At 32.9% G+C, this 72,089-nt stretch overlaps 6 protein-coding genes across 6 annotated transcripts; 3 read left to right on the top strand and 3 right to left on the bottom strand.

Annotated features, from left to right (window-relative positions):
* Nucleotides 1-8,517: 8,517 nt before the first annotated feature.
* On the top strand, nt 8,518-8,859 carry LOTGIDRAFT_98539 (hypothetical protein; the record flags this gene model as incomplete). The annotated part of the gene is made up of 1 exon (XM_009053611.1): nt 8,518-8,859. A coding segment is annotated over one exon (342 nt), but the record flags the coding sequence as incomplete, so codon positions are not given.
* Nucleotides 8,860-15,644: 6,785 nt separating this feature from the next.
* On the bottom strand, nt 15,645-17,976 carry LOTGIDRAFT_114931 (hypothetical protein; the record flags this gene model as incomplete). The annotated part of the gene is made up of 6 exons (XM_009053610.1): nt 15,645-15,905; nt 16,277-16,368; nt 16,605-16,687; nt 17,023-17,138; nt 17,414-17,581; nt 17,920-17,976. Coding segments are annotated over 6 exons (777 nt in total), but the record flags the coding sequence as incomplete, so codon positions are not given.
* Nucleotides 17,977-26,806: 8,830 nt separating this feature from the next.
* Nucleotides 26,807-28,607, bottom strand: LOTGIDRAFT_159272 (hypothetical protein; the record flags this gene model as incomplete). The annotated part of the gene is made up of 3 exons (XM_009053609.1): nt 26,807-26,869; nt 27,630-28,046; nt 28,578-28,607. 3 exons carry the CDS (start codon nt 28,605-28,607, stop codon nt 26,807-26,809), a joined length of 510 nt encoding a protein of 169 aa, XP_009051857.1.
* A 2,398-nt stretch (nt 28,608-31,005) lies between these two features.
* On the top strand, nt 31,006-31,551 carry LOTGIDRAFT_115110 (hypothetical protein; the record flags this gene model as incomplete). Its single annotated transcript, XM_009053608.1, has 2 exons — nt 31,006-31,056; nt 31,327-31,551. 2 exons carry the CDS (start codon nt 31,006-31,008, stop codon nt 31,549-31,551), a joined length of 276 nt encoding a protein of 91 aa, XP_009051856.1.
* A 5,053-nt stretch (nt 31,552-36,604) lies between these two features.
* LOTGIDRAFT_114997 (hypothetical protein) lies at nt 36,605-40,204 on the bottom strand (the record flags this gene model as incomplete). The annotated part of the gene is made up of 8 exons (XM_009053607.1): nt 36,605-36,808; nt 37,177-37,221; nt 37,562-37,637; nt 37,942-38,115; nt 38,326-38,471; nt 38,814-38,962; nt 39,144-39,271; nt 40,047-40,204. The coding sequence occupies 8 exons, from the start codon at nt 40,202-40,204 to the stop codon at nt 36,605-36,607; spliced, it is 1,080 nt and encodes a 359-aa protein (XP_009051855.1).
* Nucleotides 40,205-41,146: 942 nt separating this feature from the next.
* On the top strand, nt 41,147-49,412 carry LOTGIDRAFT_114998 (hypothetical protein; the record flags this gene model as incomplete). Its single annotated transcript, XM_009053606.1, has 13 exons — nt 41,147-41,268; nt 43,113-43,166; nt 43,606-43,792; nt 44,202-44,394; nt 44,847-45,040; nt 45,393-45,601; nt 46,113-46,232; nt 46,329-46,551; nt 46,689-46,803; nt 47,307-47,426; nt 47,755-47,856; nt 48,302-48,547; nt 49,159-49,412. The coding sequence occupies 13 exons, from the start codon at nt 41,147-41,149 to the stop codon at nt 49,410-49,412; spliced, it is 2,139 nt and encodes a 712-aa protein (XP_009051854.1).
* Between the last annotated feature and the right edge of the window lie 22,677 nt (nt 49,413-72,089).

Below are 72,089 nucleotides of genomic sequence, written 5' to 3'. Positions count from 1 at the left end.
TTCTTTGAAAGCAAATGTCAGGTCACAATAAGCTATCCGTATCACTTTTTAAAACTTTAATAAAACTCTTGTATTTAAAAAAAATGTTTACTGTTATTTCAAACAATAGTTTCTGCTATATTATATAACAGTTTCTGGTATTCAATACAATTGTTTCTGGTATATCATACACTAGTCTCTGTTAAATCCCACAATAGTCTCTGTTAAACCCCACAATAATCTCTGGTTATTATACAGTAATCTCTGGTATTTCACACAATAGTCTTTGGTGTTTCAAACAATAGTCTTTGGTGTTTCAAACAATAGTCTTTGGTGTTTCAAACAATAGTCTCTGTTAAACCCCACAATAATCTCTGGTATATTATACAGTAATCTCTGGTATTTCACACAATAGTCTTTGGTGTTTCAAACAATAGTCTTTGGTGTTTCAAACAATAGTCTCTGGTGTTTCAAACAATAGTCTTAGGTATTTCAAATAATAGTCTCTGTTAAACCCCACAATAGTCTCTGGTGTTTCAAACAATAGTCTCTGGTGTTTCAAACAATAGTCTTAGGTATTTCTTACAATAGTCTCAGGTATTTCATACAATAGTCTCAGGTATTTCAAACAATAGTCTTTGGTGTTTCAAACAATAGTCTCTGGTATTTCATACAATAGTCTTAGGTATTTCAAACAATAGTCTTTGGTATTTCAAACAATAGTCTCTGGTATTTCATACAATAGTCTCAGGTATTTCATACAATAGTCTCAGGTATTTCATACAATAGTCTCCGGTATTTCAAACAATAGTCTCTGGTATTTCAAACAATAGTCTCTGGTATTTCAAACAATAGTCTCTGGTATTTCACACAATAGTCTCAGGTATTTCATACAATAGTCTTAAGTATTTCACACAATAGTCTTAGGTATTTCACACAATAGTCTTAGGTATTTCACACAATAGTCTTAGGTATTTCACACAATAGTCTTAAGTATTTCACACAATAGTCTTAGGTATTTCACACAATAGTCTTAGGTATTTCACACAATAGTCTTAGGTGTTTCACACAATAGTCTTAGGTATTTCATACAATAGTCTCTGGTGTTTCAAACAATAGTCTCTGGTATTTCACACAATAGTCTCTGGTATTTCACACAATAGTCTTAGGTATTTCACACAATAGTCTTAAGTATTTCACACAATAGTCTCAGGTATTTCATACAATAGTCTCAGGTATTTCATACAATAGTCTCAGGTATTTCATACAATAGTCTCTGGTGTTTCACACAATAGTCTCAGGTATTTCAAACAATAGTCTTTGGTGTTTCAAACAATAGTCTCAGGTATTTCATATAATAGTCTCAGGTATTTCATACAATAGTCTCTGGTGTTTCACACAATAGTCTCAGGTATTTCAAACAATAGTCTTTGGTGTTTCAAACAATAGTCTCTGGTATTTCACACAATAGTCTCTGGTATTTCATACAATAGTCTCAGGTATTTCATACAATAGTCTCAGGTATTTCATACAATAGTCTTTGATGTTTCAAACAATAGTCTCTGGTATTTCACACAATAGTCTCTGGTATTTCACACAATAGTCTCAGGTATTTCATAATAAAGTCTCTGGTATTTCGTACAATAGTCTCTGGTATTTATCTGGTATTTCAGGTATTTCATAATATAGTTTCTGTTTTTTTCGTACAATAGTCTCAGATATTTCAAACAATAGTCTCTGGTATTTCGTACAATAGTCTCTGGTAACTCATACAATAGTCTCTGGTAATTCATACAATAGTCTCTGGTAATTCATACAATAGTCTCTGGTAATTCATACAATAGTCTCTGGTAACTCATACAATAGTCTCTGGTAATATATACAATAGTCTCTGGTAATATATACAATATTCTCTGGTAATTCATACAATAGTCTCTGGTAACTCATACAATAGTCTCTGGTAATTCATACAATAGTCTCTGGTAAATCATACAATAGTCTCTGGTAATTCATACAATAGTCTCTGGTAATTCATACAATAGTCTCTGGTAACTCATACAATAGTCTCTGGTTATTCATACAATAGTCTCTGGTAATTCATACAATAGTCTCTGGTAATTCATACAATAGTCTTGGTAACTCATACAATAGTCTCTGGTAATTCATACAATAGTCTCTGGTAATTCATATAATAGTCTCTGGTAATATAAACAATAGTCTCTGGTAATTCATACAATAGTCTGGTATTTCATGGTATTTCATACAATAGTTTCTGAAATTTCATACAATATTCTTTGTATATTAGTCAGTAATATTTCATACAATAGTCATACAATAATGCCTGGTTTTTCATACAATATATTATAGAATTTCACAGACTCTTGTAATTCATAAAATAGTCTCTGGTATTTCATGGTATTCCATACAATAGTCTTTGGTATTTCATATATTGGACATAGAATAGTGTTATAATAGTGCTTATTGTTTGAATTAGATTTAAATAGGTAAGAAAAAAGATGCAATTTGTTTTGGCGCCCATGAAGATTAAAACTGTCGAATAATGATGTTAGATGGAAGTGAAAACAATTCATTATCTAAAGAAAGAACAATAAAGTTAGAAAGCCTAGTATAATATAATGAGAACAAATAGCTTCTCAATCCTGTCTTAAAACACTTAACATTTTCAATCAAATAACATCCGATTAAAATCAGTTTTTACACCCATCAAAAGTTTGGCAAAGATAAGAAATATAAAGAAAACCATCTGCTGATTCGGCCATCATTAAATTTTTTTCTTTCGTTTTCTAACTATCGACTCATGGGGTTGTAAATTAAGAGAACCTGTTGATTGCGTACATCATTACGTGGCAGAATATTTTAACTTCGAAACGAAGCTTAACGATAGTTTTTGTGCGATTTAACAGTCTACCACTTAGAATTGGGAGTTTTGCCATCTCAAATAAATTTCCTTTCTTCCAAATATTTGCACCTAAAACTCTGTCTGTTTTATGTAAAACAAGCAGGTATTGATCTATTTTCGTGAATATGTTTTCAGAAAGGTTTCACAAACTATTTTCAGGCATTTAAAATTTAATTAAATTTTTTCCAAACTTGGATAACATAATCAACCGATAAAATAGATAACATACGTAAACATGTTTCCTCATAGTGTGTCCAGTGGTGTTTCTATAAATAATAGACCAACTGAAGCACCAACTAAATGGAATGGAACGAAATAGTTTTACTTTATTAGCAATCAAGTGTTTGCTACCGAATTCATCTTGCCGTAAAGCACATGGATGTGATTTATTGAACTATTAAAGGCGGGAAGAGGAAGGTAGTTGAGAGGTCAGGTCAGGTATATTACCAGTAATATTAGACGAGGAATGTATTTTATGAGTATTATCTTGTAAGTGGCTACTAGAATCATACTACCAATATTTCTGATATTAATCCGAATATTCCTACTCTTTCTGTATGTACTATCAAGATTCTATTCCTTCAGAAAAAAATTCATTCTATGAACAAGTTGAATATAATGTTAAGTTTTAAAGATAAACCTAAATATTCTATAGCTTCATTTAGTTGATTATAGTCGTGATAGGTATTATGGTACCATAATATGATCTTTATTAGAAACCCAGTTACCAAAAGTAATCTCCACTGGAATCTAACCAACTATCTGCACCTTGAGCCCATTAAGTCGCAGCAGGATACATTATACTTAATGAACTGGCATGAAAAGTAACTATGTTATATAAATAAAAAAGGTAGCATAATTCACAACATAACATGAATAACGACGTAACTCACAGCATTTTATTACACTACTAACATGATTGAATACCTGATAAAACATTAATAGCTCATACGATAACTCATATGGCGTCACAGCATCGCTTATACCATAACTCATATAGTGTCACAGCATAGCTTATACCATAACTCATATAGCGTCACAGCATAGCTTATACCATAACTCATATAGCGCCACAACATAGCTTATACCATAACTCATATAGCGTCACAACATAGCTTATACCATAACTCATATAGCGTCACAGCATAGCTTATACCATAACTCATATAGCGTCACAGCATAGCTTATACCATAACTCATATAGCGTCACAGCATAGCTTATACCATAACTCATATAGCGCCACAACATAGCTTATACCATAACTTATATAGCGTCACAACATAGCTTATAAAATAACATATTCGTAGCTGAATCAAGGTACAACCAAACCATGATTCATAACATAACTGACATCATAGCGTTTCTGTAACATAACTCATCTTACAACACGTGTAAATAACGTAAAACTCAAAACATCAATTAACTCATAATATAACATAAGATAACTAAAAATTAATAAAACCTGAGTAACGAAGTAAGTGTTGAATAACAGCAAATGGCATATTTTTGGTCAGAAAGTATCGGACTAAGGTACCTTCTGTTTTTAATTAGTCAGTACTAATTACTGTAGTAGGTAGATACTAAGTTTTAACAGATACTACTCACTAGTGTGTTACTATAAAAAGAATAAAATACCCTACATCGCCTTCAACTTCCTTCATCTCAGCACCACTCTTAAAGCATCCTTGATAAACGTTAGCTTCCATATTATTATGCAGTCGTCCATATGCAAACGTCTAAATACCAAACTATCAGCTGATCAACCAAACCGGATATATTTCGTCAGCATTCTAGCACAGCCCCGTTCTAATGACGTTATTTCTAGTAAATCGAAGCGTGTCACGTTGGATTTGTTTTTTTTTTTACTCCAAAAACGAATTGTGGGATATCGTCTTCGACGAGGTTTTCATATTGCTCTTGTGGTTTGGCTATTCTAATTATCAGAAGTAAAAGGATGATTGTAATTCAAAATATTTCACTAAAATCCAATCACAGACTTCATCCCATATTTTATGTTTTTTGATTTTTTGTTAGAAACAGTCCGTGCCTTATTTAAACCAAGAACAGCACACGGTTGACCTTTGTTGTGTGTTCTCTTGTAGATCTACGATGAAGCATTCGAAGATTAACATTTATTTAGACTGGAAGAGAATAGAATATAAGTTATGTTAATATCAAATTATCGCATTGTCAGATTTTGTTTATTCTAATGTTCTGTTATCTATCAGTTTATTGTAAATCTAGGCCGTGACTCACTGAAGGTAAATAGTTGAAATTAAGAGTAGAAAACCAGCATATATAAAATATGCATTTCTTAAAGGGATATGGCCGCCTAAATATTAATTTTAAGAATGGAAATCTGTAGTTTTCTGTGATTTTAGAAAATTATAAGAGTGTGGCGACACATTTTTTACCGTTCTCATGTGTATGTATTATTGAGAGCGCATATTTGAGCTTTATCGAATAACTGTCAAATAAATAGTTGAAATTAAGAGGAGAAACCAGTATACAAAATATGCTTAAGTGATAAAGTTGTCTAAATATTAGCTTTCCCGGTAGTGAATTCATTTTCAGCTGTCTGTATCATTTTTCCAGAGTGGAAATCTGACACAGAGAGACAATAATCCGGAGGAAGTGTGTGTTCCGGGTTGTAGTCTGTCTTTTAACAGATAGAAATCGAAAAAAATGCGCTAATGCTTATGTACATCATTGCTTTTGAAATTCTGACAATAATATATAGAGAAAAGAAGGACACAAAACTCTGTTTCATTTAGATACTGATATCGGAGTACCAGGGGCATATCTTGGAAATTCCTGACGGATAGTTGCGGGAAGGGGGAAAATGAAAAGTGTCTCTCCCCATTAAATATGCCACTGTAGAGTACCACTGTTACGCAATTCATAGTTATCAGCTGTTAAAGCGACATATTGTATCCTCGTCAGTTACTATGTAACTATGATATAAAAATATATAAATTGATAAGATCTCAGCTGTAATAACTGAAAATGTTTGAGATATCAATTATAAATATTATCATACATTGATAGAGTAATTATACTGTACCACATTACCTTGTCGTAGACCCAAATATAGAAACATTGAATACAGATGTTCCAGAACAGTCTGCAACCAAAATAACAAGTTACATAGCTCTCGGATACGATAACGTTACATAGCTCCTAAATACAATAATGTAAATACACTTCTCAGAATACAGATCACAACGTTAACTTTACAGCTCTCAGATACGATAACGTTACACAGCTCTCAGTTACGATACAATAACGTCACATAGCTCTCAGTTAGGATAACGTTACATAGCTCTCAGTTACGATAACGTTACCAAGCTCACAGATACGTTAAAATGTTACCCGCAGACACCAAGATATAGGACAAAGAGACATATATAATTCACACTTGACAACAAAATATACTTTATTCAACAAAATTGAGTACCCGCCGAGCGGAAACAGGTATCGGTACAGTAGATAAGGATACTAACACCTAGTATCTTTCATTCAAAATCTCCCTAATCTCCTCTTACTATGTAAGCCTCACTACTTACATAGGGAACCTGTTCCTTCAGACTTCTGTGTTCTAGAGTCTCAGTGTTTCTGTGAATTCAAATGACAGAGTTCCTCGAATGAAAGAAATTAAACTCTATTTATACATTTTGAGTGCCCCATAAACCGACTTGCCTGGTACTCTTATGAGTTAAAATAATACATTAAAAATACGAACCCAAGCCCTACCCTATTAAAATGCATATCACATGAAAGCTAATGACTTGTAGCATATTGTGAACATATAATAAAATGGAAATAAATACGACCCATGCTTGGCCCACTTATCTAAAGGTGAATTTCAACATGATTATCTCCCTTTAGTGAAAAATACAGTAAAACTGAGTATAAGGGAACCTAGCTGAATTAAACATTAAAATATAACAAAAAAATGAAATAAAAGGACAAATTGACCAAGACCAAGTAGGTAATTAACAAATGAAAAATGGTCACAAAAAGCTCTCAGGTACAATAACGTTACAAAGCTCTAAGATACGATGACGTTACAAAGCTCTCAGATACCATAACGTTACATAGCTCTAAGAATACAGATGTCCTGCAACACTCTATCACCAGAATGATGTTGCATAGCTCTTAGATTACGATCAAGATAACGTTACACCAGCTCTCCGAATACTGTTTGATAATGACACATTTTTACTTCAGGATAGTATCAAAAGCCAAACACTCAGTTGCACCATCGGTCAAACCAGTCCTACCGGAAGTAGGCAACTGCGAGCAAGATTTTTTGAGACTACGCAGGAATAGTCACAATTTACATCCTTTAAGCGAATTTGACGTCGGATTTTTGAATTTGTCCTACCACAGTGATTACCCTTTTATTTCTTTTTTAAAAATCCCTGTATAATGTGTTTAAATTGCTTTGACCATCAAAATAAGGAGTTGCTAAAAACACAAGCATGAATAAGTGAATATCATGGTTCATTTTGACAGCTGTGAGTACAGATCTTCTACAATTAGATGTATGAGAGATTCAGATGTTGGACATATAAAACCATATTTATATTATATTTGATACAAATAATTAGACTGTTTTAGAAACCTGGTAAAGACAAACTTTTCATACTGCAGTCAGATGGTAGCCATCTTGAGTTTGGATTTAACAGACTACAGATACCTTTATAGATCCGATGTTTTTACAAAAATATCGTAAACATAAGGTGCCTGTAAACGCGCAGTAGGTTGATTTTTATTGTAAATTAATTGATCAGAAGTCTTAATGAAAGTCACAAAGTTAGGGGACTGGTCCAGAAAGAAGCATTTCAATTTTAACCAGCTGAACAATTGTTACTTTATTAATTATTTTTTAGCCACGTTTGAGAAGTTACGTTTTTCGGATATGGTTGTCTATGTCAGATGCTTCTTTAAATACAATTCTAAATTGGATGATATACAACAAGTAATTAAATGCACAACTAATCTTTTACCAGTTAATCATACCCTAATCAATTTGGAACATTAATAACATCCTCCGCCTTCTGTTTGATTTCGGAATTAAATTAAGTTACTAATGATAAAATTTTGGAAAAAATTCTCAATATGACGTTACCTTTCATTCAAGGTAGTAATTACTGCGAGGTCACCGTGACACGAAGCTTACTGCGAGGTCACGACGACATAAAGCTTTTTGCAAGGTCATAAAGTCTAGGATTTTGGAAAAAGAAATTATCAAAATCTTTCTCTCTTTGTTAACCACAATCTAACCACAGACATTGGTTGTTAGGGAGAATGTTATGCAATTAAGATAACCGGATGTCAGCCATCTTGAAATTTGAAAATGTGCAATTAACATTCTTCTTATATCTTTTCAGGTTATGGCCATGTGGCACCAAAAACAACATTAGGTCGAATCGTTACCATTGGTTATGCTGTATTGGGAATTCCTTTAACTTTGTTGTGTCTAACAAACATAGGTGACGTCATGGCCACTGGATTTAGACTGTTGTACGGTAAAATCTGTTGTGGAGTGTGTTGTAAACTGTTCCGTCCACGAAGACGGAGAATAAAAATTCCGGATCCGGAGAAGGGAATAAGTCGCGTGATTGACGCTGATGACCAAGAGAGTGATAAACCGAAAGAAGTAATTCACGTGCCGACATCATTGTGTATATTATTGATAGCTGGTTACATCTTCTCCGGTGCTTTACTATTTTCACTGTGGGAAAACTGGGATTACTTAACCGGATCCTATTTCTGTTTTATTACATTGAGTACTATTGGATTCGGAGATATTGTGCCGGGGACGGACCTACAAGCATGGGCTGGTGAAGAAAAGCTAGTACTATGTGCGCTATATCTAGTATTTGGACTATCGTTGATAGCTATGTGTTTTAATCTCGTTCAAGAAGATGTTAAAGCCAAGTGTCGATGGCTCGGAATGAAAATGGGTATCATTGATAAACCGAAAACTGGTGTCTAGCGGACAATATTCGGCAATAGTGGTTGTAACTAATTAAAGGATGAATGGATAACATAATCGGGAACTCTAAATTATATCTTTGTACAGCCCAAATTATCCACATATCCACAATAAAAAGCTGATTTTGTGTTTTGTTCAAATGGAATATTTTGAAGTGTGTAATATTCAATATTCAAAAATTGGCTTCGGCTTCGTGTATAATATTTCATTCTTCAAGCTTATGACTTGAAGCACGAGTCACAAATAGTAACCAATTTATACTTGACTGAAGCTATATTTCACACGTTGCAAAATATAGTAATCTGATTGGTCAAACTATTCAAAATTTCCTGGAACACGATAGCGTGACAAAAACGTCATGGGTCACATGATGTGTGACTAATACAAGTTAGGGACGTTAAAAATGCTGGCGAAATTACTTTTTTCAGAAGTAGATCTATGAAAGCAAAACAAGGACTAAAATGGAAAATATATATTTCTTAGAATAAAACACTGTTTGAATTTGGTGATATTTCGTCAGAGTGTGGAATGTTGACGTTGCACTTCATTTTCTTAACAATGTGCCTTACATTTAAAATTTTGATTTCATTGGCACGTGTGCATACTTTATTATTTTTCACTTTCGTTTCTTATGAGTTTTTATGCGAAATTTGTAAACTATTTCCACCTTATTCATGTCACAACACGCCCACTCAAACAACCAAACACGAAAAGTGCATTTTATGCCAAGAAATTCTATAAAAACAGAAAAAAATAAATGTTATAAATATGCTGCAGGTTTATAGATATTTTATGTAACATTTTACTCCAATATACTCGTATTTACAATACAATGTGGTTTGATAGTAAAAATGTCACAATTATTGCGTGACGCAATGTGCAACAGCGTGACTGAGTGTGACGAATTGTGACACTGTGTGACAGGAGTGTGACACAACGTGACGTAACATAAATTTAGAAGAAATAATATAACGCACTTGCACATTATCGGTTAAACCATTACTCAAATTGAAATTGTAGTTTCGTTTTGTTTTGTTACCTATTGTGATGTTGAAATTCCAGAATTTTTGCATATCCTGAATATGTATATACTTATCATAAATTGTGCACTACGTTGTTCACATTTGCAATATATTTATATCATTGTTGGTGTTTTTCGTTTTTTAGAAGGGACCTTAAATATTTCCCCCGAATTTTCAATCTGATTACCCCGTTACTTCCGGTTGAAGGAACTGATATGAAAGATCTTTCCTGTGTTCATGAAGGATATCTGAACGACAACTTAGCAAGTCGGGGACACCGTATAGGCATATGTCGATTTTCACTAGCCTTAAAAAAAAATCCTAAAGATATTTATGAATGAATACATACAAGTTTAAGACTTTAAGTATCTTCTTTATTTTTTGATATAACAATAAATACCAAATAAATAATATTAGATTTGTGGACTCTCAATGAAGATGCCGAGTTGACAAACCAGTGGAATAAATCTTTCTTTTTTAAATTTATACGAGTTCAACTATTATTTTATACTAAAATTTCTGGACTATCGCCCTTTAAGTTACAAACAAACAGGTGGTCCGCCATTTTATTTTTTTCCTCCCCAACGTCTGTTACCGCTCGTTATCTTAATGTGATTTACGCAACACTTACCGTTTTAAGCTAATTACACGAAATTCAGTATTTTCCTAACCTTAGTTTTAAGTCTGTTGGAATCTTGAAATAGATTGACTTTATTTTGGCTCCAGTTTCATTCACTTCTTTCATTCGAATACTACTTTTGTTTTCGGCAAAAACCTTGGGCGAGATTAGCAAAATCTATTTTTAGTAAGATTAATTATTCAAATCGTTGTAAATAATGCTGCATTTTTTTACTTTAAATGGAACAACCGATAAAAACAATTCTTTTTACCATCAACTTAATGTGTAGTTTTCTTTGAAACATAAACAATGATGTTAGCCGTATCGGGTATAAATCTCATTTGCACACGATTTAAAGTAGAATTCTACAGATCATGGATGCGATTATCCAGTTACCCACAGAAAAATAACGAAATTAATGTTCATATACTGTCCATTACGCTCGCTGTGAATAGTATTTTACCGATTGTAATGAGTGAATTGAAATATCAGCTTGAAAAACCACCAACAAATTTCAAGCATAGATCTTGAAGCAAAAACAGTGAAGCTGTTTGCAGTATGATGGATGAGTTGTTTTGTTTTGCATCACTAAGATTACTACATCAGAGAATGGAAAAACATGAAGTTTGAAAATTACACCATAACATAACGTCACAGTCTGTTAAATACATTATATTCAAATATATTCATATACCTTGTTACGATGTCAAGCTTTTAATCACCTATTGTTTTAAAATATTCTTACTGTACAAATAGACCATAAAATATCAACAATAACGGTTTGTAAGACACAGTCATATACACCAACCTGGCGTCACAGTCTGTAAAACACATCAAGCCCACTCTAGAATATTTTCATATACTTTGTTACGATGTCTGGGTGTCGGCGTCACAGTCATACCGACAAAATCAACCGGCAAATCTTCCCTTTCCTGAAATGTAGTTTACGTCATAAAATCATTAAATGTTAAATATTGTTTAAACAATTTTCATAAACCAGTAAAACAAGGACATACTTAAAAGATTTGTCATGCGTATTGGGGACACTGGTGGCTTCGATGTGCACAATTTCGATTTTCACCAAGAAAGTCAATACTGCTATGCTTTCAATTCCATTAAAAACACGAGTTTTATGTCGTTACTACCTTCTTTGAAAAACTCTTTTTCCACCGCTTTAATATTTTTAAACCAGCAACTCATTCCATTTGAAGCTCTCTAACTCTACATGAAGTTAAAAATCCAGAATAAAACCTTGATTAAAGATATGGTAAAGGAATTAACTCAGTTAGCTGTGATTTCTGGTTGAACAACTTGCACTCAACATCATTTCTGTATTTGGCACTTGTTACAGCATACTACCTGTTTATCATGTTGAAACTTTATTTTTATATTCAGATGGTAATCACTTTGAACTGATAGAATAGTTAGATTTAGGGTGGGGTGCTTAAAGGAACATAGACATGTAAATATTTACTTTACTGGTCGATTGAACTATATTTCAGTCATGTGTATCACTTCACAGGAGGCCTGGTACGTTTTCAAATACATTGAGCCGTCTGACGATAGTCTAAGCTTTCCAAGACAATACATACATGCCAGTTTTCAGTTATCCGTATCACTTTTCAGAATAAGAAATCAACATCAGATTCATTTGCCATTACAATACCACTTAGATATGTTAAGATATGTACATATTGGTTTGGTTCCATTACAATGGTAGAACCTGGTTAAGTAATCGGTCCAGTAAATGGTACCCTGATGGTATAGGGACTATAAACTGGGTACTAAATTATGTTCTTTGGTGTCTCTGTACTTTCAAGGAGGATTATCGCGATGCTATTTTCAAATTTGACTTTAAAATACAGAGTTCACGGTGCTGGTTAAGACTATACAAGTGGCATAGAATAATATAAGGAAGTAAACCTTTTATTTATGCCGTAATTAATTCGTCCGTATGAAATGGGCGATAACTCTATAACATAAAATAGTTTGAGAACGTTTTGATATCCAGATAAATTCAATCAAACAGATAAAAATATCACAGAATCTATAGATAATTGCTAATTGGGCTCTTTTCACACTGATGGAGTGAAAATTGGGACCATGTCTTTAAACTTGATGTGTTATTTTCTTTCTCAAAACCACGAACACAATCTGAGGAATCTGTCTTTAACCAAATCGTTGTATGAAAGGATCGAGCAAATGGCTCTGATTTCAAAACCAACTTCAATCATCTCTGCATTGGTCTTAGTTGGTCTTAAACGTACGATAATTGTAAGCTTTGTGAAACCGTCAACAGAATTAGCAACCTCGATGGAAGGATGTTTTAATTGAGCTTTTTAATGTTGAATCGGTTTAAAGTTATATTCAAGTACAATGCTGAAATTAATGCTGAATTGAAATCTATACAAGTAAACTTCAATCTTTGCTCTATTTCTTTAGCTACTATCATAATAGCACAATTATAAAGGAGCTGATTAACCATCAATAACGATACAAACAATGAAGCTTAAAGCTAACATGTACTCTTAAAAAGTGCTTATCAAAACGTCAATACATACATAGTAAAATAAAATATCACTTAGTTTACAGTGGTTAGCACTATAATATAGAAAAATAAGACATAAAACAACGTATACTAAGAATTCGAAGCGCGAATCTCCGCATTCACAAAAATATTTATGCATAAAAACAATATAGACCAAATATGATAAAAAATGGACGGATATACACGTTACCTAACACAAGTTTCTTAAATTGAATAGTAGGCCTTCATAAATAATGGAATAAAAATAACAAAAAACAATTGCTGTAGTTCTCTCTTTTCTGAGCAAATTCTTAAAATATATGGACGGAAATATTTATATCGTTTTTTTTTAGAAGAGACACGTCACAGGTGTTGCTGATATAACGAAAACAAGGGCGGTAATTCGTTGATGCTGTTATGACGTCACTGGTCTCATATTAGTAATGACAGTACTCATCATTCTTTCTTTCTCTTGGAAATCTGTATGACCTATCACCAACTCACTGAAAGCAGAAAACATTGGTTCATTGAAAGCGGAAATTAACTTAAACTCAAGAAGAAAACCTACAGAATCTTCATAATCTTAACCTCAGTCCTCGAGGTTGAAAAAATGCCAAAAGCTTGAATTTTGTGACATATTGAGTAGAATTTTAACTATACATGTATGTAGCTATCAATCTATATGCATTACTCCTCATCAACCAACCCTAACTAATGTACTAAACCACAAAATGCAATTTCTTCAGGGTCATATGGAGTCAATTTGTGATACCGTTACCCGGTCTTTCGTTAACCGACATTGACTTTTATTCGCCAATCACTTAATTAACTAAATCACTCACCTATAATTAATTTCACCATCACCATCCATATCTAACTCTTCTAATAATTGTTGAGTTTCTTCTTCTGTTAGATTGATACCAGTTTCCTGCAAAAATATTAAACGTGTATTTGTCAAGGTCTGCAAATCATTACGCGCGTATGGCTGATAGGATCTTTCTTCTATGAAGACTAAATATATAGTACCCGGCTCGAGAACGATCCTATCTGAACTTTGATGTGTCAGTTTGCTACAAAATAACTTCCTGTAAAAAATTATACACGCGTATATCCATATCGAACCTTACTAATATCAACTATTCACACGACGCTCTGATTCCCTTTTTTATGCTATACTGATTTCTGCTTCTCAACCACCAAACGCCATAAACCTATCCAGTTGTGTTATTAACATATTGTGTTTTTGTTATATTATTGTACATATAAGCAGTTATATTGCACACAAGCTAACAAACCATTTCGTTATATATTGGTATTTAGTTATCCAAAAGTCACTCACTAAATGCTTTAACGCTTTCAATGAATTATTATTTTTTTCCATTAATTTATTCCACATTTAATAAGCAAAGCATTGAAAATCACTCGTTATACAATAAAGCATTTATATGTTTCGTTCAGCCATCGATTATATCCAAGCATAATCAAATATCATATTTAGTCATAGGATTTTATTATTGTCTTAGCAAAGCATTGAAAAGCACTCATATTTGAATATTTCGTTACGTAAAACTGGATTGATGTCGTAGTTATATCTAATTATACAGTTCGCTATATCCAAGATTATTCATTCAATAAACTCTCAGCTTGTAAAAAACCGGAGATAACGTCTTATTCTAAGGGAATGTGCAACACATAATGGATTTACTAATGTGAATTCTATCCTAATCTAAGATCTCTGATTTAACATGGTCTTTGAGAATGATATGGGTATATATATCTTATCTGTAGTAGAATATTTACGAGTATAACCCAAGCTTCTGGACATTATTTAACAAATGGCTAGAATATCAATGGATGATTGCCGAGGTTATGTCAGATTCTAAGAAACTTGTATTCCTTTGATCATCAAGGATAAAAAAATAGGGTACAAAATTGTATTTTATTCCTGCAAGAAAACTAATAAGTGCTGCCTTATTATCTTTCACATTGTAAGTCACGGTCTGAGAGTTTGTTTATGAGAGATAGGGGTTCTCTGGCTTCTAAAGGGTATTTTAGAGATAGATTACATGGAACAAACACTTGCTATACACACAGAAACAACCAAAAACATTAATTTTTCTTCAATTGTGTCAGTCAGGCCAGAGATACACTTGTGTATACCATATATGGTTTAAGATTTTTTCAAATACAAAGCGACATTGTTGGTACAACGTTAACAAATAAACCAAGAAAAGTCCAAATGAAAATTTCTTTTAGTTTTTGTTTTTGTGTGTATATATGATTAATAGCACTCCATTCACTTACTTTCTGAATTTGTTTCTGATGATAAAAATAAAATATGATAATGTTTGATAAGATGATGAAATAATATGTAAACTCTTTAATAACAGCGATTCATTTACCCTTGAAGCATGGATGAATTATGAATAAACAATACAATGTAATAATTCTTGACCTTGATCCTTTTAGAATTTATCAAGTACGGTATCGCAAAAGACTTGATTTTTCAGTGAACTGCCCAAAATAAAAGGGAGTCTATATCTAAATTAAACGGTAAAATTTGCATTGAATTTCAAAATGGCCGACTTACCACTAAACCAGTAAGAAATTCTTCATGTGTCACGCTCATACTCTTGTCTTTATCGAACTTATTAAAGAAATCCACCAGTCGTAGGTTATTCTTTTGGATATAGCTATGTAATTTGACCATGGGATGGACTCGTGCTTTCGGTTTCAATGGCGGCTCCATTCCACCGTGTCTCATCTTAAGTTCAGGCAGTTGTTCTTGTACTTTTGCGAAAATCTCGTTAAAATCATTGTTTACCAGAATATCCTAAAATATAGAATCGGATAACCTATAAAACCTTAACTAATTCGTAACACACCTGATTCGATTATGTAAAAATTCGTTGTTGATATGCTCAGCAATGTGCGTATTTGGAACCCAACGGTTTCCGACAAGTAGTAGAACAAGTAGAATTAAAACGTCACAAAATTAGGTACGTTATTTTCTCCATTTCCGATCGATACTCTCTCGATTCCTGTTTGGACTGTTACAGAGCTACACGTGATAGATGCCCACGGGATTATGCAGAAAATAGAGGACGTAAAACGCCATTTCGTCGCTTTACAGTTAACATTATCACGAACATCATACCCTCTCCATATAACGAAAACAGAACATAAAACAAAAGCCTACCATACCGTAAAATCTAGTACTTCTAAAATACAAGTAGGATTCTTCAAAATGGCGGCACAAATTCCCCAGCAACCGGCTGATTGCATTGGATTTTGACCTATCTAAAAGAATGATTCATCTTTATTCATATGAATAGTATCTTTTTATTGAGAGTACTCTATTGAGTCTTTCCATAACACATGCAACTGTGTGTGTCAACTACTCTTTGTAGAAGAGGTCTTAATTATGTTAATCCTTACTCAAAGCAGTTGAAGCAGGTATAAGTTAGAAAGGCTAGGTTGGCATAAAAAACAGTGAGAAAAGACAAAATCATTACCAGGATTACAGGATTACCTACCTTTAAAACTTTGAGCGTTTCATTTACAGCTATTCCTTTAGCTAAAACTACAGCTCCTTCTGTATTTATACGATTATTCCTGAAAACCCCCAGAGATACTCGTTAATCATGAACGTATGTAGCTTAAGAGACAGAGGGCCACCAGTGCTCGGGTTGTAAGTTACTGGTGTAACACCAATCTTGTGTAAGGTCGCAGTATTCAGACATAATTTATACCCAAGCGCCCCCATTCGCGCTCACTGATATATTTCAAGACATGTTTATCATTAAAAGTGGCATTCGGAGTCAATATTCCACGGTTATTTGCTTGCTATGGCAGAACATGTTTATCACAGTTAAATAAAAGGTAAAATTATCAGGAACTATAATAGATAAGTTAGAGAAATTTAGTTATGACAACCTGTGTATACTTACGATATATCTAACTCTTCTAAAACTGAATTACCCTTTAAAGAATCCCCCATAGCAAAGGCACCTTCTATACCAAAACCATTCCATGATAGGTTTAATTTCTTCATAAATACATTCGTCTAAATAATGATGAAACATCCTTGTTAAAAGAGTAAATGCTCAACTTTAGGCGATTGTAAAGAAGTTTGCAAGCTTCTTAATTTCTGTCGAATGTCTGTGCTGTAATTATAGAAATGCTTAGCCGTACATAACACAAAAGCTGCAGTTGATACCTAAGGACCTTTGCAATAGCTATATTATAAAATAGGTGGAATCGATAATACCACAGACGTCTGACTAAAAATTGGAATGGTGAAAATAATTGTAACGGTTACAGAGAGAAAATCAAAATCACCTTGAGTCCCATGGCCACACTAACAGCTCCTCGTCTTCTAATATTATTCCAACTTAAATCTAACTCTTTAATACAACTGTTCTCTGATATAGCTGGCCCAAAAACAATCCCAGCAGATTCTCCAAAATTATTCTTACTCATGTTGATAGATTCTAGTGTCTTGGTGTTCTGGGAAAAACACAAATGAAAATAACAAAAATGATGAAGAAAAAAAGTGATTAATAAAATAAAATGAAGTGTCTGAAAAGATGGAATCTCTTTTAACAATAATGATGTTGAATTTGAATCGAAGCCATGCTTGCACATCGTCCCACTAGAGTTAAAGATGCGATGCTCGCAAGGGGGATGTGCCGCCGATTCGGATCCGGATTCATGAGTACAAAAATGTAAAGAAACCAAGAACTCTGATTGGTGGAGCCTATCACAGCAGGATATTAACCAATCAGATTCTAAGTTTTATCAAGATTCGCTTAACAAAAGACCCCTGATAAAAAAACATGTATTACCATGATCGTATTGGCGAAATATACAGCAGCTCTGTCGTCGAACTCGTTACCTGCAATTCAAAATGGAGTCCTTGTAAGTGTATTAAAATGCACTGGTATGTTTTTACATTTATCTTTTTAATGAAGATTTCACTTGTGTGTGTTGTGATAGTTGTTTAATATCTGCATATAAAACAACAATACTAATACGGAGAACTTTCCAGCCTATCACACCATTAACAATCAATTCGGGAGGCCCTCATTCTCAACTGAAAACTAATAGCACTGAACCAGCCAAGTAATCCTAAACCTGCTACAACTACCAATTGCCAATTATTTTAAAGTTTTCTTACCTGACATATTAACATGTTTTAAAGTATTATTTAATATTAAAGTATTCGCCAAAGTTTCTGCTATTTGAATATCTAAGTGGTTGTCTGATAAATTCTGAAAGAGGATGAAAGTTATTTCAATATATTAACTTATGTATCGATTAGTGTCTAACTTCAGTAGGCTGATTATTTAAAAGTTGGAAGACCATCACGTACCATAATACTGAAAACAGAATAGCAACCTAACAGGACCAATCAAAGATGGCATCCTAGGATACAGTTTCTCTTCTGAAAATAATGACACCATCAAGCTATTATCAATACTTACTAAATGTGTAATATAACAGTTTTCGTTTAACATCTGACACACAGCTAAACCACCTTCAAACCCCAGCCAGTTATCAGCCAGGTTTAAATCTGTTATTTCTGTATTGGACTGAAATATAACACGAAATGACCTCATGGGGATCATTTCAGCCAGAAGTTTTCTTGGTATATTACAAAATGTGTATCAAAACGACAAGGCAAGATGTCAACAAGTCGTAATCGAAAGATTTTACGAAATGACAATCGTCAAGATTTGGCAGTCGAGAATTAATTCAAATGTGTTTCAATAGAACACGAAATGGTCACATATCGAAATCTCTTCAGGCAGCCGATATCCTCATAATTATCATCCGAAAGACAAGTCAAGAGTAACCGCTATACCACTTCGGAGAGGTTTTACGAAATGACAATCTCAACATTTGACAGTCGAGTATGATTGTCAATCCAATCCGAATGACAAAGCAAGGTGCCAGTACAAATGAGCACTAACCCACTTCCAATCCAAGGCATTGAGGCCCTGCTTTGCAATTATAAAATTTTTCTAATCATATCACATCAGGAAAGCAGTTCACGTGGCCCCGGACCGTACTCGGTCTATCTACACAATAATTCTTAGTAACGCCACTGAATCCAACTGATGCAAAGGCATAGAAGTTTCCATCCACCTTGGTAATACCTGAAGGCCTCTTTGGGATACCACCTCTAAGGACATAAAAATAGCATAACGTACCTTACCAGTGGTAGAACTAGTTTCATACATGACATAAAAAGCAAGATAGCATTAGATCAAAGGATAAAAAGTATTTACCACTAAAGACATGGCGATAGCTTTCATCCCATCTGCAGCTAGTCCATGGTGACTAAGGTTAACTGTATCGTCCTGCATGTGTCTCAGATAGAAGGACACTGGGATAACCTCGACATATTTACAGGCTTCTAGATATGTAGTTTTACCACTGTGGTCGTATTCTGTAGTTGTGTCTGAAATATGAAAGATGGAGAACCAATGAAAGCATTACCACAAATAAATCAAACAGGTGCAATGGGGAATACAACTGTTTTTGTTTCAATTCTGCCTACCGATCTCCTAGAACACATGAGCTATGTGAATAGAAAAATACTGCTGACCAAAATACAGATTCATTTGCCACCCATTAGTATTGACCTACACGGGATTTACCAGGAAACAAACCAATACTATAAAAGTGGCTAAGGCCTTATTAGGTTATGTATTTAACTGACTGACAGCACCATAACACAGATCGTTATACAGGTATAGGACAGCTTACCATCTGGTTCCAAATCAGTATCCCATGCTTTGTCATCAAATATATCAACTTTCTTCACATCAGAGTCATTGGTTAGCTCCCTTAATCTCCTGGGAAGAGTGGCCTCGGCATCTGACTCTGTATCAGAACCTGGTAGTTGTACAGATTTAGATTTCAGAGTTGTACTGGCGGATCCTGTTTTCTTACTGCTTGATCTGCTGATGGTCTAGAATCAAAATAAAATGATTATTGACCTGTAAACTAAATACAATGAGTATTTCAGCACATATGCTTGTTTCCTCCCTGGGGTGCCAGAAGTTGCCTCTTATGAACAATCGGATTATATATAAGGACTGATATTGTTTGTTTAACCAATTCCTCAAATTTAGTATGCAATTCGTTTTTTTAAAGAAAGCATTTGATTGTTTAAAATTATCACGACAGAAGATAATATTATGTTGTATAACAATTTCGACAGATCATTGATAAAAAAAAATCCATTGCAAACCATCAAAATCTGCACTTTATTAAGGTTGTAAATTTCTATATCACTCCTTAACATATATATTGATTACTTTTTGACGTTAAAAAGACAACCTCGACATGTAAAATGTGCTTTATCTAATGAATGTCCCATGTACGTGATTTATAACCGTAAAAACAAGCTCTGACTTCAATGTGAACTTTCAAATGCACGATATAACGCTGGTCTCTAAGGAGTATAATAGGAAAATCTAGTCGGAAACGTGCTGTCTCTCAAGGCATCTCCTCTTCTGGGCAATCAAGGGCGTTATCGGCTACTGTAGGTTTCTGAACATTACTGCTGAGGCTGAATTCAAATTTTGGCTACTCTATGGTGGTATCATAGTCGCAAGTCTCTCATCGAGCGTTTTAGATGGTTCTCTCAAGAAAGTTTGAGAAAAAATGAATTGATTTTGTGCATTCTGACACATATTTTGGAGAAAAAAAGTAGATATTTAGATTTGTTGAAAATAAAGTGGGGTGGAATCACTTTTCTAGGGAGGGCAAATGCCACTGATCAAAGAACTTGTTAAATGGGTCCCAATATAATTATCACAATTCCCCCTCTGTAAGAACCACAGGCCTGTTATTATTCAGAAATTGACAGACCGCTATGTAGCTGTGTTTAAATGCATGAACAGCTGCATTCACCCATCTGGATCATCTGTTACCACTCTCCAACTGTGATACCTTTTGCAGAGTCTACGTAGAGATTGTGATCCATTTCTTACACTTATATTGATATCAAATGATATATTCATACCTTTCTATTCGGCCTCCTAATAAATCCAGACATTTTATTTCTAATATATATCCTATACCGACTAGTAAATTACATTTCCTTATAAAATAATAATATCCTTATGATATTTTGTAGTTGTCAGTGATATCTTGCCTTGTCTTTTCACTATGAATATACTTTTTATACCAAAACACTATATGTCACTATATCTAGGTAGATCAAAGATTTTCCTAACTTTGATAATTTAAAAGTATGATATTCCTAAATACCAGAGAATTTCACACTTTATCAATCAGAACCGATACGTGTTGACTTATCTACTAATATACACTAATGTTTGTCTTAGATATGGCAACGACAATGGTGTTTTTGCCGTCTTGCCCAACAACAATCTTTACATACTTGAAAAATGATATTGCAAGATAGTGTCAACCTTAAAAGGATAACGAAGAGTTTTTTATGTGTATCGGAGCAATTTATGGCTTCTATTCACATCAATCCATCTATAATGGTGCAAATTGAAGCTATCAGTGTCCCTGATACACTTTTCGAAAACCCTTTTACAATTTCTACATTGATTTATTACCAGCTTAAATTGAAATTGAAAGAAAATAACTGTATACTGTATATTGATAGGAATTATTTAGATTTTCAGATGCCTTTTAAAGAGCAACACAAGTTATCCACTGTAGTAAATCACTAAGAAGTTGATAATGAACTTTCAAGGAACATTTCATTGATAGATTTGATAATGTGGCAGTCTAAGTAGAGGCATACTAACCAAACCGTGGTAGGCTATGTATGTATGTATTATACTGCACAATAAAGTGAATGTAATATGGCGACAATAGATTGTTAAACGTATTATATTAAGAATTGAATAGAAACACAAATATGTCATTTACAGTCCATTGTAGATGTATCCTTTCTTTACCTAGTGTTAAATAACCCTGTTTGTTGATATATAAAATAACAATTAAGCGTGGAGTAGTTTTGAGTAGGGAAGGGAGAGGGGGCTCGAGAGGTAGTGGTAGATTGAACTATTTCGTGTTTTAAGGGCACGGTATTATGATAAGCTTATATCTCAAAATGTCGTGAAAAGACAAATGTATAGTACCTATATTTGGTCTATGTTTTTATTGGAATGCCCCCACCCCCATCACTTATACATACATCTTCAAAATCACATCTTAAAGACGCCAAGAGAACTGATTTCAGTCTGATACACGTATAATGTAATTTATGCTCAGTGCTGTTAAATGGCCATTAATATTTAAAGTATCGCATTCATTCGCAAATGAAATAGATGTAGATCTGATATCAACCTTTGATATCCGTGGGTAGCCTACTCAAATTTACTGTTTGCTGCCACATGACAATATCTTCTTTACCCGACTCTCGAACGCATTCTTAGTGTTGTATCTTGTGCCATACCAGTCGATTTTATCCACGGCGTATATGGCTCTACTATAATAACACTAACAACACAATAAACCTAGCAAAGGAACAAACAATATCAATTTCCTATCACTGATTGTAAACAAATAAACTTTATACTTGATTTATAGTCTACTAAAATACACTTCACTGCCTCAGTGATAAACAATGACTTTAAAATCTGAATAAATAGGATCCAAGTACTGGGAGAGGTGATCAAGCAATAATAGCTTACAGAAAGTTAAAATTGAAAAGATCAAGCTCTTAAAGCTTTTTCCAAGTTGAAATAGATGTGATCAAGTTATAATAGCCCATATCAAGTTATCATATCAAGTAAAATAGAAGTGATCAAGTTATTATCGTCCATGTTCATACCAAGTTATAATAGATCATATCAAGTAAAATAGAAGTGATCAAGTTATTATAGCCCATGCTCATATCAAGTAAAATAGACAGTGGTAACGTTATTGTGGCTCATATCAAGTAAAATAGAAGTTATCATGTTATTATAGCTCATATCAAGTAAAATAGAAGTGATCAAGATATTATAGCTCATATCAAGTAAAATAGAAGTGATCAAGATATTGTAGCTCATATCACGTAAAATAGAAGTTATCATGTTATTATAGCTCATATCAAGTAAAATAGAAGTGATCAAGATATTATAGCTCATATCAAGTAAAATAGAAGTGATCAAGATATTGTAGCTCATATCACGTAAAATAAAAAGTTATAATAGTATATACCAAGTAATACCAAGTTAAACCAAAAGTGAACCAGTCATATTAACTTAATAATTGCTTATATCATGTTATTATAGAATTGATGAAAGTCATAATAGTTTATATTAAGATTAAACATAAGTAATCTCGTAGCTTATATCGAGTTATAATAGCTCGTAGTTAAAATAAAATTAATTAAGTTAAAATAAAAATAATGAAGTTATAATAGCTTATAATTGTTATAGCTTATGTATGTGTTAAGTGAGATCAATAAGGATCAAGTAATGATGACTTATATCAAGTACAATTTGAATCAAGTAAAGTAAAAAAAAAAAGTACTTTGTCATTTTGCCATATATAACACTGAAACAGAACTCCTAAAAATTCACAGATTTAAAAAATTAAATTTATAAATAACAAAAACAAAACAAAATACCTTTCTCTGTTTAGATAGAAGACTTCCATTCAATAAACGAATCTTAGCAAAATATAGCATGTCTCGGTCTATAGCGGTCTATCGATTTAAAATCGTTTCCTTTATTCTTCCGTATTACTATTATATATTACTCTTCATATGTCTCATCCACAGACACGAAGTACCATTGTTTATGTCAATTAAATATGGATTAAAGCTGTCCATTTCTATTAAAACACCACATCCCTGCAAGACTTTTATTCCAGCATATGGTTCGAAGATTATCAAGGAAATGTGATATTCACCTGACAAGCCGTGTTGGATATTGATTAGTCTTGTATATCACTATAGAGATATATAGATTAATATCATGTTCAAGGAGATCACATACTTTTCTCATACGCTCATAAACGCTTTATCAAAATTGCACATCCTATATACGTATTTAATATACATGTATACTTTTATCTTTTTCAGAAATTGTCAATGAAAATTTCTTAATCTTTAAATGGAAATTCCTGAATGAATTTCAGAATCTTTAAATGAATATCATTTTTATTTAAATAAATTTAATTTTATTTTATTTTATTTATTTTTTTAATGAATTAAAAAATGTCAGCATTGGTTGATTGATACCAGGTTCGAAAAGTTGTGAGGAGAACATCATTAATATATAATAATAAAGGTTGTAAAATTTAGATATCGGGGAAGAGCGTGTTTATTTTATTTTTTTTTTTTAAACAATATTTATTCATGATCTACAATGGATAATTACATCATATGTGCAAAGGTTTCAGAAACAAGCCGAAGCTTATACTAATCCGTTACCAATCAATTTAACATTCAAATATACAATTACAAATTATAATTTAATTACATTTTTATGATATTGTTATGTCAATATAGTGCAGAAAAGTGAAGAAGAGAACAGTGATTTTGGCCTGGGTTCGAGGAAGGAGACAGTGTTCAGATGCTATACATATCTGCTGCGTGATCACCAAAGCTATTTGGGAAAGGTTGGAGTAGTACAGAACATTACACCATTAGAGGCGTACATGGCTTAAAGGTTCGTGAGATCACGTTGTGATATTAGATTGGATGGGAAATAGGTAAAAGAGATTTATTTAAACCGCTTAGTTATTGTTATAAATGACCACTGAAAAGATATGGCTGTTGGTTTTGTTATCCGCAGTATTTGTTCCGTTTAGGAGAATATTCGTGCATCTAAGGCCAGGAGGCAGGGTGTGGATTGTCTGATTTCGTTGAAGAGTGTAGTTTCTGCAAATCAAGAGATAATGAGAGGAGTCTTCTATTTGATGGCCACATGAACGGGAAGGATCTTCACCTATATGGTTAATGAATTGATGATACTTTAGCTGACTTTTCGAGTTCCTTAGTTGACAATGGAGTATGTCAGGTTTTCTGTCATTAGTGTAGAAGTAATCTTGAATGTGAGGGATTTGTAGGAAGGATGAAAGTCTAGATTTGAAAGAAGAGTAGCTAGTAGTATCCTTAATGGTAGAGGGGAGATTGTTCCAGTCACGGATTGATAAGGGTAGAAAGGAATCATGGTAGTAATTGTTGTTTGTATGGATGGTTCTGATGTCATTTCCATTACGGACTGGATATGGGTTCATTTCAGCAACTGTAGACGGGACAAGAATATTTAGATAAGAGGGTGTTAATTTGTGTATCATTTTAAAGAAGACAGTGAGCCTATGCTGATATCTGCGTATCTTTAGTGCTGGGATTCCTGATTCACCATACAGTAGTTTATGGGAGGTGCCACGGGGTAGGCCTGTTATAGTCCGCAAACGTCACGGTGGAGCTTTTCGAGTCTTTCTTCATCTTGTTGGGTACAGTTGTTCCAAATAACATCAGCATAGTCGAATAAAGGTAGAATATTAGTCTTATAGATGGTGATGGTGTTTATTTCTGATTTTTCACTGTCAATAACTGCAAAAAATATATCGGAAGCCTCAAAGAGACAGCGAATTTTCGAGAAGTAATTTAATTATTTGGCTTGACTTACCTTCATTTCAGTGTTAGGTTTTAATCTGTTTCTAATGATGACAATTCTATCAGGTATATCTATATGTATATTCATCATTTTGTCTATGTTTATCAGTATCACAGTTTATACGTCAGAGATTGTTTATCCTTACAAATATACTTGAGCACTCTTTATATCATAAACTATATTAATTAGGATTCCTCGTGATAAAACCGTTTTTTAAAAACCGAAGCCAGGTTAGGCATAGCATATCCTTCTAATACAACAATAGCCTATTTGCATGTCAGGTTTCGCTTATCCTTAATTATTATTGATAATTATACATAATACATAAAGCCCTTGCTTGCTCTACCAGCTGATCGAAGATTCTTAATACATCAACATTTCACATTAATAAATGTCTTTTCGATACCCATGAACATCATAACTCCCACGTAAAGATTCGTGGAATGCTTACACCTTCACACCACTTTTAAACACGAAATGAAAAATGTAGATTCAAAGAAAGCACAAAACTTAAGTTCATCTGGTGTCTATTCCACCCTACTGGACATGGTTAAATGGTAAATACTCGATGTAAATAGGTTTTTAATAACTTATAATCTATATCTTTAACAATATTAAACCAATATTAGAAAGAAACGAAATCATATAGAAACTCTCTTAATCTCTTAACAATAAAACAGATAATAAAGGTATACATTCCACTAAATATCACTAAACTGAACCATTAAGTAAAATTAAACTGAACAATTTCAAATTGAAATATTGTAAATGATTTAGTAAATTCCATCCTAGCTCACTGTACATTAGTTCTTTGTAGTACATAGTTCTTCAAAAATGACAAAAAGTCGTGCAAAACCGTCAACGAAAGGTTTTGGATATCAAACCCACTACCAGGACAGCAGAGTAAAATGTGAGAGAATTATGGCGTGGTAGGTTTTGAACATTTAGGATATGTACCAGTTCGCTAAATATCCAATTTAAGAGATACAAACTATGCAAACTATGTCGTCTATTCCGTAGAACATGTAGGCTAATATTCTTGCTTTATCTTATTGAAGATGATCCTTAAGTCAAATTTTCATCTAGAACGCGATACAGCTACATTTATATAGATGTGAGTCATTTAAGATGCTCCACTAAAAATAATTAAACGACTATGTCCCTTTAAATAGTAGCCTTTTTCTACCTGAAGAAATCAATAAGTTTAAGATCTTGGAACATGCAATGAAATAAAAGGTAGCGATTATTGATCTATTGAAAGTTTTCAATCACTGATCACTTCTCATATCGATTACTATAGGTGTTTATCGGTTTATAACCTTTAGTAGAAGTGTTTAGAAATCATAAAGATACTGTATTATTTATATCTAGATCCCTTCTCACTTTATTATATCTAGAGCAATTTAATATAGTTTTTATAATGTGGGGGATTTATTCATGGACAGGGCTGACTAAATTTTAAAGGGAAGTTCCCAGAAAGGAAAAATCTTTGTGCGGCCGAAGTTTTGTATTGAAGATCAATTTGTCATTTGAGTAATTTTAAAGGCGACTGCATACCAGCTAACCACAACAATTATTCAATAAGTTATCAATATTTTTAATAGGCCTACATATAGGATTGTAGTTCATTTCATCCATTTTTTCGTATGAAGCGGATAATTACCGGCAGTACTCATTTATTATCCAAGATTTTCATGTGTGTGATCATATTTACAAAACAAAACGTAAAAATGGCTACCTAAATGTGTGTTGATTGGTCCGTTTGAAAATAACGTGACATATTGAATACAATCATGTTAATTGTTATCTCGGATTCAAATACGAGGTTTAGTTGTTAAAGAAAAACACGGTATGAATAAGCAATGTTTCGAATGTTGAAGAGTCGGTAGATATTCTATTTGTCAACAAATTGATGGTCCCAAGAAAATGAAATTAGCTAAACTTACCGTTCTGGACTGCCAACACTCACTGGGAATATTCTTCCATGCTTCTTCGTCTTCTTCAACTTCCTCCTCAGACTGGTCACTTTCTGATATTTTTATCTGAACATTTGGTTTAACAGGAATATTTTCCTTATCATTATCAGTCGACTGTTTATTTGTGTCTAAAACAACTGAACGTTCTAATTTTCCGTGGGCGCTGATGCTTGTCCGTTTCGTCTGAAGATCCTTTGAAGTTTTGGATTTTGTTTCAGTTTTTACAGTATGTGGTCTACTTGATGGATGTTTCGTGTGATTTGGGACTCTCTGATGCTGTTTATTCCGTGATTTTCTAGTCTGTAATTTTTTCTCCTTGATATCCAAACATACATCTTTATCTGCGGGTGGATATACCAACTCTTTAGGTAATCGGTATGTCATGACCTGAAGTATAAAAAAAACTTTAACAATTACTTGGTATTTGGTTAACAATACGGTATTTATGACGTCACCAAACAAGATAGAAGATGTACGAAAATTCGGTCATGCTCTCTCGTTCCACTAGGCTTAATTGCATAATGTTGCTTATCATTCGGCAATCCTCGGCAATTTCCGTAAAGCTGAATCTACAGAGTGAAACTTTCACGGTATAAGAGCGTCTGATTGACACTCGAGCAAACGATATCCAAGATATTTCGATCTTTACGTCGTTACACCAAACCAAACCGTATCCATTCTGTGCAAATAAAATAACGTAGACCTAATCACACCTTTGTTGAAATAGACAGGATTATCAATATTCATTCATTATGACATGATTTATTTTATAATATAATATTAGTTACTAGTCGTATAAATCAGAGAGTCGAGAGTTTTATAGCTTAAAGTCGACAAGCCTAGTCTTCATTAGCGTTAGTGAACTGAAATTTCTAAATGAAACTAGCTTTAAAGCAAAGTGTGATCCTCCACACTTACAGAGTAGATAGTTAGAAAGTAACATTCCATTTCACTTTAAAGTTTTGTGATCATGTCTATAATCAATCTCGCAAAACAGAATGATATATTGGATTGCTTGAAAAAGACTAGAGAATCCGAGTCGAAACTTGGCTAAAATAAAATCAGTACTACTCACATTCCATAAGATTTGATTCTATATCATTCCACTTTTCTAAATACCATTCAAGGAATTCATATACATGCATGCTTTCCGAATTGGTGACGCTACACACTCATTAAATTGCTACCACTGAATGATTGTTATGGGACTCTACTGTATTAGTACATCATTAATACAATATTTTGAAAAAAGCTTAAAATAAGCTATAATAAGGCAGATGTCCTCCATGAAGACTCGGTGTTAAATGGAGACTGTTCAAAAAGATTCAGACTAAGCAATTGGTAATTAGGCACTGGACCCTTACATAACCTTTTAAAGTCTTTGATCTTCCTAATGTCAATCTCTTTTATATTGTAGGCTTCTATTAAGAATTAAACCAGCCATATTAGAGACTTAAATTTCCAAAACCACAATTTCAAGACCAAAATACATAGCATTAATCGATCAATTTATCTGAAAAATTCTTAGAAATATTAAAATGTAGTAAATAACATAGTCTTACCTATATAGTAAACAATGGAGGTCAGTGATTTCAGTCTGATTTAATTCGATCTGAATAGACCAGTATAGTATTATAATACACTGTAATTCAATACCAAACATTATTATCTATTATAGGTTGTCAAGTTAATAAAATTATCATTACCGTTCAAAACCTGTGTATATTGGCCGGTTTTGTTGTTACAGTATAACTTTGTTATCCATTACCGTCTAAAACCTGTTTATACAGGCCATTTATGTTGTTACAGTATAACTTTGTTATCCATGCCAGCAACTAGGATATTACATTATCTCGTTATCAAGGACACTGCAATACACTATCCTTTCAAACGTCAAATATTATAACATATTATAGGCTATCAAATTAATAAAATTGATTATCATTACCACTATAAACCTGTATATTCAGGCCGTTTCTGCCGTTAGGCTACTAAAAAACCTTGGTAATCAGGGCATGTATGTTATGACGGTATAACCTCGATATGTAGTCCATTAAAAGTTGCCTCATTGTCTCCGTTATCCATCATATCAAACAATTTTATCTTTTATAGGTTGTCAAGAATTAAAAATTATCATTATCATTTATAAACCTGTATATACAGGCCAGTCAACCAAAAGTTATATCATATACTACTTTATTCCGCTATTCGGAAACGATTTACTCTGCTATTCGGATCATGAAAAGTATTACTACATAATGCATAAAATGAAAGTAGTAATTCAAATTCATCAATATTCCATCAGTTCACTACTAGTAACTTGTTATCTTTCAAACATCCTTATTGAACACTTTGTAGAATTGCTATGGCCGACATATTGTCATTTCTCAATAGGTTATTTTGATCTAAACCGAATAAGCGATTTTTTTTCTAGTGAAAGAGCCCCTTTAAGACATACTAATACGACAATCTCTGGAATATACCGAAGCTATTTATAGCTATTATGAAACGGTTGGATTTTGGCCAATGAGATGACGAGAAAATATTTAACCCGAATCTTATATTTCGTTATTTACTATTTTGCATAACGTGTAGAGTGTAGGACGCAGTTCCAAGTTGCATCAGGCGAATTTTCAACAAATTTACTGTTTTATTTGTGAAAAAAGTGAAAAATAAAGATGCCACGAAGAGGAGGACGAAGTCCATCACCAAGGTAAACTAATTAGATGCCAGAAATGAATTGCATAACGGCGAAAAATCGTTCGTTTTCAACAAGGTCAAAGCACAGAAAGTGGTGTCTGTGAAATGTCGTGATCTTGTCTTTCAACTATTTTATCAAAGTAGTATATTATATTCAGATTATTATTTTCTGAACTATGTTTTTGGTTCTCTAAGCAGTCTTAATACATAAATTTTTTTATTATATTATAATCCAGAACAGATTTAGATTTGTATTACAAATTTGCATTTCTCATTTATTTTATCATTATATAAATTTTTTCAAAATTACCCTTTTGAAATAATTTTATGCTAAGTACATTAACAGCTTCTTTTGAGCCTAGTTTATTCTTTTTGATGTCATTTCAGATACTTATTGTCTTACATTTGAAATTGAGGTTTTCATAGACATGTATACTACAGTGATTTCAACCTAATAGAAATACCAATGGATTACCAACTTGTCCTATGGTTGTGTCCTTCATTGTCTTAGCTATGCTGAAATTATATATCTTCAAATAAGTAATATTTTTTTTACCATTTCAGACCATCTAGAAATGTACCAGCTCGATCCCCACCCCCACCTCCTCCTGCTCCTATACAAGCCCAACCCAGACAACCAGGATTAATGGGACAGATGGCTGCTACAGCTGGTGGTGTGGCTATTGGATCTGCTGTGGTAAGGCTATTTTCAAAGCATCGCAAGCTATTCTTCTGGCAGACCTTATCTGCCGACTGCTTGGTACTGTTCAGTTTGTTAGCAAATATGTGTCTTATTGCTTTAGGCTACAGGGCATGTCATACGCTACAGTATCTAAAACACTTTACCATTGTCGTATCAGTATATCGTCAATGAAATAGAAGCTCATAGGAAAAGGAATTCTATGGAAGATTTTGACTGTCAAGACTGCTCAGTTCAGTAAGCTTATAGAACAATTTTACATTATAGGGTCATACTGTAGGCCATGCTCTAACAGGAGGTTTTGGTGGAGGAGGACAGCAAGAGGTTGCCCAAGATCAGGCTCCAGCCCAGCAGCAGCAACAACAGCAGAGAAACCCTTGTCAAATGGAATTTGAGAGTTTCGTTCAATGTGCCCAAAATCAAGGTGATATTTCTCTATGTCAAGGATTCAATGCAGCTTTAAAAGAATGTAAATTACAATATGGTAGGTAGAATACAATAATTTATTTACATTTTAAAATGATGAAAGGAATGATATATACAATAGTTCTGCCAAATCCATTCACACTTTCTTAAATTCCTTATCCACTCATAAATTAGCCCAGTAACACCCAATTAAATAAACTTAAATGCGAATCTGCTGAATTGATATCATAGGATAATAATTTTGAGCATATATTTTTGCATGAAAATTGATGTAAATCTGTTATTTCGCTGATAATGTCTGATTCTGATACTTCTTTAATCACCAAAAAAACTAATAATTAAAGCAAAGATATATGTGCTCATCAGGGTAGGATTCAAAACAAAAACACAAGCAGTCTGTATACTTATGTACATGACTGACATGTATTGTGTGGGCTGTTTATGTTTTGAATTATTCTGCGATGAGCCCACATATCTTTCCTCGACTAGGAACTGGAGAAATATGAACTTCATGGTTCTAAACGATAATTAATATCCATATATATAGCTAATCAGCATTATATATTTTCATTGTAGGTTTATAAAGATGGTGGAATGAATGACGGTTGTTAATTGGTGAAAGATTTAAGTTATAAATAGAAACATTAAAAAAAAGTTTTGATTTAGAGTTATTGTAGATATCAAATGTTTGAATTCAATTTGGAATAATTGCACAGTGTATTTAAACATGGGTTGAATATGGCAGAGGATTGACTTATATATATTGTATTATTAACACCCTTTAATAAAGCTGATTTGAAACTAAAGATGTTGTAACTAAATTGAAAAGGACAACAAAAAAGGCTGCCTTGAGTGAGGCTTAGAAATAAATAAAATAAGAATTATAATTTCATACACTTTTGAGACACAAACAATAAAAACAAAATACAATATATTCTATAAAACATACACTTTACTGGTCCATATGTATCACATGTCTGGTGTTTAGGTAGAAAAAAGTACTAACCATGTAACTTAGTTGTGATTACTACCCTAAAATTTCCACAATGTTATTGACAGTGCAAGGACAGTCTACCAGATTGCTCAGTTACAAACATATTAGAACTAAACATTCTTATACATTTATCTCTGCCAGAGTCTTGTAGCCAACAATCTCCCATCAAAACGGGGGTTAGTCCAATACATCTACCAAACATGTGGCAGTCCAATACAGTATCAAACATGTAGATAGTCAATACATCTATCAAACATGTGGCCAGTCCAATACATCTATCAAACATGTGGCCAGTCCAATACAGCTATCAAACATGTAGATAGTCCAATACAGCTATCAAACATGTAGATAGTCCAATACAGCTATCAAACATGTAGATAGTCCAATACATCTATCAAACATGTGGCCAGTCCAATACAGCTATCAAACATGTAGATAGTCCAATACATCTATCAAACATGTGGCCAGTCCAATACATCTATCAAACATGTGGCCAGTCCAATACAGCTATCAAACATGTAGATAGTCCAATACATCTATCAAACATGTAGATAGTCCAATACAGCTATCAAACATGTAGATAGTCCAATACACCTATTGAAAAATGTGACTAGTCCAATACAGCTATCGAAACATAGGGATAGTCCAGGTGATATCAATTATGTACAATGATGAATCTTTCAGTTGTCATGATAACTTTCATCCTAATGTAATATAATATTCAGGTGCATTTCACTCTCAACAGGTATAATGTAATATGTAAACAACTAGTACAAACACTTTCAAACTGTTACCATGTTACTCTGAAGAAAAAAAGACAGAATTCCATTATATTATTTTGAGAGAGCGAACTTCAGAGGCACAGACTGGTGATTCGCTGTTATTTCACTACAAATTATAAAAGAGACCTGACATATGCCATGCCAACATTTCCCACCACAATACTCTTGTGTCTGTATTTACGCACAAAACCTAAAGTACGTGAAGCCACATCAAATAAAAGAAAATTATTTACTTACATGTAGAAGATTTTTGATGTATTTTTCTGTTAAGGTAGGAACATTTCTTAAACAATTCACCTGAAGATAAAATAAGTAAAATCTAAATTTTGTGTAGATACGCCCTGATAATCTTTATTGATTGCACCACAGGAGTTTGTTTAGGGGTTGGGATAGCTAATGGAGTCAGCTGGTTTAAAAGCTGGAAACATAATTAGCCCGGTTACGTAGCTCAAGGGTTAACAAGACATCTGACTCCTCAACCTTTATAAATCAAGATAGATTTCAGTCATTAATGATTGTAATTTGAGATCTATGTATCGTTAACACTGAGAAATAACAATTAAAATATAACATGATCTTACCGAGTCAAATTCTCCATGTAGTTGTCGATAATCATAGATCAATCTCGCTCGTTTATTTCCAACTGTATGGAGCTGTTGTAATTCTTTCACTGATGATGTATTTAATAATCGCAGAAACTCAGCATCTACAAATAACAAAGGGAATAGAACTTGACTGTAAATAAAGATAGGAACTTTTTTGTATGGTAAGTTTAGATGGATATAGGTTTACTAGTAAGCTCATTTTAAGCTAGGGTTATCTGTATCATATTTCAGAATAAAATCCAATGTTTAATAGCACTCAATTTGAGCTCTATCAGCTGGTTTTGCAAACATTTAGATGGGTCTGTGACAGGCTATGAAAGTTATCATCTTGACGTATGGAGGCATCAAACTCCAGAATAACTTGCAAGCGTCTAAATCACTGAACATAGTTAAGCTCGTGTTGGAGTATGGTAACCACTTACTATGTTTTTCTTGTAACTCTGGATTAAGACACTGGGAGACCTTCTCTTCTTTTTTGGTTGATTTTTTCTCTTCGAAATCTTCCATACTATCTTCATCATCTGTAGTATTTATATACATGTATATAATTAGCTTTAGTCAAAACATTGTAAAATGCAACAATCAACATTTTTGAGGGTTGATTTTGGACTTGAATATATGTTAATAGTCATCTGAAGAACTAGAACTTTGCAATACCCTTCAAATACACCTCATTGAAAAGTTTCAATTTCCACTCTATCCTCATTGTCATTGATTGCTCCCTTATCTGAATATTGTCAAGGTCCATATAGAAAATACAGTATAATCTAGCAGAAATGACAATTCAATTAAGTCAATATTATGTGAAGTATATCAAACTTTAAATCTAGCTGCATATCCTCAATAAGATCTTACGCTAGGATGTCCTAGAGAAGTGTGTATTGCATTTTTTAAAAGTATAAAGTTTTAGATTTTACGGAAATGGTCCTACTTACCGTCTTCAAATATTTGTTTACAAGCAGTAGATTTAAAACCTTTCCTGAATAACCTGGGTACAGTAGCAAATAATGGACTACAGGATACAGTTTCTAACTTTTCTTTTATCTTCAACAATTTTGCTTGATCATTTTTCTCTTTCTGTAGTTGAACCTTCTTATCCTCTTTTTTATCCTCTTGTTTTATTTTCTCGTTTGTTTTATCTATGAAATTAAAATTCATTTCAATGAAATCATCTATAATGGACCAGGTACAAATCATAAAGAAACAAAAACTTTACTTTTTAATAGAATATGTACTTAATTGCTATTTGATTAAAATGCAAATATGGATGTTAAGTTTCAAATTTATATGCATATGAATCCACTTGTCATCTATGATCTGATTAAGTTTTTCTTTTAATTGTTTTCCCAGTATAAGCTCAGTCAAAACATTGACAAGGGATTTATTTAAAATACAAGTTATCCATCACAGAATCTTTCTTTCTTTGTATAGAGCATAATTTTAAATGACATAGAACAGGAGATGAATAACAATTTCTTAAGACCATGGAAGGACAGTTAAGTTACATTGGAGAGCAGATTTTCAATTTCATCATATTGTAAAAATGTATTCTGACTGTACCTTTTAAAACTTTTCTTTCTTTTTGGGTTTCAGTAGATTTCTTTGTTGCCTTTGTTGTTTTCACATTTTCACCTGTTGCTATAACTGGGGAAACTGTCTTTCTATTGCCACTGGCTCTCTTTGGTTCTTTTTTCACGCCCTGTTTTTTAACTTTCACAATCGGCTTTTCTTGTTCAGCCTCTTTCACTTCCCGCATTTTCTGCAATTCTTCTTTAAAGGACATGAGTTGTTTCTGGATTTCCATCATGGCAGGATTTTGTGTTTCCTGGTTACTCTGAGTGATTTTCTGTAGAATGTTGCTCTCCATTTCTTGCAGTCTCTGATTCACAGTGTTCTCTAGATTATTATGTCTTCTCATCAGAGGACTAAAATAATAATTACAAATAAAATGAAATTTAGTCGGATGTCCTAATTTTCTGCTTGATGGGAAAGGTCATGCACTGTGCAATGAGGGAAACTGACTTATGACTGGATTGACTTCAGGTGTTTCCCAAAGCCTATGCATGACGAATGTAATTATCTTCTCAGCCAATTGTCATGTAGCTTTGCATCCCTTAATGGTTTATAATGAGCTTATGAAGACAAACATTAAGAAGTGTACAATGAGGGACATTCAGACTTCCTACCTGAGCAATGGAGCAGGGTCTGTAGATACAGGAGCTTCATCAGATATCAGAGGACTTGGCGCCAATCGTGGTTTCTTGGCATTCTCTGCTAGTAATTTACTGGAATTCTTCCTCTTCAGGAAGTTCTCACTACTACTACTTCCACCTAAAGATTATAGAAAAATAATCATTTTGATCATTCAGAAATTTTTAACAACAACCCTGAGAAAACTTCAGACTTAAAATAACTGGATCTAGTTCAGAATTCTATTTCCTTCAAATATTGATCTATCTTTAAGTTTTGGTAAGAAACTGAGACACTGTTTAAAACTCAATTCTGAATATTTTGTCCTGTGTTTTTTTTGTGGGCTACTTCACTCTTACTATAAAAGGAAAGGCATGTTTATAAATTCAATAATACTAGTATCTTATAAACTTCTAGAAATCTGATTGGTCGATAATATCTTTGTCATAACATTAATTTACCAATCAGATTTCTCAGTTTTGTTCATATCAAATTATCTTAAAGTTACCATGTTCCTTTTAACAAACACAAGATCAGCATGTAAAAATTTACAAACAAATACCCTCAGAACTGAAAGAAGTAATGAAGACCTTACCTGAATTTTGAAGTTGTTTGATACAAGCAGTATTAGTATTGACTATTTTCTTACTCTTACTAGCGAAGTTTAGAGTACAGTAGGTATCATAGTAGTAATGTTCTTCTGGTGCTATATTAGTTATCATTAATGAATGACACGATCCACCAATAGAGTCCTGTTTATAACAAATAGAATAATATCAACTGAATATTACCACATTTAAAATCGAACTTTAGTACACTGAAACTGAAAGTAATTTAAGACAAAACTCTTTAGAGTAACTTGGACATACGCTGTCAACTTCATCAAAATGATGGTAAATGTTCACCAATACCCTTCAATGAAATACAACAAATATTTTGTGGTTTTGATATTTGCACTGAGTCTACTACTACCTCATGTAAGGTAGTTCAAGGCAGGAGCCGGGGCTCTCACTCCTAATGATTCTCGAGATTGTTGGTACTCTGGATCAGCTGGGGTTCCCTAATACCTTATCTATACCTTACAACAGGGAATTTGATTATAATAGAGATATGATATTACCTGTAAGAGTCTGGTCAGTTTACTATTTCTATATGGTATTCTGGGCTAGAACAAACAGTAAAAATATCTATTATTCAATATTTATACTTAACTATTATTCATATGTTGATGATAGAAGATTCCAGCTTCTAATATCTATGATGTCACATGATTTTCAAACCAGCCAATCGACAAACTTCTATATACAGTTTGTTTTGTAAATATGAACAGTTACACAAAACATGAGAATATTTAGGCAAGTCGTCTCATTTGAAAAATGGCATTTTGATTGGTTAAGTGAACCAATAGCCATTTATTCATTGAAAAAGGGGCGTGGCTTAAACAACTCTAAGTTAAATTTGACTTGGTATCATTCGTACCACAAATGTGATTGAAAAGGCTTTACCTGGTTGTTATTTATAGCATCAACCACTTCACCAAGTACAAACAATGATTTATTGATGGCTCCACTTTCTTTTAATCTATAATAGAATAAAATAATGACAGAGCTACCACCTCTTCCTAATTCCCAATTTGATCCATCATTGTACATCTGGGAGAATTGAAAACTCAATTCCCTGATATCTACTCATCTAAGGACATCAGAGACTTGTCACCCTGTAGCAGTCAAAATTCATCTCTTGAAGATTAAGAGAAGAGGGTTTTTATACCACTCAATATACAAAGAATTGTAATGCTTCCAAACGTTAGCCAGTGTCGGCTATCAACCCCTTCCACTTATCCAAGCCCTCTATTCATTGCTATATGTATATCTCTTTATCTTACCTTATTCCTTGATTACCAGTACGTCTGTTGTCTTCAGATCCAGCTAAATCTATTAAATATATCTTGCCATGATATTCACGTTTTGGTGGCATCAGAGCTGATTTCTTTATTTTTAACATTACTATACTGTGACTACGACTTGATCTATCATTTAATTTAGTAGCGGCTACAGTTCTGTAAGAACATGAATTTGAGGAATATATTTCTTTAAGCGAATGACAGTTTCAGGGTTAAGCCCTACTATAGTTATGGGAGGAAACAAGGTTGAATTAGATATGAAAAATCTACTAAAAAAAATAATCTGTGCATGAACAATATCAGGTCAAGTTTACAATGAAATATTTACCATGACAACAGTGATAAACAAGAATATATTTGTATTACCTATTGTTAGTGGCTGGACCAAAATAATTCTTAAAATCATCAAAACTAGATATTTTCTTCTCTGCAAGACCAGCTACAAATATATTACGGTCTCCATCTTCTCTGATAGGTAAATCTATTGACGCAGGCTCCAATAAGTCTTGTACCTAAAGAAATGTAAGAAAAGTATAACAACTTTGGTTAATACACCTGTTTCCTCCTGTCTAATTGCTATTTAGAAACTCTCCTGGATAACATATTCTGAAACCTGTCTGAGCTGGGTTCATCAGAAAAGTCATCATCCATTTCTATTGAGTTTTCGATTTCAACCACAATTTCTATTATTAACAGAATCGATGATTATTCTTCAATATATCAACCATCCTTCTTATTATTAAGACCTTATAAACCCTGAAAATTTTATGGCACACCCAGTTAATGATGGACAAGTACAGATGAATTAGAACACTTTGCTGGGATAACTAGAATTCCTTCAAAAAGTACCATACCTTTTCATTGTATATCTCTAAATAAGAGAAGGTTACTGTATATTTCCACTGTAACCTATCTTCAGTAGAAAGGAGTTGGAATAAACCATTGATAACTCTGGGTATCATACCAGGGTCTGCAGGAGAGCCCAACATAGTGTGCGTTTTCCCTATAAGAGATAATTTGATTGGCGGAATTATTAATATTATATATAGAATTTTCTTTGATAGGATAATATTTTAACATAAAGTATTTTCACTGTTGAAATAGCACAAAATATTGTAGAGAGATAAAGAAATATTTCATGTTCTAAGTATATATTTTTATTAAGATAAGAGAATGTAACCAACCTGCTCCTGTTGGACCATAGGCGAAGATTGAGATATTTTCACCATTCAGTGGTTTAGACAGTAGGTTTTTAATACTGTTGTTATAAATATATTGTTGACCACACGTTTCATCATAAACTGAGCTAAAACTGTAAAAGTCAAACATACATCAATTTTGACAGTCAAAAATGTCAACTTCGACAGTCAAACACATGTGAATAATAATCATCATGTTCTACAGTCAAACACACAATAATAATCATCATGTTCTACAGTCAAACACACAATAATAATCATCATGTTCTACAGTCAAACATACAATAATAATCATCATGTTCTACAGTCAAACACACAATAATAATCATCATGTTCTACAGTCAAACATACAATAATAATCATCATGTTCTACAGTCAAACACACAATAATAATCATCATGTTCTACAGTCAAACAAACAATAATAATCATCATGTTCTACAGTCAAACACACAATAATAATCATCATGTTCTACAGTCAAACACACAATAATAATCATCATGTTCTACAGTCAAACACACAATAATAATCATCATGTTCTACAGTCAAACACACAATAATAATCATCATGTTCTACAGTCAAACAAACAATAATAATCATCATGTTCTACAGTCAAACAAACACAAATCAATTTCAACAGTCAAACATACAATTATCATCAGTTTTAACTGTCAATCAAACATACAAATAATCATCAATAGTAACAGTTGTTATTATACGATTATCAATGCTCTAGGAGATAGCCTAGTGCCAGCAATGAAATTCATTTAAGATTCTTCAACTTCCAACCGAGACTTTATATTAGAAAAAGCTTATGTTTTTAGTTGTCTGTCAAATTATATCAGACCTCGTATATCTCTATTGTAAACAATTGTAATAAAACTTACTCATAAAGTAGATTTTCTCTGATGTTTCTATGATTCAATATTTCAACTGTAGGTTTCTCACATTCTGTATTTGTTACAACACAGCACTTAGAGTTCTCTTTTAACTGTGGTCTGACTCTAACCACTACCTTCACTTTGGTTTGCTTCTTATCACCCATTTTAATGATTACAGGGCACCTTCTGCAAAAAAATTAAAATAAGTTGCAAGCTACATATCAAATTTTCTTTGAATAACATATATAGAACCCTACTTAGTTAACTAATAGAAAGGTTGAATCACATTATGCCAATTATTTTATGACATAAATTGACATTTATCAACTCAGTGTGGTCAATGCATTAGAAAAAACCCCACTCTTGAACAAATTTTCATTTAGAAACTTTATTTGCCATAACCAGGAGCCAAGACATGGAGGAGGAAATTTTCAGTAAAAATATGGTCATTTCCACATATGGTCATGGCTATGACTGAATGTGTTACTGTTTATTTGAGGGGTGTAAAATAATCAAATTGAAATTTCATGTACCAAAAGACAATAATATAACTTTCAAATTTTACAATTGAATAAATCATAAATGACAGTAATGTGTTGTTTTTGTTGTTGTTGTTGAGGTCAGGTGCTTTTTCTAAACAGCGACTGTGTAGTCTGGAAATTATCATCCCTTTCAGCTGCTTAATGTAAATGAATCGTATCTCCACCAATCACAAATGCATTTATATCTTTGCGCACACGGAATTTACAAATTAGACCATAGATTATACTGATTGACTAAATTTATTGCTTATTTATGAAATGTACCTCTTTGAAAATGGCTCCTTCTTCTTCGAACGCCAATCAAAATTAACCGGAAGTTGATTTTTGGTAAAATCATAGGGACTAGAAATTAATTGATATATAGCCATTTTCATACGTAAAAGATTTAACTCAGCTCCGAATATTTTTCTCTCATAATTCTAGATCTTTTGAAAATGAAATGTTTTTCCAAAATCTTGATAAAATTTGTTTTAGAATCCGACAAAAACATATGCAAGTTTCGAGCACCTGTGTATGTCATGAACTTTTTCAAAGGGAAGTAACTGGTTTATTTATTTCAGAGCAATGGCCGCAGTTGCTGTTCCACCTCGAAGTTTCAACAAACATGGTAACAAATCACACACTCCAAAGAATGAAAAAGATTCTCTTGAAATACTCATGCAGATGGGATTCCCAGAAAACAGAGCGTAAGTTACTGCCAACTCTTGACAAATGACACATACATTAGGATTGTCAAATTTAAAGCTACCATGCTCAAAAAAGTGAAAGTTCGATGACGATAATTAGACCTACTCCCTGACGGCACTGTTGCAGTTTCGACCCCTTTTCCTTCCCTCTCTGACTACATGGAGCTTTGAATTGATTTTGTTTCTTTCATTTCATAAATATTCAACTGTAACTGTATCTCATTTGTCTTAAAATGTCTTCAAATGTCTTCGGGTCCATAGAAATAAAAGGTTCAGTGAATTTACATTTGTATTAGATCCACTTCCCTCACAGAAAAATCATGTGAAAATGACAGGCCTACTATGGACTGATTCCCTCTGTAAAATAAGTAATAACTTTTCTAGTGTTAAAAAATTTCATCAATGGCAATCCAAGACCTTTGGTGATATTTTGAAAAAAATTGTCGAAATTCAATTCAGTAAATATTGTAGTCAGAGAGAGTTAGATAACTTCCTTGTATAATAATAGTAAATTGTGTCATGAAAACATTGACATGATCTCTTTATTATCATTTCTAAGTGTTATAAAAGAATTAACAATAATTTGAACTCATATTTCTATTGAACTAGTAGAAATAACAACAAGTCTCTCAATGTGCTTAAATATTCCTGAATTGAGAAAATGTATTAGGCTAGCAAAGAGATTAGGGAGGTTGAAAAGAAACTAGTTACTATTGACAAGCAAAGCAACTAGTCACTATTCGACAGAAGGCACTGGTATAGGTTTAAAGTTGTGTTTAAATGTGTTTTCATGTTTATTTAAAATGAATTAAAATCGAAGAAGAAAATCATATATGGTTGTCATCTATATGATAATACATGGACTTAAATGGATAATACATTTACTAATTAGCAATACATTTACTAATTAGCACTAACGATGATAGTAAATCAGGACATTTTTTTTTGAATTATTGTTATATTATTTAAATGATAATGGACTCTATGCCTACTGATGATTAATTTTCTATTCTGTTCAATGGAAAGAAAAACCTTTTGTACATGTGACATGTTTAGATATAGATTGGAGCCAGAAAATTCTGTTTTCCACTCTCCACCCGAATAATAGGCCTACTAGATTGAGAGTATGTGAAAATGAGTATACCTGTGGTTGTTGTGTTAAAATATCTCCGTCAAAGTGAATGTGATACTAGTTTTAGTGAGGGGCCTTTGATAGGAAAATGCCTATAACATCTCTATTTTTCTAATAAAGTAATTTTAGAGAGAAAATTAGGCAGTGTTTTATAAGTGTATATTAGTCCACTTGGTCACAATTTCTCTCATTTAGTGAAAAGTGACTAATATCATGCATGGGTGTTGTCATCTTTATTTGAATAATTGACTAATTCAAAGTTAACCTGTTTTGTCATTTAAACATTAAAGCTATTATTCTCTTACAGAATTTGAAATTTAAAATGACAATTTATTATAACAAGAGTGAATAGGTTAATTATATGTTATTTAAACACTTTTTCAATTGATACTTTTACAAAAATTTCTCTGATTTTGTATTACCAACATTTAAATAAGAACTTTCTCAGGTAATCTATGAATCAAGTTTTGAGTAGTCTAAGTGTATTATTTTTAGTCTAAACTTTTACACATCACTTTCACGTTAATGAAAATGGTTTTCTTCTTATGCATTTCCAATATTTAAATTTTGAACTGCACCCTTTTCCCCAAATTATCTTACAATGATTTATTTTTAGTACTAGCATGCACTTTATTATCTTCAATTTTAAACTTTTTATCTCAGATTTTTTAACTAATATAGAATTTTATCTTGTATTAATTGTTTTTAACAGATTAAAATCACTAGCTTCAACTGGAGATAAAGGTGTGCAACTGGCATCAGATTGGTGAGTTGAATTTCTAGGTTATCAAAAGCCATTATTTGACATTTTTGGGGCTTGATTTTAATCTTGACTATATTTAAATAGTCTTCAGAACTAGATCTGCACATGGTCCATTATGTAAACAATAAACATCAAACTGGAAATTTTTCTCTTATTTTCTGTCTTTTCTATTTCTTTGCTATATGTCTATATATTGTGGAGTATCAAGAACAGATGAGTCCTCTTTTTAAATTTCATAATCTGGACACATATAGGTTTTGATGGTGAACAGTAAACACTATTACAGATAAACTTAGCTAAAAAATTCTTGTTCCTGAGACTAAGGTACAATTAGTCAAATGTGTCCCTTTATTTATATTGAAGAGATTTGCTAGCCTATATATGTATTAGAGACATATTATACTTGAGTCAAGTTTAATCATTGATTCTTATTATTAAATAGGTTATTAAGCCATGTTAACGACATCACATTAGATGAAAAAGTCGACCGTGATTATATCTTATATTTATGTCCAGTCGGAGGTCTTCAAGCTGAACTCAATGCATTCTGGGAGAAATCGCAGAATTTATGTGGATGGAATGGTGCACATGCTTATTTTCCTCACGTTACGTTGTGTGGATTTTTTAAGGTGGGTAATGGGTTTAATTTTTTTTCAAAACTCAAAAACCCAAGTACTAACGATCTGAACTGCAAAACAAAACCTGAAATCAAAACAATACTTTGGGTTAACATTGATAGCAGCAACCAAACTTTTCATTTAAGTAAGAATATCAATCATAAATGAGAAAGTATATTATAATGAAAAGTAATATCAGATATCTAGAAGCATACCCAGCCTGTCACAACACCTGAAGTGACCCAGAACATTAAGACGAAAAATGAATATTATATTATCAGAATATCACACAAGTTTTGTATTTCTATTTTGAAATTTGAAAAAAATAATTTTATTTTTATCTTAAGTCAAAATTAATGAGCCTGAAGTGGTATTTAATTTCTCAATTTATTTAATATATTGTTTATCTTGTATCTTGTAGGTATCAGACAACAAATTAAAGTTTCTCACTAATGCCTTTTCTAACTTGGAAGCAAAGATACAAAATCTACCCCCAACGTTGAAATTAGAATTCTTTGCCCAAACCAGTTTTATTGGTTTATTTATTGGAGGAGAGTATTATGATATTCTCAAAAAACTGGTTGAAGAATTTGCTGCAGAAGTCAAAAAGGGAGGTAAGCTGGATATCACTGTCATTTAACATGGATTGAAGGGAAAATTTATAACAGGTTGTCATCGAGGCTGGATATAGTGTGCCAGTTATCTATTTGAAACCCCTCAACTTTATAATGAACTCTGAGACACATGCATTTTTTGTACCAATGTGAAACTGTATATGAATTTTCAAATCAACATGGCTAAAACTAGTACATATTGCTATCCTATTTTACTTTAGCAGGTAATCCCCAATTTTGGCACAGAGGTAAATATGATATCACATGATTTATATGCCTCATAGGAAGCTATTGGAGAAAGTGAACAATGGATTATCTATTTATCAACAAGGGCTGGGGTGGAATGGGTGGGGGGAAGGGTCTGAAAGAAAAGCCATTTGATCAATTTTAAAAACATGCATTTTTTTTAAAACAGAGCTACTCAAGATTTTTTGATTCATTTTGACAACCAGGTGTTGATATATTGGAATTTTCAGGGATCATAATGGAACCTCCGAAGAAACAATTCCATATATCCTGTGCATACCAATATACACCTGAACACCACGACACATTGTGTAAACTAGCTCATGAAATACATCTTAACTGTGATACACGCTGGGACCTTAGATTATATTCCAGAGATCCTAAAGTTGGAAAGTTTGAGGTATGTTTTATATAATGTTTATGCACTAACTCAAATACACATTTCATTTCGTTCCATTTCAAATACACATTTGGTGCACACACACGGGCAATAAGGTAAAGGAGGTGTTTCTTTTCTAAAATCATTGGCACTCTCATCTTTGTTCCAGGAGTTCAAGGGATAGCATCAATTTGCACCATTCTGATTTTCAATCAGATATCTGTGGTTCCTTTGAACACAGATGCACAAACAGGTAAAATACTGGTTCTAGTCTGGACACTTGGTAAGTATTTCACCATATTAATATGGTATTTTATAAAGAGTACACAAGGTTTTGAGACTACTAACCTATTTATATGGTATTTTATTAAAGGTACGTAAGGTTTTAAGACCGTACCAGCCTAAGATGATGGATGAACTAGAATTAGTAATTGGTGATTATATACTTATTGACCCATCAGAAGTATCTAACAGTGCAGATAGTTGGTATAATGGTGTGCTGTGGTCAACTGGTGTTCATGGTGCTTTCCCTGGTACATTTACTAAACGTACTGCAGAAACATGGACATGGACATTACACAAGTAAGAATACTTTTACTTTATGGCTATCACTATTGACTATCAATTAACTCTGTGTTAACAGACTTGGTATTGTAAATATTACAGTATCAGAATCTATTCCTTTATTTTCAAAGTCTTGCTAGAGAATCATACGAGACTATGAACACTTCTTACATAAAAATTAAAGACACAAACTTAAAGGACCCTCACACAATAGTGATCACCAGTTGCATATATAAATAAGTATAGTGGTCATAAATTTCACACTCAACTCTCATGTGAGTTGTATTAGGATGCGTTGCCACTTTCATTATTTGCAACCATATGCAGCTGGTAATCGCTACAGTATAAGGCACCTTAAGATGACACCATTGAATCTGGATATTTTGTTGCATGATTTTGTAGATGGTGACTTCACTTGCCATTCATGATCAAACTAAATAGTTTTGCGCCTTATGTTGTGGATCTTATTCAACTTTTAACCGTGTTTGTGATTCTCGGTAACTTTTAATGTTATTGTGTAAATCTACAGAACACTGTTTGAAGAGGAAACTTGTCAGATCATGGATGGCAAATATGTAGGAACCTGCAAAAAACATGAAACAATATATCTAGATCTGTGTTTTAATCAGATTGGAGAACAGCAACCCTTGTAAAGAGGTTTTATAAATTTTTTATGTGTATCATTACACAGATAGCACCAAATTACACCATTCCAACAGATCTTTTGTTCTTGAAATTTTTTCAGAAAATTAGAAGAAAAAAACTTGATACTATCAGTGTCCTTTACAAAGACACAAAGTTTAGAAAACCTCTTTACAATCACTTGGATTATTACACATAATTTTGATGAAACTATTTTACGACAATTCAGGTCCATACCATTAAAATTTAAAGAAAAATCAGTAGAAGAAAGAAATGGTATAGTAGGTAATCTATTTCATACAGCATCTGATCCTGTTTATGCCAAGGTTAGTAACAATTTAATTATAATTAGATTACAATGAATAAACCAAGTACTTAACGATCTGAATCATAAAATGAAGCCCAAAAGCCAAACAATATATTGGCCATATTTTGGCTAATGACTGTCCATACTTGTTTCTAGGTACACAAAGACAAAAAACATAAACATGTTCGTAATTTATTTGTAATGAGACATGGAGAAAGGATTGATTTCTGTTTTGGACGAGATTGGACAGAAAATGTATTTGATGAGGATGGTAAGTCTTATCAATGTTAGATTATCAGAAATGAAATGGAGTTTTACGTCATACATTTGCTGCACCTGTTTTAGCTTGTGAGGACGAGCCATGCAGTGTGCAATGAGGGAAATTTTGCTAGGATAGCCTGGTGCAATAAGCACAATTAATACACTTTTTTTGCCTTCCAACTGTCTTTAACATGCATAGCCTTAATCACCTGGAGACTCAGAATACTGTTCCATCTAAACAACTTGATGTTTTTTCAGTGTCTAATATGTATCACTGACAGGGGGAAACCAGGTTGACTTGTATGATCATTGGACAATGTTCAAGGGCTATTATTGATCTGTTAGCTACTTGAAGTAATATTTAGAATCAAAAGCAACTTCCATCATGGATTTTATTCTGAATCTTATTTGTGCAATTAACAAGTTAAATTAAGGATTAAATATATCTGTGTTAATTTAAACAAGTTGTTAAATTTTGTGGTTGTATTTAGATATATAGTTTATTTTCTACAGGTAAATATCATCGTAATAATCTCAATTTACCAAAAACCATGTATAAACGGAAGAATCATTTAGAGTACATTAGAGATTCACCTTTAAGTGAAACTGGTAAACATCAAGCAAGATTGACAGGTATGTTGACATTTGTTGACTGGCATGTTTACATCTTTCTAGGTTGACAGATGTGTTAATAAATAAATAAATCAAGTACTAACGAGCCGAAACGCAAAACGAAACCCAACATCCGTAACAACATACTGACGAAATATTGGTAACAGCTCATGAACTTTTCACATGAGGAAGTATATCTATCATATGTGAGTAAGTATTTCATAATGAAAAGTGGTACCAGGTGTCTAGAATCTTGATTAACTGATGTGCCCGCAATAGTTGTCTTTTGTAGGATATTCTCAAATCAATGTAATTTAGTTAGCATTATGTAATTAATTGATTATTTCAGGTGCTGCTTTTAGAGAAGAAAATGTTTCTGTATCTCATATTTTTGCTTCACCAGCCTTACGATGTGTGGAAACAGCTCAAGCATTTCTTGAAGGTTTGATATGTTATTTTGTTTTCTGGAAAATTGTATCTTTACACTCTAGACATGGAGAATTTATATTGGAAATTGAATTATAACATATTGTGTCTATATTTATCTTATTGAATCTTTACATCTCTTTTATAGAACCTCTGGTATATCTATGTTTCTTTAGCAATAGTACAATATTATACACATCTAGGATATGCTAGAGACATACTGTATATCTAGCAATATTACTTTGGTGGCTGATGTAATGACAATATTTAGTGCACGGGAACCAATTATCTATTTATAGCTAGTTTGACTGAAATGAGTAGAAAAGATGATCATTTCTGCATTCTGACCACGATTAGAACTTGCTGCTACCATTATTTTGATATAACCCAGGAAATGACATTCTAACTTTTTAAATGGCTGAAATGTTGCAAGATTTCCATTAATTGATAATTTATTAATCTATATATAGGTTTTAGTGGAGGCCATCTGAAAATCTGTATAGAGCCCAGTTTATTTGAGTATTTAGGTTGGTACCATCCTATTATTCCAATATGGATGAAGCCAGAGGAACTCCATAAACAAGGCTTCAAAATCAATACAGGTTATACTCCATTCCTGGCAATCAAAGACATGAATTTAGATGAAAGTATTCAAGAATGTTATGATCGTACTGCTAACTTCTCCAGATTTGTGGTGAAAAAACTACCACCTGATGGTAAGTTTCAGTTTTATATTCTCCCTTTGAATCATAGTCAGGATGATGTGCAAAAAATGAAATGAATGGAATCCTACATCCTGCTTTTCTACATTTTGCCAGTGCAGCCTCCTTTTTTCAATATCCAACTGTGGAGAGATCTTTATTAGTTTATTGATCTATCTGAATGATTAGATGTTTTTTTCATGTCAGCCCCTCTGACCTGCATCACTTACCAGGTTGAAAAATCCATAATATATCTCGACTTATGCTGGACCTTCAGACTAGTGAGCAAGCATCTAACTCATTAAGCCACTGCAGCTCTATTAATTCTCCATGGAGACACTTTAGGTGCAAATAGATGAGGAATGATGTTGGTTGGGGAGTTCATTGCTAGAATATTGATTGAATACAGTAGAAAGTAGCAAATTGTGTCTGGACCTCATGTACAACCTATAGCCTTATGTTGACTAGAATAATAATCTAATCAAAACAACTTGAGACTGTTTAAAATATCAAAACCAGACAGAAACAACAATGACAAAATGAGGAAAATGGTAAACAGCTTTCATTCCTTTTCTAGGTAATGTTCATTTTGTTTCTGTTTCATTTCTCCTTTCGTTCTTTTCTAGGTGGTAATATATTATTAGTGGCACACGCTGGAAGTTTAGATATGTGTACTCATCAACTTTGTGGCCTTAATGCCAAGTCAGCCACTGATTTTCACCTACAATTAACTAGTATACCTTATTGTGGACTATGTATGGTACAGGAGGATATGGAGGCCAAGAAATGGATAATGAAAGAACCACCAATTCCATCTCTTATACATGGTTCCAACAGATCTTTTGATTATAAACTTCTACAGGCAAATTTTCAAAAATAGGTACATATAGTTCTAATTTGGGTTTTAAAATGAAGATGGTGATCATTCTTGATAATTCATACTACAAGCAAGCTTATTATACTATTTACTATTACTCATTACTTATTCTTCTGTGATTTCTATTTGGTAGTAAACTGTTGCTTTATTAGGTCTAAATAAGGCAGTTTCTCACAAATAGGTCCATAATACCAATCACAAAGCTCACAAAAATTTTAGGTTAAAACAAGTCTTTGTTCAATCACTTTTTTCAGTCATTGCAGATTTATGTATGATAACCAGGGCTTTTAATTTGGCCTTATATGCCGGACATTGATAACTGAAAATATAAAATGTGCCTCATCCTCACAAAATGTATAGATTACCTCATGCCGGTTCCTGCCTAATATATAGACTAAATGGCTTTCACCAGGCTCTGTTTCTCAAGAATTTCACAATCAGTTTCTTTGGATATTAGTGAACTATTTCTCAATGTAGATATTAGATAACATACTTTTGTCATATATATTCTGTACTGTTCTCAATGAACAGTAATTGTAACAATTGTTCATAAAACTTGTTGAGAAATGTGATACTGAAGAAGAGTTTTATAACCCATTTTACTTACATATAAACATTAACTTTTAATAAATACATTGTTATTTCTTTGTAACTCGGGGAAAAAAATGAACTTTTGAAGTTTGTTATGATTTACGAAAGATGAAACTACTGTAGGATATAAGTAAAATGAATTGTAGAGAAATATGTCTGAAGATAAATAATATCGATCCATTTTTAACAGAAAAACTAGGTCAACCTGCTTTGATTAACAATTTCAATTAACCTTTTTAAAACAAATTCAGTTTGATCATAGATATAAATAGCATACTTTAGAAATATTTTCAGGTTTTTGATCATTAAACTTTTACATTCTGCCCCTATAAGACAGGATTCAACATCAGATGATATTGTTTTGATTGAAATATTTAATATGAGTATAAAATCTGTATTCAGTTTGACAATGATGATGACTTTTCCTCAGACATTGACAATTTCTTACGACTATTTTATTTTCAAGAAAAAGAATATGAATATTTAAAAGGTCGCCAAACAGCTGAATCCTGTTATAAATTATGTATCGCTGGTCACAATTATTATGCTAGGAACAAAAAGGGATCATAATTTCAACATCCTTATAGTACTTTATTATAATATTATAATATTGTGTTCAGATATATTTTTTCACCGGGAGTAAACAGTCAATTAGAGAAACATGTCAACTTTCGTGTTCAATTACAGCATTACCAGCCGAGTTTAATTTAAGCTCTTCAGAGCCTTTTTAGATGTAGAGAATTTTTTGTGATATTACTAATATTGATAATTTTAATTATTAATATAGCTTTGTATTTTAGAATTATTTTTGTATATATTTGTATTTGTTTCATACACTCTCTTTATTATTATTATTATTATTATTATATTGTATGATGTGTACTGTTAATACAGCTGAGATATTTATACACTTTAAGGATGAAGTTTGAATTTGAGATCTAATTAGTTGGAAATTGAAACTTTACAATAAAATATAAACCAACAAGTAGGCTTACTAACAATCAAAGACAGATCGATTTAAGAACTCCCCATTAAACATGCTATTTCATACACTAATTCACAGTTATACAGGATATTCATTACCATAGATAAACTGACTTTAATTATGATTTTTTTTGTATAAGCTTATGCACATTTTAGCTAGACATATTATTCATATGAGAAAGGACAAAATATTTCTTAAAAAGAGAAATTCGTGACTATTCTTGTACTTCTATATTTTATATTGACTTATTAATATGTTTAAGATCTTGGTGTGTTTCAGTGAGGAGGCAGTATCTACCATTAATAAAATATGTAAATTGTATTGTGTCACTGGAAATTGTTTTGGCCACTGCCTTTCAAGCACACAGGTTCCCTACATGTGATAGATTTATTAATGAATTGTTATTACTCATGAACGTTGTTATTATGAATTGTTATACTTGTTATTGGAATGTTATTGTTATAGAAATTGTATTGTTTATTAGATATATTCAATATTAGTACAAAATTCAGATTAAAACAACTATTTTTGTGCATCTGTGTATATTTGTGGAAATCATTTAATTTTGCAATACATGATAAATATGATTATGAAATGCTTATGATCTAGGACAAAAAAAAGATATCAAATGCCTTTGATCTAGGACAAAAAAAAGATATCAAATGCCTGTGATCTAGGACAAAAAAAAGATATCAAATGCCTGTGATCTAGGACAAAATAAAGATAACAGATGCCTGTGATCTAGGACAAAAAAAAAGATAACAAATGCCTGTGATCTAGGACAAAATAAAGATAACAGATGCCTGTGATCTAGGACAAAATAAAGATAACAGATGCCTGTGATCTAGGACAAAATAAAGATAACAGATGCCTGTGATCTAGGACAAAAAAAAGATATCAAATGCCTTTGATCTAGGACAAAAAAAAAGATATCAAATGCCTGTGATCTAGGACCAAATAAAGATAGCTAATGCCTGTGATCTAGGACAAAATAAAGATAACAGATGCCTGTGATCTAGGACAATAAAAAATCTGTGAAACAATTAAAAATCTGGGAACCTAACCATCCTATTTTTATTAACATTTGTAATCACTTTTCATTTTATTGAATATTTTTGTCATTAACTATTAATATCACTTTACGTATTGCATTGAATTGCTTCCCTTTAATAGATTCTATGAAATTATGGTGTGATATATTTCTTCGACATGTTGTCTTACTAAGACAGGGTATACCTCAGATGTCATTAGACTTACTAATAAGACAGTGGCTATGCACAGTATAATCTCTCAAAAGATAAAGCCCAAGTTTCCAGCAACCTGTAGCGCTTTTCAAAATAAAAAACTGTCTACAATTAAAGTGTTACTGATTGTTTCTCCTTTTTCTAGTGACTTCACATTTCAAGATCAAAATTACCTATTGATAAAAATAATTTGGTTTCCTTGATTGTAAAAAAGTTCAATGTCAGTATTTTAATTTAGAAACGTAATACCGTAATGATAAAAAATAAGAACTACACAGTAAATGCAATCTAATGCAGAAAAAATTGAGTGAGTGTCTATCAAAGAATTGTTTAGTTTTCTATTTAACTATGTATTATGCTAAGGTATCCTAGGGTATCCATCAACTAAATTTAAATCGATAAAAATCTGTGTAAAATGGTTTATGAGTCTTCTGTTCATTGTTCAAGATAGGATGTGTTATATATAAATCATAATTGATGTGGGTTCTAATGTGGGTTGCAATGTATATGTAACCAGCTGTAACTGTTCGGTCAATAATTCTAATTCTTCAGTGTATTTTGTTAAACAATATTGTTCATATATATTAAATATCTTTTATATAACATTTTACTTGGCACCAATCTCTGTTTTCTTTACCCCGCCTTCTAAATTTATTGGCAATGGTGGAAATGGCAATTTAACATGAGAATGATGTGTCGCTTTAAGATTTTGTGCCCTTCACTTCCTAGTTTTTAACAATAACCAATGAAACCAGGGGCAGCAGGGTGAAGGGGGCGGGGGTTGACCTCCTCAAATCTGCCATAGTAGGCCTGTGCCTATGTCCTTCCGCATTTGGAATCTCAGTCCAGACTAGTTGTGCTCCTGTTCTCCCCCGATTTCGTCAGTCTGTCTCCTATTCAAATCTGAGTACCAGAAAACAGGACAGGACAAAACCTTCAAGTTTGAGGGTAAATGTCACTGTCACATATTTAGTTGTGATAAGAGTAGGTCAGGTACCAAGCAGTCAGTTGTGTAGGTTCTGGGAAAGGAAGGGGTACTTTAGGTTATGACTATCTCTATAAAAATAAAAACGATTCTTTGAACTCCGATATTCCAAAGACACCGCTTTGACTTCAAAAAATAAATGGCATGCACTGTAACTACAATGGGTCAGTGGCGACTGCCAAAAATATTTTATTCCTTTCCCACGGCGTCAGTGTGACAAAAATTTATAATTCTGCATTTTATGCCATTTGAAAGAGTCTTTGAACATGCCCCTTCCAACCCCTCCATTCTTTGGATTCGCGACTATGGTGAGTAGTTCTTTTCCACCTGGACAACATCAAAAGTATCTATTGATAAAATGGTAGAAAGTATAAGACTGGTCAAGAATTGAATCAGGAACTAAGAACTATGTAATAGCTAACTAGTAAATCAGTGTACTCTGGTCACGATATTTAAGTAATTGTAACTATAACAACTAATATAGGTGAACTTCAATTTAATTACAAGAAGATGTTCTAGTCCGAAACTTTCATAGTGCTTTTCTCAACTCTAACCAACTTGCTGGGTATTCGTAGTCAATCAAGTCTATGATATCTGAATTTCGAGAATGGCAGAATTTCTTCTTAGACCTTTTTTCTGACTTTTTTTGCGTTTACTGACAAGGGGTGGTGGATATCAGGTACTAAATGAAGGCTAGATCGCAATAACCATAGTTATGATAGGTGTCAGCACCTTACCATCTGACTAGTCAGCTCATTATTAACTGCTAAGCAGATGCTCAAGTAGCCATCAGAGAGTTTCAGGCAACTTACAGCGATAACTGTCCAAATGGCTATAAGAGATTACATGTAAGAGCTAGCAACTCCGCGGATGGTCCAAGAATAGCTTTCAGTGACCAGATCAGATCCAGTAGCTCTATATAGCTGATCTAGAATTCCCAAATTACATTCCAGAAACTGAGCAAGAACCAGCATCTCTGAAAACAGCTACATCAGGGACTATATAATATAATCGTCTTCTTTACCTGTAATTTAAGTTATCAGACTGGCAAGAGTCACCAAGTCATAAACTAGCCAACAACCATCGTATACATGTATAGCTACCACAGACAATGTGTATATGGGCCAACAAGTTCCAAGCACTGGTGTTAACATAGTGAAAGAATGACATGTGGCCCCTCTGGAAAATTTTGTTTTAAACTCCACTGGTTTCAAGTCAGCTTTAGTGGTAAAATGTCGGAAAGTTTCAGATTAAGTCGGCTGCTGAGCTACCTTGTTAATAAACCCTATCGACATCATGCGGTTAACGTCTAGAATTTACAAATTTACAGTGGACATAATGACAATTTATCAGCGTCTGGCACAAATTAGGCTGGAAATTGAATTAGAGTATGTGGATGCACTTGAAGTTGATAGACATCTCAATCTCAGACTCTTTCGAAATATTTCCTGACATACTGGCGTTAAAGTTCCAGTTAAAGGGAAGCAATAGATAATTCTTTCATTGGCGTTTCCATGGATTATAAGGTGAAGGGGCTCAAGCAGTGGCTCAATTCTATGGAGGTTGTGGGGCGTGGCCACTGACTTTTAAAGTGATACTACGTCTTAAAATGAACATAAAATTTAAGTTTCAAGAATTGTCAATATGAATAATATTCATCGGTGGACTTTCCTGCAGGTGTCATAAAGTTACAACAAATTCCCTGTAAAATCTTGAAAATGGGAAAATTCATAATACTAAGTAATTATTTTCATTAGTTAATTGCATATTTATGGATAATTACTAAGTCATGTTATGTTATATCTACTGATGAATATATTCTCTTATTGGCCAAGTTTTAAATTTTTTAAATTTTATGTTCATTCTAAAACGTAGTATCACTTTAAAATATAGCCGAAATTTCTTGCCAAATTTGTTTTGGAACTATACGTCAAATAACACAATTATATGGATAACAATTACTTTAATAAAATACCTTGCGATCATTGCTTGATAAAGACGGAAGCAACTTCGTCGAAACGTCGGAAGGTATTTGATTAAAGTAATTCTTATACATATAATTGTGTACAGTTATTTATTGTCCAATTACTAAATGCCACTTAAGTTATACGTCAAATGTATCACAAAAGTTTGCTCGTGTAAGCTAGTGAATTTGTCTCATGGTTAACTCTTGTTTTGTGTATTGTATATGTATGAATTTCGGTTACAGAAAACATTCGAGGATCACCTATCTTTCATTATTACCTTATCCATAAAATTGGATAACTTTGGACAAGAATTGGCCAATATTTCTCACAATAGTTGTAGGAAATCATTAACGAAAATATTATATAACATACAAAGGCTTAGAATATGGAATGATGTTGATAAAACATTCCCTTCAAAACGGTCTTTTTATTTAGACCATCAAATAGTTAATATCAAAGGAAGCATCAAGAGATGTACTATAATTACAGGAAACTATTCCATCTAAACATATATTGGTTCCTATTTCCAATTATTATCGCCTTTACACTAAATGCTGTCAATGACTCGAGATCTGTGGAGGTGTCTTTGATGGTGATTTGATCGTTTGAAGATTCAATAGATAGTGGTGGTATTTCTATTCAGTTCTATTCTTTTTGTCTTCATCTCACTTTCTTTTCAAGCCATTTTATCTATAGAAAGTAGGACAGTTTACAGTTTGTGACTAGAATAAAGCCTGGTACATCCGCGTTGGTTGGTGGAAATCAACGATTAGTAACTTAAGGCAATAGCGAATTATTGAAACGAACACTAAACTTGTACACGCAGATTGATATATCAATGCCAATATAATATGCAAGTTTTTCTTCAATTAGATTTGGAACGATGAACACTGCCGGTATGCCCCGACAAGGGACCGCAAGGGATTGATAACGACCGTAAAATTGGCAATGGATATTGTACTTTAAAGAAGCTCTCAATGAGACAGTTTCATATGAACTCACCAAGTACCTAACCAAGACCACAAAACTCACCAGCACGTTCTCCAAACGTATTTAATTTGTCAGCGGATGGAAGTAGACCTCAATCAATAGAAAAAAACCGCAGATACGAATAAATCAAGACCCGTGGTCTCTTTAATCATTGAACAACAGTTTAGATCATATGAAATTAGATCGGGTTCCATTTTCGTCATGTCCAGAAAACAGTTGGTCAGAAGTCCAGTCACGTCCATTGGCCAGAAATAGTCCTTCTTATTTACTGTGTATTTATTGTTTTAATTACTGATTTATTACTATAATATGTTGACTCTGAGGGGATATGGTCCTCAAAATATTTACTAGACTAGTTATTTTCACTTAATAATAGGAAACAGTATTACTTTAATAGCACAAATAGGCATGGTATTTTAACCAATATACGAGAAAAAGGAAAAGTGTCATTTTAAAAGAGAAAATATTGTTAAGCAAAAGCAAGATGAAATTTGGCATGCTTAAAAGACTGAATTTGCAAAGAGGTGTGCATATACGCATACGTCAGATGTAGCCTTGCTCTTGGGCACAATTTAAACAAAAAAGACTGTTTGACCTTTTAGCTTCATTCAACTCAACTCAAACACACAATAGTAACACAAATAACCAAAAGATATTTAAATACCCACATGAAATCTATTATGTTTTAATTTCACAGACAGTTATCTATATTCTACTCTCTAGATACAGTTTTATTTTATCGTCGATATTAAACTGAATTAAATAACCATAACTTCTTTTTTTCGTGTAATATTATAAAACAGAACAATGAACTTATTAGCAGAAATTGCAATTCATAGAAATAAGTCATTTATTGTTTTCTTCTGGTATATCAACTGAGAGAAAAGCAGTTTTCCAATGAAAATCCAGCATCAGTCATTTAATATTTTGTTTGCTATATCAGACGATAGATTCTCTATTCTTTTACTTTTACTGCGATCAATGGAGGCTTACTGACATCGTGTTATATTTTGTTAACTGGTTGGTGCATCTGCAGTATTATTATGCATAATTCAGAAAAGGAAGTTACAAACAGAATTCTAATGATACACAACTGTGCTAGTGAAGTCGTTAAACTTTCGTGCAATTCCGTTCGATTAGTATGTTGATAACATGTGTAACACGCTATGATTGAATAATGGCAATAAACAAATGTCTTTTACTAGAAAATACAATAAGTTCTAATCCCCCCATTCTATTATCTAAGCTCTATATCATTACATTACCCTCAAATAAAAATAATAAGTGGATTAAGCCGGATTTCTTCTCGCCTCTGTCGATATGAGATTTAATAAATCAAATTAATCACTTGGAGAAAGAGAGAAAAATTCGATAAAAAATGGTTGAAAAGATATGGCAGTTCTGAGGAAGGAGGCCGCGCACAATCTTTTCAAACATGCACCTAGTTAACCCTTGTCGCATGGTACTTCATATCATGAGAGGTATAGAGAAATATGTCCGACTTTTCCGCTCCTAACTGTCTTTGTGGGGACTGGCAGCGCTATACAGTGCGCAGTGAGTTGATTAAATTTTGCCAGGACAGCACCATTAGCATTCTCCTTAACCATGCAGTGACTTATGGTGTGATGGAACGCTAGATCCTTCGGTTTACTCACTGAGCCACCATGGCTCTAGAAAATAATATTAGAACGAACAAATATCAGAATTTTAAATACATGCCATGCTTTACAGTGAAATAGATTATTTTCTAATGCAGCACGAAAGTACATCATCAATTCAACAAGATCTTATTAATCCAATTATCAAATAGCAGATTACGATCTAATCTCTCGCAACACGTGAAAAAATTCCTCGTGGAATACAGAAACTCGAACATAATCCTGCAGTTAGTTGAAGTGCTATAAAATGGCACGTTTTTTTTAAAACCAAGGAGTAAACATGTCGATTTTGATTGATTATTCTTCTTTTTTCTAAAAAGTTTAAATTCACATTTTATATCTTGCTTCTCCTATCTCGTAACTTCTGGTACCCCCAAAACACTCCATACTGCCCTATACCCTATGTAACTGTAACTTTGGGGGTATAAATACTATGACTACAACAGGAAATAAATGAAATAAATCAATACTGAATGAATATAACAGCAGCAAACAAATAAACAAAAACTACAGATGATAACGACAGAGAAAACTAAAGATATTTCATAGACAGCTAAGAAAATCGACTGCACATCAACGAAATGCCGTTGCACAAAGGTAAAGAGGACAAAACATTACATCACAATGCACCATACAAAATAACAAGGAAGCTTTTTAAGTGACAATGTATGTGTCTAGTGAATGGTTTATCATGAAAGTTCCACAAGAGTCCTGCAAAATTAAAGTTTTGTCGAGAATGTGGGGTAAAGGTTGAAAATAAAACAATCCACTTGAGATGCTTTTCAGAAAAACTACAAGAATTGCAACTGTTAAGATTTCTGGGCAAAATCTTTTGTGCCAAAGATCTCGGTAAACAAAGTTCCAAAATAGTTCTGAAAGATTCAGCTTTGGAAATCTGCCAAGAATTAGCTATAAAGATTGAAATCAGAACAGGGTTATCCACGACTCCTTACAGATATATAACTATTAAAATCAATGTCTTTTATCATGCAATTTGTAAGGTAGCCACATAATAAGAATTTGAATATTATTCAAATCAAATTAGCACTCTGTCCATGATTTCCATAAACGGCCTGATCCGATATAATTTCATAATTAAGAAGAAATCAAACTGTCTATAACATAAAATCTCACTCCAATTTACATGAGATTTTTTTCTATATTTATTATATTTACCGAAATGGTAATGGATATTTCTATAAATAGAAGACATGCTTGAAGTCTGGTAATATTCCCGTGTTGGGTGTAATAGAAGATATTCTCAAATAGAAGCACTGGCCAAGGTCACAAGAAGAGAGAGAGCATACTTCTTTTATATCAATTATATTTGAGTAATAAAGATAAAGTTGAAATGGTAGTAAAATGTTGTAGCGGTGTGCAAAGAGAAATTACAACACTGTAACTTCTGAAGAGGCTGAAATTTCAGTGATACAGTTTCATAACGATAGCTATTGAACAATAGTCCCGCTATGTTTATAATTCAGTAATTGGACCTAAAGGAAATGGCGTGTTATTTTGCGTTCTTTTTTATTTCCTCTATTTGAGCTAATGACGTTGTGTTTTATAACATACTGCTCTACTGCCCAGAGGCGTTTCTATGAGGGGGCACAAAAAGGACTCGTAGACACTTTTCACTATGTAAATGTTCTATATTCTGTACCTTAAGAGAAGATTTTATACCCACCTCTCTGTTCCACATCTTTTTGAGTCTTTATTCTTTGCCTAAAAAGGTAAAGCAGTGTACAATGATGTTAACCTTATTACACCAGCTTAGATATGAAAAGGGATATTTCATGGTGTAAGATCGGTCGGTCAGATTTGAATAATAGTATTGAATCAACTACCAACGGTTTCGACCCATCCAATGAATCCCGATTCTACTACCAACAATAACCACGACCATCAATACTTCCTAGTCTACCAACCAACCACCCAATATACATGAATGATTTACAGCTTTTGTCAAGATATATAATGAACTCCACTTGTGAAAGGAAGAAATATTTTCTATTTAATTCACAAAGAAGTCTGAAAATGTGAAATATTTAGTTGAAACCAATCCATCAAGCTGACAGATAAAAATATAATCCGTGGTTATTTTTTTTATTTGATCACAAACAGTGCAGTATAAGAAGAAACATCGACATGTACGTACAAAAATCTATCAGTCAAATTGACAGCACAAATAGACTGCAAAAACTATGGAAGTCAGCTGTGGCCATAATATACATATTATGTATTCTTGAATTCTCGCCACTTTCATGACTTTCCCACCCTTTTCCTCGTTCTATTTTTATTTATAACCTGCATTATAATGTTTAGAGATGTTTCTAGACTGCGAAAACTATGGAAGCCGGATGCGGCCATATCCACCACTTCCACTTCATCCTCTGATCTTTTCCTTCCTTTCTCTTGAGCGTGACGTCGATAGCAGAAACGACCATAGCCAGCTTCCATAAAAACAGTAGAACGCAGATCCGACGTATTGGCAGTATGAAAATCATATCAATATTTCTTCAATTTTTACCAATTTTTTAAAATCCATCATTCACAGCGATATCACTCATACCAATTTTTCAAACTTTGCTGTGGATCAGTTTTATTTTTTCCGTCATTGTAGATTGATTGTTAATGCTAACTTGATTAATGAACATATTTCTTTTTTTTATCAAAGGAACTCAAAAAAGGCTGGGATTTGCTGCTTTCTTTGCAGTGTCAAACTTGAGCTAAAATGATGATTGTCAAAATACATTTGTCACATATGTTCACCTCGGGCAGCAACAATCAGTTGAGAGGCAGCAGGTAAGTATGTAGATGAGAAGTTAACGTTAGCTTCCAGCGGATGCTGATATCGCAAACTAGGTAGTTGTTAGTAGGATGCTGATATCACAAACTAGGTAGTTGTTGGAAGTCATAACAATTGGTAGTTGGATATAGGTTCAATTGGATAATTCTGTGCTGTTGATTTGTTAATTTGTTAGATCTGGTCGGGTCGGATGACCTGTTTGTGACACTCGGTCCTGGATGGTGGACGTTTGGGGGCAGCAGGCGTGAGAAGAGCCTAATATCATAACCATTGCTCATGTGCTGTCAAGTCTTTCTTCAAGAGGGTAAAGGCGCTTGTTTGCCGGTGGGCAGTTTCAACCCTTTATTGAAATGTCTGTATATTGATGGAAAGACTCGATACATTATATTAGTATATCAATAAACTAGAAACGTATCTATTTATATATGTATAATTTTGGTATTTGGTTGACAATTTGTCATATATCGCCGCCAGTGAGACTACAGTCTATAATGGAGAGGATAGATTGTTAGTTTATTTTAGACTTTTTATTATTTTTATAATAAAATGAATCACTGAAACTGTCAGGTCATAATATCTTAAATAATTATTTCACCATATTCTGGTTTTATAATATTTCTTATACAATAGATGCCTATTTGTTTACATTGAGAAAGCGTAGGCACACAACAAATGTTTCAAAATTTAACCTTTGGCCAAATTTACGAAAATTTAACATCGGATTAATATAGTTTTCAGACGACTGATTGGCCGATCACTAAAGTTGATTTTAACATGGGTTAGGTTTTATAGTCAAACAGATCAACGTATCCCAATCTACTTTATTTTATCATAATATTTTTAAAAATGGGATCCTTGTTTCTGCATGCAAATCTCAGACCGTAGCTATCATTACCAATATTTCTGAATATTACTATTAGATCCATATTTCTTGAAATGTGATTATAATTACCAAGTTTAGTTCTGAATATTACCATTAGTTCCGAATATTACCGTTAGTTCTGAGTATTACCATTAGTTTTGAATATTACCATTAGATCTGAGTATTACCATTAGTTTTCAATATTATCATTAGTTCTGAATATTACCGTTAGTTCCGAGTATTACCATTAGTACTGAATATTTATGAATATTACCATTAGTTTTGAATATAACCATTAGTTCTGAATATTATCATTACATATATTAGGATATTATCTTTAGTTTTTCAGTGGTATTATAACCAATGATTACCATTACCCATATATTTAAATATTACTTTTAATTCAATTCTCGATATTTCTTACACATTATCAGTTTCAATATACTATAATATTACCATTAGTTTTTCCCTCCATATTTTTTTTTAAATGAGGTTGATAAGATAGGATCAAGACAAACCGAAGTCTCGGAAGTCATAGCGTAAATGTCCGGTTGTTTTTTGTTTTGTTTTTTTTTCGTGTTATTTGCTTTTCGTTCAGACGAACCACTAGTCAACTAATATAAAAAAACATGTAGATCTATTTAGAAGTTAAGGTCTTATTACAATCTATTGCCAGCTTAAAATTGTTATTTATCTGAAAGCTTATTGCGTGTAATATGTGAGATTTTTTTCGGATCTAATTGATGATTAAAACGCACCTTTCTCTGTGTTAGATCTAAATGCGTCGTTCTCTAGACATGCCCTCTCATGACAAGGGGGATTAACTCTGCATATTTTTTAAGACAAGGGAATTAGCTCTATTCTATCAATAGACAAGAGGATTAGCTTACTTATATCAGTCGACAAGGTATTAATAAATTTGTCTACGGATATAAAGTTAGGCAAAAATGGAAAGAAACGCAAATCTGATTTAGCTTTGAACGTCAACTAAATTTTAGCCTTCCCCATTTCCCTTTTAATCATTTCGCCAACCCCCGGGAAATTTTGATCGAGGCAGTTAAAAAAGTTCTGTTATGATGGCTGCTGCCAAGCCGATTGCATGACAACCTAGTGACCTATATCTAAATATAATATTAGTAATACCATTAACACTATAAGGAATTGGTATTAATTAATTTTTAGGTCTAATGATTAATTAGTAATGATGTAATAGTAATGAGAATGAATATCGTGAAATATAATTAATCATTAATTTATTTTATATCAGAGGGCTGTCTGAAAAGTTTTTAATCAGCTATGGTCACTACTTGGAAATTCGAGGTTCATATTTGCGTTCAACGTCCTTAATCTAATATGAATCCCATATTAACCCATGGCTTTCTAGATATTTTCAATTTCCGTTTGCTTCATTGGCCGCTCGAACCCTGATATGATCACTGGTAGGACCTATGCAAACTGATATAATTTTCAAGTTGAAGGGAGACAACCGATTCAAATATTTTGTATCAAAAGTAGGTCACTTCCTGAGTTGAAGCCAACTAACTACAAAAAAAGGCTACAAAATTAGTTTTGAAGCAGTCATCTAACTTTTCTGTCAATCCTCCCATGATACAATTAAACCATTATACAATGCTGTATATCGCTGGATATAAAGATTGATTACTTTAATAACTGTCATCCCATCAAATATCCCTCTATTTCAATCAGAACCTAGTATTCTGCTTGATTTAAAACCTATTTATTCTGCCGTCAAGTTATATATTAAGACACTATTCGTGTTGTTGAATACTGATATTTTGATTTCTTAAAAGATATTTATCACTATTTATATATTACGCTTTAAGCTGCCACATCACGCCAATATGCAACAATACATGTACAATATTATACATTATATATTATTAGCTGCGGGACACTCTGAAATGACTGCGGAGCTAGTTCTCTTGTCTACAGGAATGCAAAGAGGAATTTCAAGGGCTAAGGAATCAACACGTGTACTATTTTCGTAGAATGCATCGGATTCTGAACAATATCTCATTTCAACATATATAGACATCATATGCCAACAGTCACACATTACACTGTATAATTTTTCAGTTGCCCATCGAATCACAATTCCCTCAGTGGTAGATAAAGTATCAACATAATACATTATTAATAGGGTTTGTCTCTCAATGTGTGAATAAAGCATATTAAGAGAAAGAAACTGAACATAAATAATAAAATTGCTTTCCTAGTGCATGTGATACGGAAAATGGTGCCATTTTATTATGATATCCGAGCAGGAGAGTACCTAATAAGATACTGGGTTGAATCAAGTCACGCAACAGGTGCATGAGGTGTACTGACGTACAATACCATCTCCCAGACGACAGGCAGATGTTGTCGACTAAAAGAACTCTTCAAGGGAAGTTGACAAACACAATCTCACAGTTGCATCACAGGTATTCTGGGATATTTATTGACAAAGTTTGACTTGTATTATCTACAGGCCCGTAGCCAGACTTGATTGTTCGGAGTGCAGTGATGGTTTGTTGCAGTGATGGAATTGGTCGGTTGTCAGAATTTTGTCATGCCTCCATGCCCTCCTGTAGTTACAGGAATGATCATCTAACCACTTTGAACAGTGACTATAAAGATTTTATTAGGACAACTTTTGATTATATTTAATCTGAATTAATCGGAACAAGATATAAAAAGGAATCTCGTCAGATCACGGATGACAAGTGATATAACAGGAAGAAATACCTTGATCTGCATTCTAAACAGATTACCAAATCCACAAGAGCTTAAATTATAACTGACTCGTCAAGATGCATTCAGATTTGATGCCGAACTTTGATCTATTAATCCAATCAGCTCTAATGATATCATCAACGTATCCTATACATGTTAACATCCAATTCATCATCCCTAGACTCTAGCTTCTTATAGAAAATCTTCACAAAACCTTCAAAAGGTCATTGATATTAAAAACTCTACAGTCTGTAAGTCGACAGATGGAAATGGTTTGAAAGGATTGCACATAAATTGAAACCATGGCTCTGATTGATACTGAAATGTCTGATGAAAATGTCTTGTCAGAGCTTAGACAAACTTGATGCTTTGGGTTGAGTGACTTGTTTGAAAACGTCAGACTAAAAGTAAAAGATCAGATCAACACAATTTGTTTATATTCTACATTAAAAGAAAACTACGAATGGGCATAAAATTTAAGGTCTCAAACATGGTCAATAAGAGTTTACATTTCGAGTGGAGAGGGGGTGGGGGGCTATAGCTACGGTTCTGAAAACCCTCCTCGATACCTTACCTTATCTCTGCCTTTAAAAAATTGAACAGGAATAACGACCCGAAAGCAAGGAATGTACACTTTAAGACTGAAAACTGATGAAGTAAGAACTAGATTAAGATAAAGGTATATATAAGCCTGAGTGTATAAAGTGAATATATATCTAATAATAGGAGAACAAAACATTAAAGAGTTGCTAATGGAAAATCATTATAGCCTACATCAGTAATTCAACACAATCTTTAAGTTTGTCTGCAAACGAGAACAAAAAAAGATCATGTGCAAATACGGCTAAATATTATCTAAGCTGTCAATATTGCCTTTACTACCAAATATTGACAACTGGTTATTATAGGTGCACTCGTCCGATCTTTATTTGCAGACAAATTTGATAATTGGCATTATAAGTGCATTTTGGTCAATATTAACTTTGTTGTAGATTGATATCATAAGTGCAGTCGAGTTAATATTGGCTTTCCTGTCAAATTTAATAATGTTATTATTGCAATCCGACCAATATTGACTTTGCTATCAAATTTGAAGACCAATATTATAAGTACAATCGGGCCAATATGTACATGCGTCTTGGAGTGTATAAAAGTAACAATTATAATATAACAAGACAATGTATAATGGATGATAATGGGTACAAATTATATTCCAATAAATCTTTAATTACCGGAACAGTAGGCCTAATATAATTACAGATTTCTAGAGTACTAAAGTAGGTCGGAAATCCCTGGAATAAATAAATGTACTTTGTTTTCTACAACGTTGATGCCTTTCCATGAAGACAGGGTGTAGCTCAGTCGATGCGGATAGTGAAATTTGTTGACGTCGTTAAAATGGTTACAGTGGATACAATACAACAGCTTCTCGCTTCTCATGTTCGTGAACTTTGCCTGCTCCAAAATTTCTTTTTGAAAAATATTCATTTTTTAATGATTCAAATATTTTTCCAGTATTTACTATATCTATACCTCTTAAATAGACCACACTCCTACGTTTCTTCTATAGGATATTTTATGGTTGTTTATCACTTACTTGCAAACTGACATTTTGTACTTTTTACATTAACGGGGGGGGGCGGAAAAGTTTTTAGTATAAAATATGTCTGCTTATTATATAAAACTAAATCACAAGAAATGACGACCCTAACAGCTAAACGAAACCTGAAAAGCAGTCACCTTCCTAGTTCCTATAAAATTTTACTTCCTTCAATTTTGCAGCCGACTTCCGCTGTCAGGATTAAATTCCTTCAGGTTGTGTAAAAACATTAATCATCATCAAACTCCGGGCTATTATCTAGAGGAATATGTGTTTATAGGTCATGCCATTATGCTAGCAGCTAAATGTGTCTATAGACGAAAACATTGTCCAATGGGGTTCACAATACACAATACACATCTATTTCCTATTGTATCGACAATTCCACGTGGTAAACCACAATGAAATGAAACTAATGAAGTTTTACGTCCTACCTTTCTTCACCATGTGGTAAACCGCAACGGACACCGTATCTATTTCAAAGTGTTCAAATATATAATGGTGTTTATTTGGTACATCTGTACTTTAGTCTTCTTTTGCGCCAAGTACGCCGCCCATTGACAAAATATAGCCCCGTTTGTGAAGTACCTGTCCTGTTGTGCTTAAGGTCTTGTTCGTCGTGCTCAAAACGTTTCAGTCACCCCTTTGCAACATAATAACGCCAAATGTGTCACCTAAAAAGGCCATGAATGTTTCTAAAACTTATGGAACTGAACAGAATGTTAATATATTTTAGCTGTTTTATACTATGTTATAATAATGTCCAGAATATTTAGAATTTATGCCATTTCATTGACGAAATATTACTTTTTTTATCCATTTAATTGGACGTTGAAAACCAAACGAAATTTAAATTTATGTGTTTTTATATTTTTTAATATTCTTCTTTTTGTTGTATGTTTGACAAGCCAGCTTGATAAATATAATATTTACCCATTCTTCTTGATATTACTGCTACTCCACTTGGACCAATGGAAATAGTTTCTAATATAAGATAAGAAGCTAGATATTTGTAAAGATTTTGCTGATAGAACTTACATCGATAGTGAGTAAGTTGGACGTTTCCAGCTATTTTTAATCACTGGCGACCGAAATCGTAATGAAACATTCAGCACAAAAAGCAGTAATAGAACAAATGATTTGATTTGTCCAGTGGCTATGCCTGTCTTTATGCTCCAAAGGTCCATTGCACCAATCTGTGTCCGAAATAGTTTCTTTTATCATTCAGTGTAAATTCCGCAAATTCGGAATTAAAATCTGTCGATGGTAAGCATTTGCATTAGTTACAATAATCGCCTACAATTAACGACATGCAGAACTATTTCTACAACAGAAGCTGTAGCTTAACCGTTGAGAGTATTGGATTCTTAACGCCATTTCTTTGGTTCCTTTGAACGAATGTTGGCTGTGGATCTTCTATTTTATGGTCTGCCTTCATATGGTGATGTAATTTTCATAACAATACATGCTATACAATATGTCTGTAACCTAAACTACTTGAAAATATTCTTCCATTTAATACTGTAGTCATTATACTAGTCTTGTCACGTGACGGTATCCCCGGTACAGTAAATCCTTTTAAAATTAATATTCATTCCAACTAGAAAGTTAATTTAAACGGATCTATTATGTCAGTACACAATTCTGCTCCAGACTAAACACGCAATCTGTCTGTCCTACAAATAGTCCTAGAATCACAGATTGGTTTTGAGGTCGCTAGTTATTATTCTGATTGAATCCACTGTGTTAAGTTTATAGAAGTCCGAAATAGTCGTAGCATCTGGTAACATTTTTGACAGAAGTCAAAGTCTATTTAGTGGCTCACTTATTGAGAATTTAACAATTACGGGATATTTGGACTGACGGGTAGCTTTAGGTTTTAAATCAGTCGCTTTGCTCCCTCCGCCCACTTCTTAATCACTGAAAGTAAAGTATTCCGCTCTAAAAAAGAAAAAAAAGGGGTTTGTTTTGCCTCTCTGAAGATGTTAGTGGTTAAGCGAAACAAGATTCATTTCTCAACACAAGCTGTTCTGTTACGAATAAATTGTACTGAAAATTGGCTATGGGAATGTCCCAATAAAGTCCCAAATAAGGGATGGTTCGACTGAGTTGAGCCTAGCTCTCGATATCTTACCGATGCAACAATAATAATAATATGATTTTGGATTATTGAAATCTGAAAAAAGCAGCAAGGCAGGATTTACCACTAAACCACGACAAAAAGTCAATTATAAGTCAGCAATTTCGGATTATTTAATTTCTGACTGTAGAGTTAATAAAGATCTCCTTTAGAACACTTAAACTGACTGACCTCGGCTAGTTTAATAGCTGATTAGTAATCAGACTAACTAATTGTTAAATCTGACAACAGTAACATAGTCAGGCGATCTTGACAAACCACGACATTTTAATGTATATATGTTTAACAAACCTGCCAAATAGAAGTACATTAGGATTTAATAGGATTACCTACATCTTTCGAGCGCTCTGATTGGCTGTATCCGCTAGTGCATAATCCAACCAATCAATGCACTTACAAACTTCCTAGATACAATAGTGCCAAAAGATGTCAATATATAAGAAGGCGTTGATTGAAATTGTGAAGAAGGATTACTTATGGTTGTATGTGCTTGAGATAAAGAACATCAGCGGTACAAATACTTTTGACTTGGGTTTTTGATATATCACCGCGGTTCCCCAGTAATTTCAGTAATGCAGGTCTAAGGGACATGGAAAATATGTCGATTTGTTCGCGACTTAAAATATACCGCACACCCATGAGCAATAGGCTTTGAGCGTTGAAGCATCATCAGTATAGGAAATCGAAAATAGATACGCCAATGCTGGTTAATTACCTTCATTGCACACTGCATAATGTTGACGGTCTTCATTAATAAAAATAATTGCAGAAAAGTAGACATAAAACACACTTTATTTCAAACGTAAAAGATATGAATACTTGTTTTATTTCAATGAAGTTTAACAGATATAAGAGATTAAAAAATTTTATTTAAGGAAAAAAAATAAAAACAGGAAGTATCATTCTAGTAATCTGATTGGTTAATAATATTTTAAAAAATGAGCTAAAACACTACGCCCGTCTATTTCTGACATATTTGTCAATAAATAATGATTACATTACAATGGTTTTTGAATTTCCTTTTCCAGGTTTCATTGTTAATGAATGTTATTTAGTTCAATTAAACTTAATAAATCACAATGGTGAACAACAAAAGAAATTATTTGTTATATACCTTTCTAAGGATCTGATGATTTAGTTTATTTTGACGGGTTCAATGGACATAGCCCGTAGCTACAGAAAAAATGGATTGTCTTTTTTTCAATAGCCACCTTTCTTGTATCACAGAAGTTTCTAATTGCAGCGATTCGATTGGATTGTACGTAAGCGAATACAGCAAATCAGAATCCTCGACAGAATGTCTGTAAAAAATAAGCCATAATGTTCACAGTTTGTCTGTTTTGGATATTTGCTATCGTACAATCCAATCATTTCTCTACATTCTGTGATAGAAGAAAATGAGCTATTGCAGCCAAGACGGAGTTCATAATAGCTTGACATTATGAAGATGATATTTTACCGAAGGTCTTTTATGATTCCGTATTGTGTTGTCTTCCTGTGCGGCGTTTAACCGTCTTTTAACCAATACATCGTTAGGGATATATGACTCAGATATCATATCACAAATCTGCAGTATTCAATACAAAAGTAATCCTTGGTTTCGTCATATGCAGGTTATACCTATATCAACTAGATATCAGGAAAAAGGTTTTTAAAGGTTGAATTTAATGATTTAACATTAAAAGAGATCATTAACATTAGCTATGAGTTAAGAGTGTTTGTGGGATACAAACGTAATCACTTCCGGGTTATTCAAGAAGTTGAATGGCATATTATCATTCTGATGCTCTGCCTCTAAAAATTGTGTCATATTGTAATCGTAATAAAACCAATATCAGAATAATATCATCTTAAAGATTCATTCAAGTTATTATCTCTCAAGAAATGTATAATTATTTCGCCTTCAATGTAGGTTCGTTAAGTCTCCCTGTTGTTGTTCGGGACTAAATTACGTAGTCCGATACCTACTGAATCGTACCGTCACTAAACGGAATTGATTCAAACACGATTTTATGCCCTATAGCCCTTAAATGTGTATTGGAGACACTAAAAGCCTCTATTTGCAGCCATGTCTCTTCCATCTTTTACTAGTATGTGTATGTGTATCGGACACACTTGTAGCCCCTATTTTCATCCCAGTCGCCCCCTTCTATCGTTGTATGTGTATCGGAAATACTGTATCTTTTATGTGAACCAGATTTCTTGTACATCAGTTGTTAATGTTATTCAACCCATTTGGACTAAATCGTAGACGCCAGCTTCAGAGTTAAAACATTTACCCTAACAGTGATATGGTTTCGGACTAGATGTAGACATACAGAAAGTAAGACAATATATTTATTGACTGTCTGGTCTGATCAAGAAATACTAATAATATCTTTATCTTATTATGATCAGTCGAAAAAATATTATCTTATAAATGTAGCGAAAGCTGTTTTATATCATTAAAGAATGGCTTAATAACCACTGGAATCAATCGTCACAGAAAAATACTATTAGTTGTCCGATTTATTAAATCAGTATTAAAAACCGCATGCATATATTGTAACAGATCACTACTATTATTAGCATGGATAATGAATAGTTGTAGCAAAGCGATTCTATAACTGGTGACAATTATGAAATGCTTGTAAATTATACTGGATCCTTTCGACAATCAACAAGGTGGACATGTCAGTGTAACAGATACACATAAAAAGTTAAGCAAACCTCTTTACAATCCCTTTAAGACATGTTTACTATTTCAGGGTATCTAATACTATGTCTGAAACCAGAGGGCATCACTTTTCAACAACAATGTCTCTTTTGAGCCTACAAAGCAACATGGAAAATTTTAAGGTTTAAATATCGCCATCTTGTGTAAAGATAACATTTACAATAATTTCCATGTTTACTACACAATATTAGAGAGCAATGCTACTGTAGATAGTAGCTGCTATAGTACCTCAATAGAATATACCAGCTTTACATTATTTTCCTTTCACGTCCATTCATGACAATCTTTAATCTGTACCTTTATGGTAATTTACAATGGTAATAACAATATAACGAGCCGTGGTAGTTGTTTCCCATTAGGACACAATGTAACATCATAGAAATGTCGTTTCCGTTTGTTAATGCTATGTTTTCGCATGTTTAGTTATGTTAATGCGTTTTGAACATTTGCATTTACTATAATTTGTCGATTATAGAAAAAAAGATTGTCTATTGTTAATGTTGTTTGTTCAGTAATTTCGTAAATGTGTTTTTGAATTGCATATTAAATAAGAACAGACCTTTTTCATCAACATTATGTGCGTTCTAACCAGGTGGACCGAGCTGAAATGGGTAAACACAAACACAAGAGGTCTGGTAGAGGACCCTTAATCCAACCTTATAGTCTCAGAATCGTTTTTTTTTTTAATTTTTAGTTAAAGATGGTTTTCCTTATTTTCTAGTGTCAATTTAAGCAAACTATTTGATTAATTGATGTTTCTAAAGAATTATCATGTAATCTTAATCATATCATTTTGTTCTTATTGCATATAATTAAGAATAATTAAGAGTTTTAACCAATCATAAATGTCCATCTATAAACAGTCTGGATAAACAAAAAAAGATTTTTTGACCTTTCTTGATCGGCCACTCATTGTAATTCTGCTGGTAATGCTTTTTTAATTTAGCCAATTATGAATTAATTATGGACATGTGAGTCAAACTGGTATTTTTCCAAGTCATTAGAACACCTCTACCTTCTATTCATATAAGTATTAGCATTTTCATTTTCATAAATGAAAAATAAGGGAACCCATCTTTAAGCCAATCAATAATAGTGTCCATAGTTCGCCATCGAAATTAGAACCTTCAAATCCATGTGTGTCCAAAATTATCCATGTTTGAATGTTAAGATACTCTGTGATATACAGAAAAGACTTATATAGAAATAATGAGTAAAATTCCAGTTTGAAGTATTGAGTATTTGAAGCGATAATGCGATTTTCTTAAATTTCTGGTAGGCTACTTCTGAAGACTATTTTACATAATTCAACACTCAAATGAACCACCCAAAATGGCACACTTGTTCCTTTAAATTCTTATTAAGATAAGAATGTTTAGTTTTCTATAACATTTTTCCAG

The sequence above is a fragment of the Lottia gigantea genome (assembly GCF_000327385.1).
Source record: "Lottia gigantea unplaced genomic scaffold LOTGIsca_20, whole genome shotgun sequence".
In the NCBI taxonomy this organism is placed as follows: Eukaryota; Metazoa; Mollusca; class Gastropoda; family Lottiidae; genus Lottia; species Lottia gigantea.
This window is presented reverse-complemented; position numbering and strand designations above follow the sequence as displayed.